This window comes from Dryobates pubescens, chromosome 1 (genome assembly GCF_014839835.1).
Source record: "Dryobates pubescens isolate bDryPub1 chromosome 1, bDryPub1.pri, whole genome shotgun sequence".
Lineage (NCBI taxonomy): Eukaryota > Metazoa > Chordata > Aves > Piciformes > Picidae > Dryobates > Dryobates pubescens.
In genome coordinates this window covers 23,041,714-23,105,486 of record NC_071612.1, presented here as the reverse complement: position 1 = coordinate 23,105,486, position 63,773 = coordinate 23,041,714, and the positions used below count along the sequence as shown (strand labels likewise).

Below are 63,773 nucleotides of genomic sequence, written 5' to 3'. Positions count from 1 at the left end.
GCACAGGGTTTCCTGCCAAGCAAAGCGATAGTGAGGGAAAGGTTTCCTTGCAGTAGCCACCACTGTGCTTTAGTTTGTGAAGCAGTGCTGGGTTTGTTCTTTTTGCATGGAGGCAAAGCCAGCCATGAGCTGCAGTTGTGCCTCAGGGAAGAGGGATGGAAAAGAAAGTTATTTTAAATTCCCCTCCTGTCACCACCACCTCCCCTTTGCCACCCCACCCACCCCATTTTCACCTTTCCCCCTCAAACCCAGAGCACCTGGGCTCTATTGGAGTCTCCTCCCACCTCAGCTGTGGCTACTTGGCCCTCCCCACCCACTCCCCTTTTTAGTCCCAGCAGGAAAGGCAGTAGCCCTACGCTGAGCCCATCTGGGCAGAGAATCCTCCTCTCATCGCTGGTGAGTGCCCCTGGTGCACACTGGGTGATGGTGGTGGTGACAACAAAGGCCGGGGGGCCTGGTGGCCCCCCGGTTGTTAGGACTAGGCTTGATGATTACTCCAGTATTGTCCACGGGTGCTGGCTGGGGCTCCTTGCTGGGGCTGAGCTCCTCTGGGTGGTTATTTTGGCTGGTTGAGAGTCTTGCACTCAGCTCTGGGGTGGATCCAAAAACGGTGGTGGTGGAGCAGAAGCTGTTTAGGCTGGGGGAGCATGGTGTAGAGGAAGCAGGAGCTGCTTTGGGGAGGTGAAGCTGGGGGCTGGTAGGGGAGCAGGAGCTGCTTTGGGGAGGTGAAGCTGGGGGCTGGTAGGGGAGCAGGAGCTGCTTTGGGGAGGTGAAGCTGGGGGCTGGTAGAATAGAATAAACCAGGTTGGAAGAGACCTTCAAGATCATGGTGTCCAACCTATCATCCAACACCACCTAATCAACTAAACCATGGCACCAAGCATCCTGTCAAGCCTCGTCCTGAACACCCCCAGCGATGGCAACCCCACCACCTCCCCAGGCAGCCCATTCCAACGGGCAATCACTTTCTCTGTGTAAAACTTCCTCCTAACCTCCAGCCTAAACCTCCCCTGGTGCAGCCTGAGACTGTGTCCTCTTGTTCTGGTGCTGGTTACCTGGGAGAAGAGACCAACCTCTGCCTGACTACAACCCCCCTTCAGGTAGTTGTAGACAGCAATAAGGTCACCCTTGAGTCTCCTCCTCTCCAGGCTAAGCAACCCCAGCTCCCTCAGTCTCTCCTTACAGGGCTTGTGTTCCAAGCCCCTCACCAACTTTGTTGCTCTTCTCTGGACATGCTCCAGCAAGTCAACATCCTTCCTAAACTGAGGAGCCCAGAACTGGCCACAGTACTCGAGGTGCAGCCTAACCAGTGCAGTGTACAGGGGCAGAATGACCTCCCTGCTCCTGCTGGCCACACTGTTCCTGATGCAGGCCAGGATGCCATTGGCCCTCCTGTCTGCCTGGGCACACTGCAGGCTCATGTTTAGCCTACCATCAACCAGCACCCCCAGGTCCCTCTCCACCTGGCTGCTCTCCAGGCACTCTGACCCCAGCCTGTAGCACTGCATGGGGTTGTTGTGGCCAATGTGCAGAACCCGGCACTTGGATGTGTTAAATCTCATGCCCTTGGACTCTGCCCATCTGCCCAGCCTGTTGAGGTCCCTCTGCAGAGCCTCTCTACCCTCCAGCAGATCAAATCCTGCCCCCAGCTTGGTGTCATCTGCAAATTTACTGATGATGGACTCAATGTCCTCGTCCAGATCATCAATAAAGATGTTAAAGAGCATGGGGCCCAGTACTGATCCCTGGGGCACACCACTAGTAACTGGCTGCCAGCTGGATGTGGCACCATTCACCACCACTCTCTGGGCTCAGCCCTCCAGCCAGTTCCTAACCCATCGCAGTGTGCTCCCATCCAAGCCATGGGCTGACAGCTTGGCCAGGAGTTTGCTATGGGGAACGGTGTCAAAGGCTTTGCTGAGGTCCAGGTAGACTACATCCACAGGCCTGCCCACATCCACCAGGTGGGTCACCTGATCATAGAAGGAGATCAGGTTGGTCAGGCAGGACCTGCCCTTCCTAAATCCCTGCTGGCTGGGCCTGATCCCTTGGCCATCCTGTAAGTGCTGTGTGACTGCACTCAAGATGACCTGTTCCATAATCTTGCCTGGCACTGAGGTCAGGCTGACAGGTCTATAATTCCCTGGCTCATCCAACCAGCCCTTCTTGTGGATGGGCACCACGTTGGCCAGCTTCCAGTCCTCTGGGATGTCTCCAGTGAGCCAGGACTGCTGAAAAATGATGGAGAGTGGCTTGGCCAGCACATCTGCCAGCTCTCTCAGCACCCTGGGATGGATCCCGTCTGGTCCCATGGACTTGTGGGGATCCAAGTGGCTAAGCAGATCACCAACTACCCCATTCTGGAACAGAGGAAAACTATGCTGCTCCCTGACTCCTTCTGCCAGCTCTGCAGGCCAGCTGTCTGGAAGACATTCTGTCCTGCTAGAAAAAAATTGAGGCAAAGAAGGTGTTAAGTAACTCTGCCTTTTCCTCATCCTTTGTTACAACGTTCCCCTCCGTGTCCAGCAAGGAGTGGAGGTTGACCTTGCCCTTCCTCTTGCTATTAATGTATTTATAGAAGGACTTTTTGTTGTCCTTCACAGCAGAGGCCAGTCTAAGCTCCAAATGTGCTTTTGCCACCCTAATTTTCTTCCTACAAGACCTAGCAACATCCTTAAACTTTTCATAGGTTGCCTCCCCTTTCTTCCAAAGATGATACACCCTCTTTTTTTCCCTTAGTTCTTTTAGAAGTTCACTACCCTTGTGCAGCCATCAGCCAGCTGATCCAGGCTGTAGTAGGAGGCAGTGAAAAAAAATGCAAAATTTAGGTTTTTTATTCTCCCTTGTATTTTCCTTCACACTGTATTAGCAGTGAGGTTTAGGCTTGGTCCTGAGACCAACCACTACTTGTCCTAGAATAAGCTAAATCTTAGGTTTATGTCAGTGCTGTTGGATGGGGGACAAGCAAGGGCATGGGGGTTCAGAAGGTGAGTGCCTGCCCTGCACCACCCCAAGGCCAGCGTGTTGGGGTGCTGGGGTGGCTGCTAGGTCCTTGGGGTGATCCCAGCCATATCAGGGAGGAAGATTCCCCTCATTCCTGGTTGCAAAAGAGTTTATCTTTGCAAGCAAAGAAGGTGCCATTGCCAGCCATAGAGATGGAAGCAGGGGCTTGTTTTCAGGGGTAGTCAAAGCACTTATTTTCCTCCCCTGCAGCTTCCACTCGCTACCTCCATCCTAATACAGTATTTTTGCAGAAACTCTACTTCATGTGAGATGCAATGTCCCTACCAAGTGAAGTGCCAGCCAGCAAACACAAGAAAGTCTGTCCTTCAAGCATGACACTGCTTCCAAGACATACTTGAAAACACTTCCCCCCCCCCCCCCCCCCCCCCCCCCCCTTCAATAGAAGTCTATTTAATCCTCCAACTGGTAAACAACCCAGTCTGTGGTGCACAGCAAGCTCTGGAAGGAAACCTCTCTATCACAGAAACACAGCTTTGTTCCACTGGAAGAGGAAGCTCAACAAGCTTCAAATGGGCCACAGGGATGAGGCCAGCAGCTGCATAGCATGAAATACCCACAGCCCTGGCAAAGTCACACTCTGAAGGCCAGAGCAAGCAGAGCTGTTGGTGGCACTAGGAGGAAGGGGCCAGCTCAGCATCAGCTGCTGAGCCACAGTGGACTTTGGCAATGCTCAACGTCGCAAGGAGCGTGGGGAGGGTGTTTATATAATAAATATCACATTGCACACACAGATATGGTTGTAGCCATTCCTAAACCAAAGAGCCATCAAGCCTTGCAGCCATACAGATGCCATCACTCAGCACATGCCTGGACAATTGTAAATGCTGTTTAATTATTCCTGTAATGTGTACTTAATGCACACACACACATTACAAATACTGCATAAATTATCACCTAGAAATAGTTCAGTTGTTTGAAATAATTTGTTGTACATTCTAATCATTATTTGCATTGCATTTGTGTACACATGTGGGCATATCAAAGTGAGGCTGTTCTTACTTGCTTTTTGAATACTACTTTGTATGGGAAGGGCCATGTTTTGCTGCGTTATTTAGTTTTGACAGGCACTCAACAGGGATGGAAGCGGGGGGGTGGAGGGTGGGGGTGGAAGAAGGGAAGGTTTAAATAGAGTTTTCAAGGTTATTCCTTGCCAGAGGCTGAGCTGCATGCAACTCAGATTTTTTTCTGCTTATCCTTGGGCTCCTGTTGGAGAGTTTAGGTGACCCTTGGTGGTGCTGGCCATGGCAGCTCCCCCTCAGCTACGCTGGTCCTCCAGCCCAAACCTGTCACTGGCACTAAGGACTTCAGCCTGGGCAGAAAATGATGCTGTCCAGTTAGGAAGGTACAGTGCCCAGCCTGACTCATCCCAGCAGATGAGCCAATTGGTTTTTGGGTAGGCAGCTAATTGCAATCATGCTCAACAGGTTCCTCTGCTCCTTTTTGCAGCACTTTTGCAATTAGTGCAGGGTGGACACCCCAGTGCGTCCTTGGCTTTGCTGCAGGACATCTCCTCCCTGATCCCTGCCCAGCTGCTCCCAGCACACCCCAGATGTGGGAGGTCAGTGTGGTGCTGTGGGGTGTAACAGCCACACTTACCTGCAGAGAAGGTTCATTTCCCTGCAGAAATAGCAGAGTTGGTTTGGGTTTGTTTTTGGCAGTGTAAGGCTTGTATTTAGGGGCACCAAAGGAAGTCCATTCACAGGGAGAAATGCCCCTGCTGCTGTTTCCCATTCCCCCTTCTCCAGGTGACAGTAGCTGAGCACATTTCTGGTGCTATGGTTTGTCCTGTTTTCACCTCACTGGTTACAAGGCTGCTTGAGAAGAGGCTTCACCTCTGGTCATCACCAAACCTTGGCCAAAACACAGCACAGTACGTGGTAGAGGCCAGCTGCACTGAAGTTCCATTGCCACCGACAGATACAGCTCCTAGGGCTGCATTTTGATCACATTTGGGATCCCAGCAGTGTCTTTGTGTCCTTCATCACCCAGACCACCATTGTCCTCTTGGAAACAGTGGGTTGCTGCAACAGGGATGACACCCTGCTCTGTGCTCCTGGGGGGCAGTACCTGGGCATCTCCTTATGTTTCAAGCTCCTGTTGCATGTCAAGCACCACCACGTTCCCAGTCCCAAGCAGAGAAGAAAACCAAATCAAATTACTCTTTTAGAGGTGGTATGAATAACTTTGATATTTTTCTCCTCTGGCAAGGAAAAGGGATGCACTGAGGGAGCCCTTCAGAGAAATGGTTCCCAGCACCCCAAGTCTTGGAGGAAATGCAAACGCTTGCAGTTGGGATCATCGGTCACACGGTGTCCTCCTAACTCCGTTTGGCTCCAGCCCTGCAGGTTTTTTCGGCGGTAGCCGGGGAGCGGTCGGGCCAGGGCGGCTCAGTATCTCCCGGCCCCGGCTCCTGCTTGTCTTTGGCCTGGGCAAAGCGTTTCCAGCCACAGAAAGCTCCAGGCCGGGATGAAGGTGGTTGTTTCACGAATACAAAGTGGCTATTTTCTGTTTGCATTGGGCAGGTTTTGCTTCGGAAAGTGGTATTTAGGCCGGGGGGAGGGGGGCAGGAATGCCAAGGGATGACCTAAATGGGTTGGGTTGTGGCTGTTCCTTGACTGTCTGTTTGTTTTTCAGGAAAAGCCCTAAGATGGGTATTTCCAAAGGTCCTACGAGACCCAGCAGACTGTGTCCTTACAGATCAAATCTCAGCAGGGTATTGCCCTTAGCAGACTATGGCTGAGGCTGAAGGACTCCATTTGCTCCATACTCAGGTGTCTTTGCTGCTGCTTGGGGTACTGGGTCAGGTCTGGGGGGGAAGTCGGGGGACAGTCTGCTGACCAAGTTGCCATGAGAGCTGAAGCCACCTCCAAATTTCCACCCTTGCAGGAAAGGTTAGAAACCAGCTGGCCAAAAGACAAAGCCTAGAGCATGCCATTCTTTTGCTTCTGCTCCAAAGAACCAAATAGATATTCCCCTAGAGAGCACAATAGGGACAGCGTTTGTGTATCTGTCTTTGGCACTCACTGTGCCATCAGCTTTTAAGAGCTACCTTTAGGGAACAGCATTTAGGGGAAAAGAAAAAGGAAAAGGAAAAAAGAAAGAAAGGAAAGAAAGAAATAGAAAAGAAAGAAAGAAAGGAAAGATAGAAAAGAAAGAAAAGATAGGGAAGGGAGGGAGGGAAGAGAGGGAGGGAGGGAAGGAAGGAAGGGAAGAGAGGAAGGAAGGAGGGAAGAAGGGAGGGAAGGAAGGAAGGGAAGAGAGGAAGGAAGGAGGGAAGAAGGAAGGAAAGAAAGAAAGAGAGAAAAAGAAAAAAAAAGAAGGAAGGAAAGAAAGGAAAAGAAAGGAAAAGGCAAGAAAAGAGAAATCTATCAAAAAATCCATCCCTTTGTGACTCTGAATCTGACCCCAAATTGTGATTCATGACCAAAGGCAACAAGAAGAGCTTGTGGTGACTTGAACAATGGTTTTTCCGAGCAGAGGCAGTGCTAACCAGGGAAGGCGAGACTCCTGAGAAAGCAGGAGGAATGCACTCCAAGCCAGAATGCTGCAGATGAAATTTGTTGCATCATATAATCTGGTTTTGTGCTTTGAGTTTCAGCTAGACCAGGAGATGCTAAGAAAGGCCATTTCTGCAGGATCTCCAGTCCAGATTGGGAGAATCAATCAGGCTGCCAAGATCACCAGCAGTTTTATTCTTCTGTTTCATTGCTTTGCTGAACCCAGTCTCCAGTGGGAGCAACCAAGGAGGGAGTGTCAGCATATAGGTGCGATCAGATGCAGGGAGGAAAAAGGTTAAGATATAACAGCTGAAAGTTGTTAGATGAAAGCATTATTTTTTGAAAGAGCCTGAGAGCACTGGGGTTTTATAAAACCTCCTATTGTATTGCACTAATAAGTCAAGTGTTTGCAGCCTAGCCAGCAGCCGCGCTCTACAGCATCCATTACCAGCCCGTTTATTTACAAAGGCAGCCAGCAAGCCAAGGCCGAAAGGAGGAAAGACTGAAATATGGTTTGAACAAAATACTGCTCCTTGCACTGGTTTTAATTTAAAATCCTGTGACTGGGTTTGTCATTTTCTTTTATGTTTCACCACCTCCTCCCCATTTCTTCTTCAAGGGATGAACTGTCCAAAGGCAGCCAGGCAAAGGGGAGTTTTCCTCTAGGTGTCTCTGTTCCCATTTTTATTCTCAATTTCCTCTCATACACGCACACATACACAAGCACTCTCTTCTCCCGTCTTGCCAGTCAAGCATCACCTTTTCATTACCATGGTGATCTCCCACAATCCAGCACAGTGCACCCCAAAGCACTTTATAACTCAAACCTGCCCCAGCACCTTGCTCCATCCCCTGGTAAAATGTGACCACCCCATTCAGGAGACATCGAATGGGAGCAGCATATGGTGGCTGGAGACAAGAAGCTGGTGGTGCCAGATGGGTCCTGTCAGCCCAGCATGGCCTGGATGATGTGATTTCATCTGAGCAGACACCTGCACTCATGCTGTACATATGGCTTTGCAAAATAGTTATCACTCGTTCTTAAAATACAGGAGGTGTGGGGCCTGGATTTCTTTGATTTGACCAGAAGGCATTGAGAGCTCTGCTGCTGTAGTTCAGGAGATGATAGCACTGTGTCTCTATCAGCCCATACCTGCTGCCAACCTGCTCCTCTCTCTTTCTCTGGAGTATTTTGCATCCCAGCTGAGAGAGGAACCAAAAAGCCCTCCAGGCTTTGTCAGAGAGAACACACCACTGCCTTTCCCAGCAGTGGGGGGATGGTGGGGGAAAACTGAGGGAGGACAGAGGAGAACAAACTGAAAAGGAAAGGAGAGAGCAATTTTAAACAAAAGGAAAAAGTTACATTAAATTATTGCTTTATTTCTGGTTCTATGCAAGTCTTGAACACACTCCACCCTGCCTCCGAGACACTGTGTCCATCCCCAAACAGCCCAGTAAGGAGGAAAAAAGACCTGAAGGGATCCTGCCCCAAAAAAGGAGTCTTCCCAAGGCTTGGATCTACAGAGGAGTCTCTTGGTTTCAAGAAAGTCCCCAGTCAAGGCAAGCCCTGCTACCTAGCAGTGTGTGGTCCCAACACCATTCCCTATATATGTTGAAGGGTGGGAGGGAAAGGGAAGGAAAAGCTCCAGCCACAGTGTTTTGAGAGGTGGCCTCCCTCCAGACCATGCATAAATGGGGCATCACGATAGGGAGCAGGCCATAATGCAGAAGGCATGGAGGAGAAGTCAACCAAGAGATGAACATAGGGTGGGAGGAGAGGAATTGTGGCAAGATGAGAGTTACCCAGCTCTCCTTTGCCTCTCCCCCCAGCCCCTGCCTCATCGGATGTGGAGGTATGAGGGGATGGAGTAATTGAAGAGCAAATAGTCCATTTTGTATAAATTAAAGAGTCTCCTTTGGTAGAAGGGGCTAATGTCCTGGAAGAACTGGGCCGTCATGTCATCCGTCGTCCTGGTGGTCTTGGATGAAGATGGGAACTTGATGCTCGTGTCAGCCCCAACCAGCTGGAGGATGTAGCTGGCATCTTCAGCCAAGGTCTCATACTTGCCCACCACATCATAGTGGACGATGCAGGGGTGACAGAGCGAGTGTACCCGCTCCCAGTGCTCGTTGAAGGGCTCCTCCCGCTGCGTCCGTGGGTCCAGCAGGTAGTAGACGAACTCCTCGAAGCGCACGTCGTCCCCGCGCTCCAGGGCCTCATCGCTGGGCTGCCGGCGGTGCCGCCGGATGATCTTGGTGCCGTAGCGCTTGTGGAAGGCTGTGTTGTAGCTGCGGGTGAACTTGTTGCGGTACGCCGACACCAGGCGCTCGAAGGGCTCCCGCACAAAGATGAACTTGAGGTAGCTGCGCAGGCGGTGGTTGATCTCGGGGATGCTGTACTCGGAGAGGGTGCGCAGGTTGGACGAGACGTGGGCCTCGTTGGCAGGGATTTCCAGTGGGTCCCGGTACTTGCCTTGCCCCGTGAGAACCATCATTACTCGCTTCCAGTTAGTGCAGGCCACTTTGGGCACGTAGCAGTAGAGCAAGCCATGCGTGTCGTCCACCACCAAGTGCCGCAAGTCATCCGGCCGCAGGAGGCGCCGCTTGCGGGTGTAACGGTTGCAGACATTGCTCAACAGCTCCCGTCTCTGCTGGTGCACTGCCTGCAGTGACGACTGCTCAAACTGGGGAGAACAACAACAAAGAGATGGTTGCTAGCTTGCACAAGCCAGCTGTGGCCTACACACAACACCTGGCCCACAACTGTCCCCAGTCTCTCCCCTTTCCTGGCTTTGTCGGTCACCCCTGTGGGATTTTTGGGGACTTTGAACAGGAGGTGAAGACACGGTCAGTAACAGACTATTTGTTACAGCACACACACATGCATACATGCTGGGCTAAAGCTCTTCCTTAGACCAGTCTGGATGGCAAGGCATGATGGAGGAGCTGGAGGTGGTGGTGGAGCCTTTCCTGAGGGCTTTGGGTTTCTTCTCCTGAGGGACTTTTTCTAAACCAGCCAGTCCAATGCTTCTGCTCTAGTCATAGTTTCCTTTGTCTACAGGGAAGAGGAGTCCATATATGGTCCTTTTTCTTTATCTGTTTTGGCCCTTGCACCAAGACCTGGCAGCTGCTGCATTGGCTTCCCATAAAGCCCAGAGTCCTCTGACCCAGATGAAAGATTTGGAGATGTGAAATTTCCTGTCATGGTTTTCATCAGAGAACCCAAAATGTCATTAAAGCATCTGGGGAAGGAAACCCATTTCCAGGAGATCAGAAGGGGGAAGTCTCCTCCTCCTTCTGCCCACTCCCTTCTCATTTTGCTCATGAAGGTTGGGAGGTTTTGCATTCAGCTCTGAGGTCATTGCTGAGAACCTCCAACAGCCTTGCCCAGACCATGACCAACTGCTAACGGCTTCACCTCCCCTTTGCTAACCTGGGGCAGCTCTGCCCCCCTGTTGCACTGACACAATGATCCCCATGTCGCAAGATGTTGGCTTCCACTTTGTCATAGTGAAGACAGTCCTGCCCACATCACAGGGCACCACAGCAAATGTCTTGCAGCCTGCAGAGACATGGCAAGCTCAAGATGAAGGGCAAGGGCAGGCCACCTCCTGGGTCCCTATGTCCTTACTGATAGCTGTCATCAGGCATGCCAAGCTTCAGGTGCATCCTCACATCTCCCTGGGAGGCCATAAGCAGTTTGGGGAGGAACTAGAGCTTGGAAGAGGCAGTCTTGTGGAGATGGAGCCTTGCAAAGCTCCTGTCACAGCTGAGATCCTCAGACAAACTGCCCATGCCTTGGATGATCCAGCAGGTTCATCACCTTCAGAGGGACAATAACATCTGAGCAAAAAGCTCCATGTGCAAGGGATGAAATATACTGAGATCCTTTTAGATCTCAGTTCCACAAAAGAAATAACCTTGTCCAGGTCACCATAGTGACAACTTTCTCCAGGAACCTGTATGGAAAGTAAAATGAGACAGGGGCAAGATAAAGTATTCCACCCCTGCTCCTTCCAAGAGGGAGATGACAAAGGAAAGTGCTCAGATGGAGGAAATGCAAACAAAAGATTTTTGCATTGTTGGTTACTTGTTTGTAAAGAAGATACAGAACTTGGGTAGGTGAAAGGCACCTGGGGGTACTAATTGACAGCCAGCTGAACATGAGCCAGCAGTGTGCCCAGGTGGCCAAGAAGGTCAATGGCATCCTGGCCTGCATCAAGAATAGTGTGGCCAGCAGGAGCAGAGAAGTCATTGTGCCCCTGTACTCAGCACTGGTTAGGCCACACCTTGAGTACTGTGCCCAGTTCTGGGCCCCTCAGTTTAAGAAGAACATTGAGACTCTTGAACGTGTCCAGAGAAGGGAAACAAGGCTGGGGAGAGCCCTATGAGGAGAGGCTGAGGGAGCTGGGATTGTTTAGCCTGGAGAAGAGGAGGCTCAGGGGAGACCTTATTGCTCTTTACAACTACCTGAAAGGTGGTTGTAGCCAGGAGGGGGTTGATCTCTTCTCCCAGGCAACCAGCACCAGAACAAGAGGACACAGTCTCAAGCTGCACCAGGGGAGGTTTAGGCTTGAGGTGAGGAGAAAGCTCTTCACAGCGAGAGTTGTTAGGCATTGGAATGTGCTGCCCAGGGAGGTGGTGTTCAAGAGGGGATTGGATGTGGCACTTAGTGCCATGGTTTAGTTAGTCATGAGGTCTTGGGTGGCAGGTTGGACTTCAAGATCTTTGAGGTCTTTTCCAACCTTGTTGATTCTATGATTCTATGATCAGAACTGAAGAGGCCTTCAGGTGGCACACCTCCTTGGGACATAACCAAACTTCTCAGTAGAAATTTCTTTTGCTTAGAGGCTCCCCAGCACCATTCAAATTGGAAGGAAAACTTTTCCCCAAGTGCTTAAAACAAAAAAAAAGAGGCATTTTAACAGTATGATTTTTTTTTTCAGGTGTTTTTCCCTGCACTTGCATAATTCAAAACCATTGGACCAGAGAGACAGACAGACAGACACTGTCTGCAGGCATGGCAACAAATAAATGTGACTACTTTTCAGCAGCCACCCACTGGAATAAGTGCATGTCTTGCAGTTATTTCAGAGCAAAATTACTCCCTTCATTTCCTTCTCTTTAAAAGCCAGGGAAATTAAGTATCACTTAAGGAAATAACACCAAGACATTCCAGTAGCATTAGGGTTTTGCTGGCATCGTGGCCAAGGAAGGCCACATTTGCCATTTTTCCCTGAGCAAATGTAATTTGGCAGCTTTTAGACACATATGCATCGACCTGGACACTAATGTTGCTTGTGGAAAAGAGATCTGGCTCCGGCTGCAGCGAGCACTGCTGATGGGCAGTAGGGAGGTGCTGGGGATGGCAGCCAGCTGCAGAGACCCAGAGCATTGCCCTCTGCTTCTTGGGGGCTGCAGAAAATGACTGCCCCGTGGATGTGGGGAAATGCATAGGACAGTTTGGAGCTGGGGGTTGTGGCCACGGCCCAGTCAGTTGCACCAGCTGGAGGGTGGTTTCCTGCAGGACGTCTTGCAGGGAAGCCGTGTGTGAGGAACCCTCTGCAAAGACCAGGCTGGCTGCATGGAAGAAAACTGCCGGGAAATGCAGAAGGAAACAAACACACCTTTTGCAGCTTCAACCACGATGCCCCAACCTCCCATTCAGCTTTTGGGGGCAAGCTGGGCACCTTCCCCGATGACAGGTCACCAGCTGGGCTGCACACATGGTGGGGGGGTGATGACTCCCTGCCTCAAATAGCAGCCATGCCTTGTTCTGCAGCAGACCTTGGCATGGGCAGGCACCCACTCAGCCCACCTTGTGGAGGGAGTATTTTCCTTGCCCAGACTGTGGCCGGCTGCCCCTTTTTCAGCAGGTGTAGCTGGCACAGCTCAGGGTGATGGAGAGGAGTGAGATGTCCCAGGATTATTAACCCCTTATGTGTATGTGTGTGTGTAGCACCCAACATAGAAGCATCTATTGATTACTAGCTCAGCGAGAGCAGCAATGATGGTCTTGCCTTGCTGTGATGGCCCAGAGATGGTTTTGAAATCCTCAGATGGCAAAGTCTCCCAGGGCTGCCTGGCTATGGCTCAGCTCACAGGCAGTGAAAACATTTACCCAAGTACCAGCAAGGGACATGAGCAGTTTTTAATTAACAATTACTCCCCAAAGCGGTGTGGCCTTTTCTTTTGGACACTGCCAGACATTCAGATGTGGGGACCTTGGGGGTGGTTGGAGACAGCACAGTGACTCACACGTTGGAAGGGTGGAAGAAAGAAGGAGTCAACCCCTAGCACCCCACTGCCTCTTCACACACACACACACACACACACACACACACACACACACACACACACACACACACACACACACACCTCTCCCATCTCCCTGTCCCCTTACCTGGTCACTCTCATACAGGGCCTGGAGTGGGCTGCGACCAGCCTTCCCCTGCCAAATGGATCTCATAACCCCGTCTTCTGTGCCTGGAAAAGGAGCAAAAAAAACATCAGAGGGGTTGTGAAAGGCTTCTTCCCTCACCCTATCTGGAGATGTCCAAGTTGGGATGAGGCAATGTTCCCTGAGAAGAGACAGATCTGTTTGGCTCTGGGAAAAGAAGCTCAAGCAATGCTTGTTCCTCCTTCCTATTTTTCAACAAAACCTGCAGTTAGGGTTCCCAAGGTCCAAGCCTAACCTTTTCAACCCACCACAACAAAACACAAATAAAAAGACCATAGGTAAAGATGATGGCTTGTTACAAATTCAAGAGCAATATAGAACAGTTTGAGCCATATGCCTTTGGGAAATGCCACTCTATGCAGGCAGCATTTGCACGGGAATGACCCAGGAGGTGACAGGACCCTGACCACCACTGCCACTGTCCCATGAGGGGTGAGACAACATCAGTGCTTGGCAGAGATAAAGAGCAGATCCAACACCAGCAGCTCTGTGTTGAGTCCCCATGGGCTTGGAGTTTCCATTTCCAGCTCGAGACACAGTCATTAGCAGAAGTTGGTCAGATGTGCTGCCTGACTGAAAAGTCATTCCGAGTTCTTATTTGATTTTTTCATTCCTTGCATTCCAAACCAGCAACATCTCCTGGAGTGTTTGAAGCTGAAGTCAGCCATGCAAGCAGTCCTCACCCCCACCCCTGCCATGCACACTGGCTGGTTTGATTTTGGAGGTCTGCTTGCAGCAGCAGAAATCTGAGGCTGGATCTGGCCAGCCACAAATCTGTTGATTTGTGACAGATTCTCAAGTTCTCATGCTCATAAATTATGTAAGGATGCAACCATCTTCCAGGCTATGAAGCATCTGCTTCAGCTGCCATCCCTCAGCCCCAGGGACCTCTTTCCAGCACAGTGTGGGCAGAATCATGTGTCCTGAATATCTAAACCTAATGCATGGAGCCAGCCACAACAGGGGAGCGGACTCTTGCTTGCAGTAATACCTCCAAGCACCTGTTCCACCTCTCACCTACCCTCTGTTTCTTGTAGCTGACCCTCTCCACTGGCAGAGGCTGCCATGACAGTTTTCATATGAGAACAACACTTTTAACCATGGATGTTGTGCAGCCCTGGAGTGGTCTTCCACAGAAGAAATCACAGTGTGAGTTTTAGAATGGAAGATGATGGTTTTCTCTGAAGCAGATGACAGGACACATTGCTCTGGAGATCACAGCCTGGGAGGTACTTCCAGCAATCCAAGTTTCTACTTCTACAAGGACCTTCTAAAATCTCAAAGGGATGTGTGTGGTGGAAGGAAAAGCATCTCTCACAAACCATTTCTGGTTTTTAACACAGAGGATTTATACATGCCAGTTTGGGGCTCTGGATTTTTTTGCTCACTGATGGCCACCAAACCACCCCAAATCTGTTGTACAAGCCCCAGCTGGCATCTTTTGAGCCAAAACAACCAGCAGGAACAACCCAAAGGCCACCTTCACTTTCATGTGCTTATATTTAGCTTAAATGAAAACTGCTCCAAAGCACAAAGTCGCTAGGGTCTAAACTAAATGTTATTAATTCCTGGAGCTGTAATTAGGGGGAAATGACAGCCTGCCCTCACCAGATTTCATCAGCAGTGCATGCAGGCCTGCGTGTCTGTGGCAAACGGCACTTCCTGCAGCACTGCACTGACCGAGATGTGACTCAGTGAAGACAGTACAGCTTCCTCCTCAGGCCCCTGCATCAGTTACCCCACAGAGGGTGAAACAGCATCTGTGCTAATGAGAGATAAGTGCATGAGCCCTGGGCTGAGCTGCTCATCCCTGTTTCACATTTCCAGGTTCAGCCCACTGACAAGGAATGAGATCGACCTTGAAAACTCAACTCAGTGCAGTTGGAATCTGGGAGCAGGGAGCATTAAACTCGAATCCCTTTTCTGGCCAGGGCTGATAAACTCCAGTCCCATTTAAGAGCATGACCCTGCTGTGGGCTGTCTGCAAGCGCCCTGTACTGCAGCAGACAATTGTCCTATATTTAGTAAAAGCAAAGTGGAAGCATTTGTTTTTGAGATTAACATGTGCATCAACCAGAGCCTTTCTTATGAGGGCCACAAGCAAACCCTGACCTGAAGCTGCTGGAAATGCAAATTCCTCGTGCCGGCGCTGCCCAAGGCTGTGTGGAAACACTGCCCCAGGGACAGGCTTCAAGCGCCCGGTGCAGGGTCAGGTCATGGCCCGGGAAGAGTGGACTGGCTCTACAGGAGGATCTTCAGGGCGAACAAAAAGCCAATCTGCAGTACAACAGGAAGCGAGCAGAGGTCAGGCAGGCCAGATCTGTGCTCTGACCCCTCCAGACTGTGCTTTCAGTGCTGCTTTAGCAGAGGAACAAGTTTGGTCAGGGATTGCGGCACCTCGCGTGACTCTTGCCAGCAGCCCCAGCAGAAACATTGCAAAATGGATTTCCTTCAGCCTTTCCCCAGCACAAGATCTGGCAGAGAACAAGGCGTCTTCTCTGGATAGCAGCAACCCCCCTGGGATCCCTGCTATGCTCATGCTGCACAGGGATCCAGAGAAAAAGAGGAAGAGACACACAGAAAAAAAAGGGAAAAAAGCTGCCAGGCTGCTCTCATGCAGCTGGAGGAGCCTGGGAGTGCTGAGCTGGCAGGGGAAGAACCAGTGCTCCACACTCACTGCAACTTGTCAGCTTTTGCTCTCCAAAGTGATGACACTGATGACACCATCCCTGCCTGGGGCACTCGCCAGACCCTTCAGAGCAAACGTCTGGCCCAAAGGCAAGTTTTCACAAGGCTCCAACCGCAGGAATCCTCCCTCCTTGGAAACCGTCTGCTCGTGCTCCACGCAGCATCCCCAAGAGAAAAGCACAGACTCCTGGCTGGGCCATGAGGATGACTTTTGAAGAAAGGGTCGAATCCTGCACCAAAGGGGAAGATGCAGCAGCTGCAACTGTGTGCAGCTCAGCACAGGGCTGCAGCTGATCTGTGTGCCCCATGAGACCAAAGCACCCATTCTCCATGGGGCTCTAAATGCCTGCAGCCAGCAGTGTGTGCTTGAATGGAGGTAAGTCTGGGATTCCTGTGCCCAAAGCATCTCCAAAACATCTGGGGTAGCCCAGCAGAGCAACTTTGGCTGTCAGAGCGCTAGGCAGGTGTGGTAGTGTGAAGCTGTAGATGGTGATCTAATGGAGTCCAGTCCCCCTAACACCAATGTTTGCCACCTAACACAGCTCTGCCCCATGAGTCCGACTGTGAACATCCCCTTTTCACCATCCCTCAGCCCCTGCACCATCTCTGCTGGTGCACTCCTCTCCCAGTCCTCCCCCATCACCAAATCCCATGTCCTTGTCATGCAGCCATATGAACATAGCACAGCCCTGGGTTTAACGTAAAACCCCTCTTCCCCAGCAGCTCTATCCCAGCCACCTCATCATGAAGTCCCACAAAATGCTCCCATCCTGGGGTCTCTCCCCATCCTGTTCCCTAAGTGCTGTCCCCCTTTCCGTCCTTGTTTTCACCACCCACCCCAAGCAGGCAAAGGCTGACTTTAAGAAAGCTGAGCTCAAGTGTCTCCATAGCCGGCTGAACTGCATAGCTGGAGAGAAAACCAAACATGGGGGGCAACTGAGGAGAGGCTTAGTTCTTGATCTGTGCCTGTTTCTTCCATCAGATCGGGGATACTGCCTGGACTGCAAGGAAGAGGAGGGAGGAAGGGGGCAGACAGGCAGTGGCATTTACACATCTTTCTTTCACTCACTCATGCTGAAAGCAAGTCAATTTCCCCATCCCTTGCACCACTGGCTTACCCATCCCTGGGATGCTCCTGGGACTGCAAGAAATTTGAGAAAGCCAAGGAATACAGAAATATATGGCAGTGGGGAGGAGACACTATCCTGAGAATAAATCAATGGTTCATGCTGCATTTTGGCACCACGGACTCGAGTACAGCAGGATCTTCCATCATAGGGGAGATGCCAAGATCTCTGCATCTTGGCTTTCCTCCTGACTTTACAGCTTGTAACTGAGGCTCCCAGATTCCACCCCATGCAGTGGCAACCCTTGGAAATTTAGCATGGCCACAACTGCATCCGAAAGCAGGGATGTCACTTAACCGAGGTATATAGATTCTTAAGGGCAGAAAACATCAACCCTTGGCAACTGCTGGATAGCTACTGGGTAACAAGCATCAAGACAGAGTATGTCTGTGATGCAAATCCAAAATGCTTTTTCACTGAGACAGGCAGAAGGAAATAGCACATTTGTCCTTTGCACCTTCGAAGGTCGAGGAAAGGGAATGGGAGTCACACAGAGCACGAGACTGAAACCCCTGTGCCAAGGCAGTAACTTGGACCAGAAATTTCTGGATTAGGTGAGCCTCAAAGAGAGCTCTGGCACATTTAGGAGTCCCCTGTGCTACAAGAGCTTCCAGCTTTTCCTTCAGAGCTCAGAAAGGCAATACACTCCCTCCTTTCCCCTTACAGCTCAGGTTTTAGTGCTGTCCCATCAAAACTGAAGCTGTTCTCCTGCAGTGGTGTGACATCAATACCACAGCAGGATCTGGGGTTTCAGTGAATTGCCAGCTCTCTTTGGAAAAGGGAATAGATTTTAAAGCTGTGGATATTTAGGTGTACTAGTTGATTGCAAAGACAGCCAGACGTGTGAAGTGAGGGAAAGACTGGATCATGCCCATCTCGGACTTCTGGAAGCACCAGTGAAAGAACTCACTGCTTTGGCTGCAGAGACTCTTAATTATGGAGGAAGGTTCTCTGCAACCACAACAGCAAATCCAATGCCTTAATTGGAAGAGTTTGGCTAGGAGACAGGATTCAGGCAGTGACAAGCCTGCCAGGCTGAGATCAGCATTACCAAGGCTTTAGAAAACAGTCTGAGGGAAAGAAAACAAAAGATGTGGGTGTGACTGGATGGGAGAATAAAATCAACATGGAATTTACTCAGCACAGCTTATGCCCATGCAACCTCATGTGGGTAAAATACACCATTTCTGTAGATCCAGCAGATGTGGTAGATCTTCACCCAGACACAGGCAGTGCATGAGACATGACATACCACAGGAAATAAGTACTTCAATTAGAGAAGATGAAGCTTAAAAATTGAACTGCAGGGGACACAAGCAGCTGGAAAGCAGGCAGTATTTATATGGGAAATGCTGAGCAGAAGGTGGATTTCTATAAGCTATCTCCAAGATTAACTTCAGGATCAATACTTCAGGAGCAAGCTGAAGTACACTGAGGATAGCCAAAGCATTGAGAAAGGCTGCCATGGCAGGGAGAGACTGCAACTCTAAACAGGGAAATTAATGCTTCGTCCTGGACCAAGGGAGTGGAAATTCAACAGACTTTAATTTCACAATGTTGGAATTCAGCAGCTTTTGCTGCTTTGCTGCTGGAAGTGGCAGGAGGTCCCAAATGCATTAGTTCTGGGCTATCAGCTGCCAGTGTGACAGTCACAAAAAAAGGCAAATGAAGCCCTGAAACTTATCAGGTGAGGTATTTGCCATAGCAGCAAAAACCCCTGTGAATGCTATTATCCACAGCACTGGCAACCTTCACCTGCAGCAGTCACAGCTCTGCTCTCCTGGGACCAAGGCAGATCCAAAGGTGCTGAGGAGAGTTGCAAGGTGATCTTGTCCCAGGACTTGCTGCACCATGGGAGGCTGCAAGGGCTGGATGCCTGTACAAGCTGAGCCAGAATGTGATTGTCCACTGGGGCATGCCAGCACAGAGGGGCTGTTAAGTGTTTCATGTACAGGATATCTTCATGGCCACTTGCTCAGGTGCCAGATAGGAAGAGGTTTGGAAATGCCAGATCATGGCCAAGATGCAGGAGGAGGAATCCCAACTCCTTTTGGCCTGGAAGATGGAACTTTCAGGCATTTTCCAGGTTGGACCCTGGGGCCATGAGGAGCTGTAAGCTCCATTTGTGGTCTCCAATACAAAACACTGGAGTGCTTTAAAGCCTGGAGATTCAGGGGTCTCCAGCCAAGGGAAGTGAAGAGACAGAATGTGTGCTTGCATGTGAGCACACATCCCAGAGGCCCAAGACAGCTAAATCCTGACCCCACCACCGTCTCCCCACATGCTCTCTCACAACCCCAGCTTTGCTTCCTGTTGTGTCTGCACAAAATCTAAAAAAAGAGAGAAAAAAATTCTGGTGCCTGGGCACCCAAAATGATCAGTCTGAGTGCTAATTACAGCCTGCAGCTCTGGGCAGGTGAACGGGATAGGTGCTGTTTGCACTGCAGGGAGACAATTCTCAGGGCAGCCCCTGAGAATGAATGCTCCCAGACCAAACCCAGAAGCTCTGAATATGGGGTAGGTGGGGTGTGAATCCACCACATTTGTGATGGCTTTGTAATAGATCTGCATTTGTGATGGATTCTGGCTCTGAATATAGCAAAAGGTACTGATAAATGAATTGACTGCCTCAGACACATGGCATGTGTGCGGCTGAGCTGTGTTCACAGGAGAAAGAAGGGTTTACAGTGGGAAGCAAATCAGAACAGTATTATCCCTACTTTATCAAAAGGGGAAACAATACACAGAGATCTATAGTATAAAGGGATCAGCACTTGCTACAAGTCAGTTATTTGGAAAAGCCAGAAATTAGGACACACCAATGAGTTTCTCAGACTCTGTTGACTCCTCTCCAGCACCTCACATGAACAGTGAGTATTTCAGGGGCACCAGTGATAGCTCACTCATCCTTGCCTGCAGAAACACAGCCCTGCTCCATGAAGACAGGCTCCTTGCTGCTAAAATAACTGCACTCAAGAGACAGGAGAAGGATTCTGCCATCTAATTTAAGAGGGGATATTGAGACTGTGCTATTCAAAGCCAAAGCCTAGCTGTGGCCACTGCCTGCTGAATCTGTCTGGTTTAAAGTTTAACATCCAAGAGGGGAAAAAAGAGAGATGAGAGAGAAGAAGAAAATAGAGCTTGACAGCAGCAGTGAGAGATCCAGACAGTTCCTGCAGTCTGAGCTCAGTTTTCCCTCCTGGTTTGACAGCAAAGTTTGGGAGATGCACCTTGGTTGGTGACTGGATACCTTGTCTGTGTGAGGATGTGTGAAAATGACACATGGAAGCAGCAGCCAAACCCTTGGGCAATGGCCAGTGGTCCTCATGAAGAGCAGCCCTGCTTGGAAGGATCAGAGCTATTGGGTTAAACAGTGCTGGTCTCAAGGAAGCAGTTTAACTCTAGGAAGCTTTTATTCTTGGGCTGGTGCTGGTGGAGAAAACATTTGCTTCATTTCCACTATAGCACAAGGGTTGACTGTTGGTTTGGTGTGTTTTTTTCAAAGACAGATACTTTCCAAAACAAAGGTGATGTGGGAACTCGAAGTCCCACAAGTAACTCCAGATTCTGTGGCTTAACACTGCTGCAGGTAGTGACTTCTCTGTGATGGAGCTGACATGCTTTCTTGCATGTTGCATTCAGCTGTGAAAGTGTAGCAATTCTGGCATTCATAGACTCACAGAATCATAGAATCACCAAGGTTGGAAGAGACCTCAAAGATCATCAAGTCCAACCTGTCACCCAAGACCTCATGACTAACTAAACCATGGCTTCAAGTGCCACATCCAATCCCCTCTTGAACACCTCCAGGGATGGTGACTCCACCACCTCCCTGGACAGCACATTCCAATGGCCAATTTCTGTTTCTGGGAAGAACTTTCTCCGCTCCTCAAGCCTAAGGTTCCCCTGGCACAGCTTGAGCCTGTGTCCTCTTGTTCTGGTGCTCCTTGCCTGGGAGAAGAGACCAACCCCCACCTGTCTACAACCTCCCTTCAGGTAGTTGTAGACAGCAATAAGGTCTCCTCTGAGCCTCCTCATCTCCAGGCTAAACAACCCCAGCTCACTCAGCCTCTCCTCATAGGGCTTGTGCTCATGGCCTCTCCCCAGCCTCGTTGCCCTTCTCTGGACACGTTCAAGAGTCTCAATGTCCTTCTTAAATTGAGGGGCCCAGAACTGGGCACAGTACTCAAGGTGTGGCCTAACCAGGGCTGAGTACAGGGGCTTCAGAGCTAAGGGAGCACCTCTAGAAATTAAACCCAAAATCTTTTCCTTATTCTTACTGGAAGGTTTTGATTAGGGAACACAAATGTTTGGCTTCAGCAAAGAGGCAATCTAATCTACTTAAGTTCCTGAGCCTTCTCGGTTTTTACTGCACCCAACAAGCCAGGGATATAGACAACAGAGGCTGAATTAAAATCTTAGAGAAGAAAGGAAAAGAAATCTAACAGAGCCATGTGCTTGGTTTGCATAAATTCATCCTTCAGCTTTGTGAATTCAGACACAACCACCTCTGCTGGGGAGATGCACGTGAAATGACAAGCAGGAGCTGTAACTGACTGGGCTTCAGCCAGGTGTTTGCACTCAGAACCGGTTCAGCAGCTTACTGGATCACCTGAAAACACTCCGATCTGCTTGAGCATCTTCTCTGCCCAGGCTGCTGACCTTCCACATGCAATGGTGCTGTGGGGAGGGGGAGACATAGCTACTGTGAGGCCACATGAAAGGGCTGAACACAATGCCAGAGCGTAGCAAGACATAGCATCTTGCAGGGCACTTGCCACCTCTCAGCCAGCAGCACCTGTTTGATCTGCTGTTCTGAGATGTGCTGCACTGACAGCAGCCCTTGTGCTCTGTCACACTGCTGTGCCACACTGGCAGCAACCTCCAGAGGACTAGGTAGGACTTTGTCTCTCACCATCTTGTGGCACCACTGGGAAGACATGTATTCCCACAGCTCACAGGGGAAAAGGAAATGTCCTAAACACTCTGGATGCAGAGAAGACTATTTGAGGCCTCCTAGTGTGGGAGATCAGGGAGGTGGTGGAGTCACCATCCCTGGAGGTGTTCAAGAGGGGACTGGACATAGCACTTGGTGCCATGGTTTAGTAGTCATGAGGTCTTGGGTGACAGGTTGGACTTGATGATCTTTGAGGTCTTTTCCAACCTTATTGATTTTATGATTCTATGAGTCTATGATTGCAAATGCCAGAGACCTGGCTGAGGATGCCAGGAGCATGGCACTGCAAACATGGGAGCTGTATCTCTCGCTGGGGGAGAGCCAAGAGCATCAATCACAGCTAAGAACCCAGATCCCTGAATCCTCAGGCAATGACAAGTTCCATTCTGCCTCCCAAAGCAAAACAGTAAAACAATGACTGCATACAAAGACCTCAAGCAAGAGCTTGTTCTCCAGTGTAGCCCCAACCATTGTCTTTCTGGACATGCAGGAGGTCGGCATGAGAACCAGGGCATGTGCAAGACATTTCAGACTTACCTGGCAGCCTCCAGACCTCTGCCGAGGGCCTACAGGAGCTACCCAGGCTGGGATGATCTGGAAGGAGCTCTCTCAAATAGCAGAGCAAGCGTTTTCCTACATTTCCAGAGCTGAGCTTTGTCCCCCAGGCAGCTGATGGGTATTTCTGCATTTTGTTTTTGCTCTAGCAGTAGGAGATTGTGCCCCTTAGGCAAACTCAGAGGTAGCAGGCAGCATCCATGTCCCGTTCTGGCAGGTGAAATTGGCAGCAGAGGACACAAGGGACTGAACATTTTGGGGAGACAAAGCATTTCAAGGTGAACAGCAATATTCAGATGTGCACAGGCAATGGCAAAAAAGTAACCAGCCCTAGAGAGAACAACCAGAAGAGGTGCCTTCTGATCTTTCCCCCAGGCCTCTCCCACGCACAGCACTGCTCCCCAAGCAGTGGCACTATGGAGAAAGGGGAGAGCTCAGATACTAACCTCTGAGTTCCCACCTTGCAGAGCTTCCACATGGCAGCTAACAGATCCCTTTGGAGTGAAGATTGCATTTGACCTCTTTTGATCATCCTGGAGCTGTGCCAGCAAGGGGTGAGCAGGAGGAGTGATGGAGATGAGCTGACATGAACTTGCAGAACCCTGTAACTCTAATATTTACAATACAAACAAACATTTCTTGTTCCAGGCTAACATCCTTGTAGCTTGGGAAATGCTCCTGTGCCCCCTCACATCTTTACTTCTCATTGCGTGGTGACTTTCTTCCCAGATATGGCTTGTTCAACCTGTTCTGCCTCATGACAAGGTCCTCTTGCAGAGGCTTGGAAGAAACACAGGTGATCATTTTTTCTCACCAGCAGGTGACCAGTAAGTGACTCTCCTGTGCAGGAGGTTAGGTGGACTTACATGCAAGAGATTGCCACCTAAGGCAGCCCCATGCAGTGTAGTCTCAGGCAGCTCCACTGCTGGTGGCCTCCAACAATTCTCCTGCTGCTGTAGGAGCTGGCAGGACATAACATGGCCTGTTCCAGGAGCTTCTTGCTGCTCTGTGGCCAAGCCATGGTGGAGCCCAGTGGCTCAGCATCTCTCTCCGCTGAGGTGGAGGCAGTACAGAGCCTGTCAGGAACGTCTGTATCAGCTCACTGGTTATGGAAAGGGAACAATCCTCCATTTTCCATCAGACTTCCCCTCACCAGCTCCCCTCCCACTACCTGCAGCAGTCACAGCTCAGAGCATCCTGAGGAGCAGCAGGATAGAATCATAGAATCAACCAGGATGGAAAAGACCTGAGAGATCATCAAGTCCAACCTAATACCTAACACCTCATGGCAACTAAACCATGGCTTCAAGTGCCACGTTCAATCCCCTCTTGAACACCTCCAGGGACAGTGACTCCACCACCTCCCTGGGCAGCACATTCTAATGGCCAATTACTCTTTCTGTTAAGAACTTTCTCCTCACCTCAAGCCTAAACTTCCCCTTGTTCTGCTTGATTGCTCCAGAGCATTTTCAGACATTACAGCAGGGCTAAGGGGCAGGATGCTGCTGAGCTGACTAGCTAGGGACAGCTGAAAGCACTGCACAGGGTGCCCATGCATTTGCACCAGGACCCAATTAACACCCTGATTGTGTACACCTCTTACTGGAAGAAGGGACAGTGGGACCCCAAGGGGAGCCCAGGGTCTGTAGTGAGTTGTACCCCTGCAAGGGTCCTGGAGGAAGCCCTTCTCAGATAACCCAGCCAGGCTAATGTCACATATCAGAAGGGCAAGATTAGCATCACTGTTGTGGCCCTGCTTCCTTGAGGAGGTCAGCAGACAGGCACATCCCTGTCCCCTGCAAAACTACCATGTGATTTAATGGCATTCCCCTGTGTCACCAGCCAAGTCACAACCCTCAGGCACTGGTACAGGACCTGGAAGCTCAACTGCCCCTCTGAAGCCACTAGGGTAAGAGTCTTCTCTCACCAGTGCTGCGTCCTAACTCTCACATTCACAAAACTGCCTCCACCTAGCTTTGGTTCTGGGCCACACAACTCTATTTCCACACACAGCCACCATCCCACGTGGCAAAGCCAGAACCATCTCTTGCAAGAAGCAATGCAGCAGCTTGGCATCTGTCACTGCTGTCACACCCCCCCATGAGCATGGACAATCACACTATGTCTGCTCTTGCAGGGATGGGAAGTAAAACACACACAAGCCTGACGCTTATGTGCCATTGGCAGGCTTAACAAAGGGAGTTTAACTTCTCTCACCACAACGAGACTGCTGCTGAGTCTGTATGAGGCACTTCCCCACGGTGACAGAGTGGGCAGGAAAACATGTACCTGGTCACTTTGGGGCTGAGGAGCAGGTCACTTGACATTTTTTGGCTCAGGTCGTGCAACATACCCTCGTTGAGAGGTCCTGCTGAATCAGCCATATGAAGATGATGCCCTGAGGTAGCCTGTTACTGACAGCCCAGCTTGCTGGGACTGCTCCCCATGAGAAGGGAAGCCATCAAAACACTCCAGTCCGTGGTTCATGTGGTGCTGACTTAATGCTGGTTTGTTCAGCAGGAATTAAACCAACTGAATGTCTTGAACTTGGCTGGATCAAACAGAACCGAGTCCCAGCAGCACGAGGGTGCTTGAAAGCTTAGCTCAGGCTCTTTTTTTCCACTGCTATACATTTCCTACCATCCCCCCAACCAGTCCTTTTGAAAGAGCCAAACCAAATAATTAACCCCCTTACCTCCCAGCACTGAGAGGCCTAAACAGAGATGCATTGCGAGGAGGTTACCCACAAAGCCAAGGGAAAAACCACAAATAAAAGCAGCTTGAAGGCAAATCTGAGCAGGGCAAGACAGGACGTGCACATAAGGAGGTTTGCATAGAGAACAGCCCACATACAACAAGCACAAGGAGCTGCAGCAGCAAAAGCCAAATCTTCTCTCCCATCACAGAATCAATAAGGTTGGAAAAGACCTCAAAGATCATCAAGTCCAACCTGTCACCCAAGACCTCATGACTACTAAACCATGGCACTAATTGCCACATCCAGTCCCCTTTTGAACACCTCCAGGGATGGTGACTGAATGAACACAAACATATTTGGATACAGTCAAAGGTGGGTTTGCTGCCCTACAGGCACTAGTGTCACCCAGAAGGGATGTTTTAGGTGCTGTGATAAAGTACTTCAGGGCAAGAAGAAGGAGTGGTGCAGAAGAGAGAGATGAAGGCTGCAAAATGGGCCACTCTCTTTCTCTAGTTAACTGGCTAACATATGTCACATTCCTGTGGAGCTGATGGAAGGGCAGCTACCAACCCCTATCACACTGAGGTTCCTCCCGTGGAAATTTACTCCTTTTCCACAACTGACACTTGGCTTTCTGTGAAGCTACTTAAGGTCAAATCCAAGCAGCTACAGATGGTTCATAAAGGGTGATGGACCACCCCATCCCTGGCACTCATTTGCAGCCCTGCTGATGAAGCACTCCTGGTACCTCCTTCCCAGCCACATTCCTCAGAAGAGGTACTGCAGTCAGTGACCTGAGATGACACTTTCCATCTCTGAGGAGGTCTATCTGTACCTATGAGGAGAGGCTAAGGGAGCTGAGGTTGTTTAAACCTGGAGAAGAGGAGGCTCAGGGGAGACCTTATTGCTGTCTACAACTACCTGAAGGGAGGTTGTAGACATGTGGGTGTTGGTCTGCTCTCCCAGGCAACCAGCACCAGAACAAGAGGACACAGTCTCAAGCTGCACCAGGGAAAGTTTAGGCTGGAGGTGAGGAGAAAGTTCTTCACTGAGAGAGTCGTTAGCCATTGGAATGTGCTGCCCAGGGAGGTGGTGGAGTCACCATCCCTGGAGGTGTTCAGTAGGGGATTGGATGTGGCACTTGAAGCCATGGTTTAGTTAGTCATGAGGTCTTGGGTGATAGCTTGGATTTGATGATCTCTCAGGTCTTTTCCAACCTTATTGACTCTATGATAAGTATAGATAACAGGAGAATGAATATTTTCCAACCTCTTTCCATCAAGTGCACACAACATTCTTCATGGCTACTGTCCCCTCTCCACACCACAGAGTTCCTACATACACAGAGATCTGAAGGTATTTGGGATCCCCTCAGCACAGTGTCCACGGGCTCTCTTCAATGTCCAAAATTACTTCCTCTAGGAAGGAGATGAAAAGAGGTGTCACCCCTTAAAAATAACACCCTTGTTTGCAGCAATCCCCACCTTGCAGCTTCTTGAGAGTCCCAGAGCTGTGTGGCATAACTGGATGGCAAGAGCAGCCAGGCTCCCTGGCACTAATGCCAGTCTCCCTCAAGCCAAGGAACACACTCTAAAGGGGACAATGAGTCACTGTTTTACATGGGATAATTTGACAGAACACATGGCCTTTAACAGGAAAAGTCATTCACTCTTCTGGGGATGTGCCCAGCTGGCTGGAAGGCAGTGGTGCATGGGCAAGAGAGGGACAAGAGGGCGTGATGCCTCCAGGAAATACTAATTCAGGGTGTGAACGAAGATCCTATGGAAAGTGATGGATGGGACGAGTCACACCAAAGGGTGAGTAAATGTCCTGCTCTCGTTCCAGCCAGACAGGGAATGTCTAAGTCTGCAGCAGCAGTGGTTGTGCTGAATGTGTAGGGGTGGAAATGCACAGCCTTAGGGAAGTGAAGTGGAACCAAAAAAACTGGGCACACCTGTCTCCACCTAAGCATGAGATCCCTAACGTCTGTACATAGGCATCTGTTGCGCAGTACCCTGTGCCCAGGGCTCTGGCATGCCTCTGGCATGTGGTATCAAGGGATGGAGTGGCAGCAGAGCTGCATCACCTCTCTGCCTGACATTGAGACACTTTTAACACCCACAAAGTGCAAATTACTCCTAGCACAGGGCTGGCATGCAGAGAAATCTAATGGCAGACAGCTGTACAGACAGCCAAAAAGCCCCAGGCATAATAAGGATTTTCACCTGCTGGCAAAAGGCAGATGGATGCTTCCTGCTTCCTCAGTGTGGGGCTGCAATGTCCCTTCTTCATGACTGCCACCTACCCATAAACACTTCCGTGCTCACTGGCTCACACCAGATGCCATAAACCTGCAGACAGCAAGTATGGGGCATTGGCCTCCAGTGCAAAGTGCCACCAGCACTAAGTGCCACCAGACTTTAGGTTTATCCATCTGGCTCCAGCTCAACACAGACACATTGACTTTCATAGGAAAATACCTCAGTTCAGCCTCTCAAATGCTGTGGCAACCTTTGTTGGGGAGGCAGTGTCACTGTGCCAAGGAGCAATGGCAGACACCTCCTTAACAGCCAGCAAGACAGAGGCAGCATCCTTGCAGCTGACCTGACCCTCTTCCCAATCAGTCTCCTGACTGGCACTCAGTCTCCCCCTTGGCACTGACTTTTTGCTATCTTCTAGCTCAAATGTGTCCCAACCAAGATCCTAACCAAGAATCACACCTGAGGAGGGCCTTCTGGCAGGTCACACATGAGGCTGGCACTGCCATTACTATAGAAATGTGGCAATAAGACCTATTTCACACCACCACCCTGTCCTCCACAGAAAGAGTCCAGAAAATCTCTCTTCAACAGACAGCTTCTTCATTCTCACTCCTCAGGGTCTCCTGTGCCTTTTGCACAGATCACAGCTGGAAACAGGACACTGGGAAAGATCTACTACTGCTGCACCACAGCCTGCTTGCCCCATTCAACACCATGTGGGATGTGGGATGGGAGGAGGGCAGCAGCAGCCCAACATTCAGAGCTATGTGGATTTCTCTCCAAGTCACTGAAAAAAAGAGTTGTCTCTGCTGAAAGGGCTCCAAAGAAACATGGCAAGCACTGCTGACAATGTAATCTCCACTGTCCACTTCTATTAATCCTCTTACAGATTTAGCAGGACCTGGAAGGCACGGTGATGACTTTTCACCATCCACGGCATGGAAGCCCTCCCAGACGCCACAAAGCTAGCGTGACCTTGCACGCACCCCCCCGCCAGTGCCCTTTGGAGGGGCATGTCCCAGCAGGCTGCTGGAGCACTTGTGTGTCAATAGAGACAATGGACTCGTGTGTACATTTTGCTTCTCGTGCCTGGATGACAAACCCAGCCCACAGAGATTCCTATTTGCACTGCAGACTCAGCACTCTGCAGTTAACGCTGGAGCTGGGAGACAGCTTAGCATTAATGGGTTTGCAGCCAATTTTGTCTTTCTGTATGCTGTACACAACTGCTCAGACAGCAGCCACAAAGGTAGCCGAGAGGTTTGAGGGGGGTGTCATCAGATGTATGTCTTTTTTTGACCTGCTACAAAAAGAACATTAAATTCCTGACATGAGATTGGGTCCAAACAGCCTGCGTGAGTTTAGATTTCTACTGCATGCCACACACCCTGAGCTGGAAAACAATTACCTTTCTACATTTATTGTTTGCCTTTGTTTTTGTTTGTTTGTTTTCTCCTCCCTAACAGGAGACTGTGCAGCCTCTAACAACTGCCTGGAAAAGACTCCTGAAACCTGAAATCCCTGGTCTGTCCAGTTTTCAGCCAGATGATTCCTGTTTAGGGAGTGTTGGCTGTACCCAAGCCAGTACAATTGCTAGTTCCAGAAGCAACTGTGATTCAGAGATCTGATTGCTGGACATGTTTTAAAATCATTTGAGCATACCTCCTGATGCTCAAGATCCTGGGAGGTTTACTTAGGAAGAAATTGCTGCCATTGCCATTAGGAAAGCAGTAAAATTACACACGGAAGCTCCTTGTTTTCTGTAGCCTCATGAAAGCTCTTTTCTCTCTTGGTTCCTGTTTTCTCATACAGCTTACTTTATGTTTCAGAAGGCAATTTTTCTTCATTTCTCACTGATGGCACCTCTTGGACCGTGACAGTGTCATCAGATCTACCCAAGCACAGGGTATGGCACAGCTGGCCCTTGACTGTATGGCTTTCTCCTCCCCAGAGACAGGGTTTGCTCAGTCTCTGTTTTTCAGGGACAGTTTTCTTATTCCAATTTAGTCAACTTGAGTCAAGGATCAGCCAGGGAAACTCTAATCAAGTGATGGAAAATGGTGACAGCTATAGGATTAGCTCACAATAAATCATGCAGAGAGGTAAAGAAAGAATCCAGCTGTTTCAAACAACCTGCCAAATGCCAGAGCATCATCTGCAGGGATCAGAGCAGGAACAGAGCCAGTATCAGCTGCATCTGGGCACTCTGTCCCATTCACTGGTTCTTCCCAAACCCTCATGTCTCCTTGGTGGCAGAAGGCTCAGGTCACCTGGTACCAGCCTGAGGCAGGTGTCAGGAAGGTTTAATAGAAGGATCACAGGCAATAGAGCTGGGGGGTCAGTACTTTGCTAGGGCACCAGGCCTAACTCTCTGCTGTCACAAGGGTTGTGATTAAGATCTTCACAGGAAACAGAAAATTGACAGTATCCTCAGGAATATGGCCTCTGTGAGCAAATAAAATATCTGTGCAGAAGTACCATGCAACCTTCTGTTTACAAATGGTTAATTCCTCCTGTAAGCCAAGCTAGAAGCTTTCCAAGAGCAATTTCTCTTCCCCATTATGCCTGTCACTCTCCTGGCCCCAGTTGGCTGCTTGCATATATAATGCTGGTCTGAACTGCCAGCGTTTCCATTCCTTGTCAATAAGCTCCTCCTTTCCAGTCTGCTGCTCTACAGGAATTGCAGCAGAAGAGCTTGTGCTGGCAGTGCCATGGCAGAGATCCCTGCCAGGATGCACAGGGGCTGATTTTCAGCTGGGGAGGCTGCAGCAAAGACCCATCTCTCCCTTGCACACCCTGCTGTGTCCATACCCCCACGCGCTTCCATCACCAGGGCAGGCTTAGGCAAGCCACAGCTGCAGAAAGCTCTTGGGCTCAGCCAGCAACATGGATCTACCAAGACAAGAGCCCACCTGCACCAGCCTGCTGCCTTCTGCTCAGCTGCTGGGGCCACATCAGGCCAGAGTGCCAAGGGACCAGGTTGGACTTGCTCAAAACCTGCCCACAGTGAGGTCTGGTTCAGGCAGGTGCTGTCAGTGCCTGCACAGAGGCTACCTGTGCATGAGGAAGAAAAGTTTCTCTAAGGCAGCATGGCTCAGTGATGTGCCTGCTGAATATTTTCAAGCCTTCTTGTCAGTTTTGTGCATCTGGAATTGATGAAAGCCTTAACAAGAAGATCTTGAAAAAATGCACACTCAGCAAACCCTTCCCAACATAGCCACTCCCTCCTTCGCTCCATGGCTCTCAGCCCTCTGCTCTCAGTGGAGGCGGCTGAGGGTCTGTGTCCTGCCTTTCTAGATGACAGCAGATCATTAACCTGCGAGACTCACTGTGACCAGATACAGAGCAAGAGGCTTTACAGTGTGCTGAAGAGATGTATGAGCTTGCAGAGGACAGGAGCTAACTGAAGCTTGCTCGAGGATAGGGAGAACCATCTTGGGCACACAACTTCTCACCACACACTTCTGCTGCATTTAGTAGTGAGTACAGACTGAGGCCACCAAAGAGCCCTGTCAGCTCAGCCAGAATGTTTACCAACATCTCCAGTGTCATTGCAATACAGAGATCCAACATCACTGGCAGCAACTTGTCTGAGCAGTTGTTGGATTCATTTCCCCATTGCTGGAAAGCCTTGAGAACAGGTGATAGCAACAGCTGCTCTGAAGATACCTCTCTGCTTTTTATGTGGAATGAGCAAGGTCTAATGGAGACCTCAGAAAGAAGGGAACCAGGAGTCTTGCACCTATACCCACCCAGCAGTGGCTGTTGATGGGCAGACAAAGCAAAACTCCACCAGCATCAAGTCAACCTTGTTTGAGTCTCAATTTTTCTGTCTGCTGATCGTGTTGCAGTGCAGAGAAATTAATCTTTCCAATACTACTAGAAGTAAACTTGGAAAAGACCTAGCTGTGAATATGGTGCCCCTGCACCCTATACAGAAGGAACATTCTGGCTCTGCAGACATGCGCAGGATTGAACTCATCATCTTCCCATGCCATGGAGAAAGACGATGGTGCAGAGACACTCTCCACTGCCAGGGGAGTGGGGCAGAGCTGCATGCTTGCAGGGCATCCAAATACACTTGGGGACAGGCAATTATTGAGGAGTTCCTGACCTCCAATTAGTTTGTGCTAATTTCCCAGGTTCTTGCCTTGAAGGAAGCCCTCTGGAACAGGGGGTGCCAGCACCAGAGACAGCCACACCGGTCAGCTCCAAATAAACACCACCTTTGAACCACATGTCAATATTACCTGTGTTCCTGCAAGGTCAGGAATTCACACCACAGGGCAATGAAGCAACATCTGGCCAGAGAGGAGGCGTGGATCAGGTTTCTTGTTAACAGTGAGGCCGCAAATCCACAGGCAGAGTAGTGCTCCTGGAGAGACCATTCACAGGGATGGCTCAAACCCACAGCTCTTGCTTCTTCCCCAGAAGGGCTGGGAGAGCAGCCAGCACATGGAGGGCTATTAATCAAGTGGCATTTAGCAAGAGAAAAATAAGCTGTGACAAGCTGTCATGACTCATGGCCCCAGCATCACTCCACACCACAGCGGTGACAAGGGATAGGAAGAAACCCACAGGCCATGACATGCAGCTGCCCAGGCCCAAGATGTTCAATGGCACATACCCTCACACACATCATGGCTTGAGCTGTCAGCAGCTACCCATCTGCTGTGCCCAGGCTAGAGGCTTGCTGACCTGCCACTGTGGAGACAGTGCCACCTTCTGAGGAGCCTTTCTGGGGAAAAAGTAACTTCAAGTCCAGACAGATAATGCTCTGGGGGAGCCTATGACAATTAAGTCTCATTATGAAAAAGCAAGGTCTCACCAGCATCAGGAGCTTCCTCAGCACAGCAAGTCTCAGCATCTGTGCTCAGACACAGTTTGTTTACACGTAACAGACTCATCTGAGCATGACAGCAGACTTGGATCTGAGGCAGTGTGGTTTGCAGCTTCTACCAGCTGTGGAAACAGTTTCACACTGTGACACACTGCCACAAGGGTTCACTGAGGGCCATCAGGCAGCACCACTGGGAACACTGGATGCATTTATCTTTGACTGCTCCAATGCATTAAGGATGGTCATTGATAAGGAGGAGGGAAAGCAGGACATACTAACTGAGACAGAGGCAAACAGGGCTTGAAGGAGCCAGGCTGGGCTGTCCATGGTCATCACTGCCCTGGGAAGGACCCTCCGAAGTCTGCACAGGGAGGTGTATGCAACTGGGACAGCTAAAGTTGGCAGAATCCACATTCACTCTCATCCTCCATGAGAATTAATAGTATTTTTGATCCACATTCTGATTTTCATGTCAGCACAGAGCTGCCAAAGGATGTGGGCTATGTGGCCAGGCTTTCCTGTATGGGTAGATGGTGCCAAGCCGACTCGGCTGCGGAGGGAGCTGGTGAAACCAGGGGGGTCAGAGGTACTGCAATACTAACCAGCAGGAACAAAATCTGCTTTCTTCTCCCAGAAAAGACCAATTCCCAGCTCTTCCCAGAGGAATTTCCATCAGTTTGCCTGCCAATAAATTTACAACTGTTTTATCAAATCAAAGCTCATCCAAATATTAAGAGCTCAGGGGCACTCTGCTCCTCTGCCTGGCTGTAGGAATTCCCCACTGGCTGACTCAAGGATGGCCACCTCCGTGCCCAAAGCTAAACCTGCTCAGTGCCATCCCCGCAAGCTAGAGGAAAAGGATTTGCACAAGTTGAACAGATTTTTAATTCCTTCTCAGAGGCAAGGAAGATCTAGTTTATCTAGAAACAAAATTCAGGCTTTTGCAGATCTTTGCTTCTGAGCCTTCAAAAGTGGGAGCTGAAAGGGTTATGAGGCAGAAATCTTCAAGAAGCATATTGACTTCAGCCACCCCAATAAGGGCTGCTGCAAAGGGCCTGGGAAATATGAAACCTGCTTGATGGCATTCCAAAGAAATATTGGAGGAGAGCTTTTATCTCCTCACACTAACCTGTCCACCAGCAAGCCAGCATAAAGATGTCCTCAAATCCACAGGTTACAACATGCTGGGTGGGTCAGCGCGACAGCACTAGGTTCCAGATGGATCTCTGATGGCATGGCTGTGGTCCAGATCCCACACAGTGCTCTCATGCAGCCATTCACCAACTTTTCCTAATGAAAGGCCATTTATCAGGCAGCTGCTCAGAGTGAATCACAGCAATGCCTGGGACTGATGCTGAGATGTATTTGCCAACTGCAGGGGCGCATGTGTGCATGGGGCAGTTGGGTGTGTTTGCTTTTTGCAATCACTGTCTTGTCTGCAGACTGAAAGCACGCTTCAGGGCACTTCTGTACTCTGACAGATTCAGCCCAGCAAGAGGCAAGCAGGAATCTAGGGGCTGTTAAATGGTGCAGCAGCAGCTGAGGAATAAGCCACTGCAGGTTCATGTCAATACCAGGTCTCTTTGCCTTGCTTGGCTCCATGCAGAGTCAAGGCACTGGTGGCTGCTGAAACCAGCTATGCTGCCTGCTGCAAAGTCTGCAGACATCCCAGTGCCTGGCTGAAGCTGCTGCAGCCCATTTGTTGAGCTCCCAGCATGCCACAGCTCCTAACAGCACGAGGCTTGCAGTGGCAATATTGGGTATCACTTCCACAGCGAACCCAAGCTGCACAAAGCCACTTCTCACACCATGTCCTTTGGCTCCCCTTCCCTGTTCTCATGCATGCTGTGTGTTCCCTCAGAGTGTCAAGCTCTCCTTCCAACACAATAAACAAAGCACTGTCTTTGCTCTCTAGTTCATTAAAATTATAAGGGAAATAGAATCGAGCCCATGTCCTGGTGCTACCTCCTATGATGGGTGACCTCCCATGAAGGACATGAAGAAAGAGGAGTTTATCTTGAGCAGTGGACACACAACTCCTGAGCCTACAGAGCTACTCCTCCCACCTTTGCCCATTTGTAGAGCTTTGACTTGAGACTGAGATTTTGGCTTCCAAGTTGAAGACACAGGTAATTGAAAAATGGGAGAATGGAGTGAGTCCAGGCTGCAGAAGAGATACTTGGGGGTTGAACTCTACTCTGAAATTAACCTCTCCTCTACTCTATTTAGCTTATGTATTTAGCTTAGTCTACTGGATAAGTCACTGTAATTACATGGGGTGCAAACCTGAAACAGAGCAAAATCTGGCCTAGCCACAGTAAACCATTGACAGCCATGAAGCAAAGATTTTGGCCTGTGGTTATGAGCATCATAGAAAGGGGACATCTGCATAGGGCAGCAGCATGTGTAATGTGCATTTAGGAATAACACCCAGCATCCAGCCCTGCCAGAAGGATTTTACTGCCAAGGGGAGCTAGTTGAAGAAGGGAAAAATTAAAAGATCCAGGGGGAAATCACAGAGGGATTGTAGTTGAACATAGACCTGTCCCAAAGCTGCAGATCCTGACATGAGAGAGACAGAGACAGGGTGTCCCAGTTTCCAGCAGTGCAAGCTCCACAGGTGCAGATACATGTATAGGAGAGAGCAGATTTGTCTGAACTGGACAGCAGAGGCTGAGAACACAGCTTTCAGCTCTCCACTGACACCAGTCACTCCTTCCAACGCAATAATGTTTTTACTGGATAAAAAAACCAACCAAATACCTAGCTCTTAGGGTGCTCCCTTTGTGCTAGCTCTCAGCATCAGTTCAAGCCATGCAGCAAAGGCAGGACCTAGGCATGGTGATGTGTATCCCACACCTTTCAGATCACCAGAGCCACTCAGTGAGATGTTCCTTCCTTCTCAGTCTACTAATAATCTTCAACTGCTTTTTAACAAGAAAAGTTTTGGGCATTTGCCCAGCTATGCCTCAAAGCCTGATGTGAAACATCCCCCAGCCTTGGCCCCACAGAAGTATTTGAGGAGTTAAGCTCCTCTTTGGGTACTCAGCACCTAATGCCTTTGTAGTTTCTTGGGTTCTGACAGTCCAGGGACAGCTGTGTTTGCACTGGGATTGAGATGGAAGGTTTGTCTTGTTCTCCATTCAGATGGTTGTGGGAAGCAAGGACCAAGAAAGAAGATCCAGCACACACTAGAGCCCAGTACCCCCAGGAATGCCCCAAGCACTGTGTGAGCACTGATCTTCCAGACACCTTCAACCTGACTGATGAAAACCAGCAGGTCTTTCCTGCACCAACACTGGCAAAGGTTCTGCTGCTCCCAGGTGTTCTGGCAGCTGGATGCTGGAGCTTTGGGTGCTGTGACAAAACAGATGGTGCAGGTACAACATACCTGCAGAGAGAAACAGCCAGGTTGGGAGGTCAGAGAGATGTGGGGCCAGCAAAGACTGGACCTACCTGGCAAAGCCACCAAGACATGAACCTCTCCTGCAGGCACAGAGTTAACTTCCACTGTGCTAAGTCCCCTCCTTCCCCCTCCCAAACCTCTCACACATAGCAGAGATTCTCAGGAAACCATAGAAAGCCAAGAAGGAGTAGAGAAAGCATTCCGCATGAAAAGCCTAGCCCTCAGGAGCAGATGGGCTTTATTACTGCCCTGCTCTCAGCATTGGACTGGGCATATTTTTCTACCACAACAGGTCACAGCTACAGCATTTCATGTCTTCTTCCATCACAGCAGATCTGAGGGCTTTTCAGCCCATGCTGCCCAATGTCTCAGCTGGCAAATGTCTCTGTACTTTGAGCACTGGTTCCTTGAAGGGCAGCAATGGCCTCCTGGGTGTCACAGTGCCACAACCAGAAATCTGAGCTGGGCAAAACTGCTCCATGACAAAAGCAAACAAAACAAAACAGAAAAAATCAACACCATCTCAGAGGGCATCTTAAATTTCACATCCTTGCCCATGCTTGCAGCATTAATCAGGGTGAAGGCAGCTTAGCCCTCATTATCTGGAAGGCTGAGGACATGTGTCAGCCACCTGCAAACATGACCCGGTCTCAGAAAGCCTTCATCTGGCTGAACAGTGCTCATGTCCCAAGGCAGTGCTTGAATTTCAGCCTGAAAATAGCTTTAAACAATTGGGAGGAACTGAAGTCTCTTCCCTGTTCTGAAAAAGAATCTCTGGGATCAGGAACTAGGGCTTTGCAGGACCTCAGTCAATTCATTTACAAACTCTGTAATCTCTTTCACTCTGTAACAATTTGCCCCGCTCTGAAGGGAAAGATCTTCAGGCATGAGGATGGAGACAGACTTGTAGTGATTGGAAATAAGAGATTCTCCAGGACTGGCTGGTGCTGAGAGATGCTGGGCAACAGAAACCATCCCAAAGCTGGCAGAGAGTGGTGGCAATTAGTATCTTGCAGATAGACCTTGGCACATCAGAGGGCTGCTAACCACACCAAAATTATGAGGCACAGTTTCCTACTCCTGATATGTGCTACACATGGTTATATAGCTTTTGGCATTTGCTGCTCATCCTCCTGTAACATCCTCGATCCTCCTCTTCGAGCATGAACTGGTATGTCCACTTTAGGAGTCTCACCTCCACTTTAGGAGTAGCAGGAGGAGGCTTTGCTCTGTCAGTGCCCAGGGTAGATCCAACTGGTTGATACAAGGGCAGATACAGATGGAGAGAAGGATCTTGCTACTTCCTCACTTGCAAACCTTTCTGGAGCAGTATCACAACCTCAGCACTACTATGATCCTGGTTCTGACATCTCTTGTTGTGAAAGAGTCAGATTGAAGGCTGAGTACATCTAACCCACAAGGTGCAGTGGAAGTCCAACAACTCATGCTGGTAGCAGGTCATGGAAGAACATTGGGAATGCAGAAAGCAGAGTGAAGCAAGCGATGCTAAAAAGATGTAAGAAGCAACAGCTGGATGCTGCAGTCTGACTGGAGTAGAAATAAAGCAGCATTTTGAGTTTTCTTCCTTTTTTCTTATTGGAGAAGGTGATTCAGTGCTGGAACAAACTAGAAACAATGGGAAGTGGAGCAGCTGCCATCTTGTAGGCTGCCTCTGTGCAAGAGCTGCTTTGTCTCTTCCAGTCACCTCCAGAATGCAGAAGTCACTGGACTGGACATGGGAAGGATGGGGCAAGAACAGAATGGCTAAGCTCTTCTGCAAAGGTCTCTTAGGATAGGATTGAATGACCTCACCCTCCTGCCTTGCCTCAAACTTCCAAAGGTGCCTCTTCCTCTGAGATGTCAAGGGGATTTTTTCTCAAATAAAAGAAGATATAAGCCTTAAAAGGAGGAAGGCTACATAAAATACTTCCTGTAGTATCCAATCACCTCTCATCAGGTAATTAGGTCTTTGGGAATGAAGAAGCTGCTTATTAACTGCTCAGGAGACTGCAAGTTCATGCACACATTCCTCTGGCCCATCACTGGTGACCTGAAACCTGCTAGTTCCCTGGATGTCAGTACCATTAGGTACTCAAGGTTTCCACAAAAGACCCACCATTGGGGTGGCCTCAGCACTTTTGATAAAGCTCTGCAGGAACTGCAAATGCAGATGAACACAGGGCCTTATCATCTGCCACTCACCTCCCTCTACCTTCTTCAGATGTTCTCACTTCCCTCTACCCCACACCCTGTATTACCACAGTCATCCCCAGATCTCCACTGTTGCTAAAGTCAGTGTCAGTGCAGGCCCTCTGAAACAGCAGTGATCAAAGGTTTGATGTAGACAAGGATCAGCAGCTTCCAGCATTTACCTCTGTGCCAGTCTAGCCACACCATGACCAGAGACAGATGAAGCAATACTCAGCCCCACTGCTTATTTTCACCTTCTCTATACAAAATGTACAGTGTGCAGAAATCAGCATAGACACCAACAATGTGACATCCCTGGAGGAGACAGCAGAGGAAGATCAGTTCAAAAGGCAGATGACAATCGTGTTGAGGCCAGGTGGGATCTTCTGGATGGCTGTAGGTTGACACAGGTACAATCAGGTCCCTCAGGAGCTGAGCATATGTGCCCACACCATCAGTCCAGATGCTGAAACCTGGAGATGCTGAAAGATGTCTGCTCCTGTCAAATCCTTCAACTATACACTGTGGCTGTCTTTGTAAACTCCACCTACTAGCGTGCTCAGCATCACTGTAATGCCTTCCTATGATGCAGACATTCTGCCCCTGGACATGTCTGTGAGTCTGGAGTGAGACAGCTGAAGACCAACATTGCTGTCCTGAAGGGAGCAGTGGACAGTCTATATGCTGCAGATGCAGCCCACAGCCAAGAATAAGGACTACAGCCCCGTACGTAGCCACTGGTACAGCCAGAAGCATGGAAAGTCAAAGCAAAGCAATTAGGGACAGAAAGTCAATGCACACTCAAACTCACATGTACAAGATCTCTTGGGGGACCACCAAGGCTTGTCTCACCTCTCCTGTGTGCCAGTGAAGTTGGAAAGCCTGCCCAAGCCCCTTTCTGTATCCAGGAGGCACAATGGCAGATTCTACCACTGCCCTCAGTACAAACAGAAGAACAAGCAATTCAGCCCAGCACCAAAATAACCAACTGGGCAGCACTTAGGAGCAGTTATTTCAGTGTACAGTGGTGTGTGGGTGTTCCAAGGGCAGAACAAGAAAGCCTTATTTCAGCACAGCCATGGAGCTCAGTGCAAACTGCTCCAGCAGACAACTGCCCGGATGGAGTTAGAAGTGGCAAATGCAAACAGAGGAGTTAATTCCTGCTGGCTGGGCTGAATGAGCCCTTAGCACCCTCAAACTTCAAAGGTTTCTGGTTGCATCATCCTTCTACCCATTGTTGTACCCCTTGTCCTGGTGGCAGGATGGTTCAGCTTCTATGTGCTGTTAGCAATTCACCATCTTTCACGAGTGGACTGTGGGTGGCCCAGAAAAGGTGACCTGCTGAAGCCTGCTGAAGCCGGTGAAAAGGATTTGACTTCTAGGAGAAAATCATAGCACTGCTGCTTTTTCTAGCATTTGTCTTCATTATTATGTAGAAACCAAATGACACCAGGCATCTAGAACTCCAAATAACCTCAAGGCAACCATCATTCTAAAGATGCCATTTTTTTGACTCTGCAAATTGTTTACCTATTGTTGTAACTTGTAACTTCTAAATTTCAAGCGACTGGCCTCCGGATACTTTCCCGTGAGATAAAACACACACACACACAGACACACACAAACAAAAAAGGAAGCAATTTTTAGCTTGCTGCTTTTCTGTATTTGGTAATGACCTTACCTCTGCTAGTGTGAGTTTTCACAACTAAAGAGGAAAGGAACAACTGTAAACTGACAAACAGTACGGCAAGGAAATAGCACGAAAATGAAGACTGGACCCAGGGAGACAACTCTGGAGCTAGAAAATAACCAGATTTTGGAGAACACCACCATCGCTTTAATTCACCTCTTTTGTGAGCCTTAAGGGGCAAGTCTGCAAGGAGTTTTCCACCACCCTTGCAAATGGGCTTCCACTGAGTGACCAGCACTGCTGTTTTCCACCAGTGGAGGATCCCTACCCCAGACCCATCACAGGAGCATTCAAGAATTGCACTTGACCCCCACGAAAGAAACAGATTTGCAGACGATTAAGAGTGTTGCATATCCCAAAGCCTCAGCTGGCCAGCACCTCTAATGGGAGTGTTCCAAACCCCAAATCCCCCAAACTCCTTATGAGATGCCATCACCACTACCATTACCTGGTTTGCTCTGACCTGACGGGAACTCTGTGTGAAACCATGCTGAGATCATTCGAGGGATTAAAGTGAAGTAAGCACAGAAAGTTCTGCTGACTCAGACACAACAGAAGACTCCTTTTAAAAACCAGAGTCCTGAAAAGAGCCACATTTTCCAGGCAAATACTAGAAAGTGAATCCAACATTAAAACACCACTGCCCCTGTTAGGAGCCGTGGAGATGAGATCCGATTCAATGTTGCACTTTTTACTCAACAGCCCCCACAGTAAAACAAGACACGTATCTCCCTTCTTTAAATAAGAATGACTAAGAAAGACAGCACTGATTGTGGTCCTCTGTTACTACTAACTTCATTTGACAAACCTCACACACTCTCCTAGAAATAACAAATGCTTGCCGAACCCTAGCTCCTTTTCAATCTTATTCAGCCAACAAGTTAAGCCCTTTAAAAATTATTTTTTAGGGAAAAAAACCACAAAACCAAACAAAACAAGACATTAAAGTGATGGAGCAGCCCCTACAAAAGGAAAATTGCATTTCATTTAGTCCAGACTGATAACATTCCACCAACATTTGAGTCAAATCAATCGTCTGAATTTTAAGATGTAACTTTAAAGGCGCCACAGATGGATTGCTGCTGTAATCAGCCAACTTCAGTACATTGTTAAAACTACGGGAATTACCCAACAAAGTCTCTCAAGAAGAGGGGCTAATTTCCCCAAAAAGCAGAAAGCAGGCAGGGAAATAAATAAACAACCCCTCCAGAACACAACTTTTTGTCTTCTGAATTGTTTCCAAGTTGGAAGACATTTCTAAGAGCAATACACATTAAAGAAATCCCTTGAGCAATTCAATCACATTCCCCAGGAATTTAAGCGACGGTGGGTGCGAAATAGGCGCTTGGGGAGCAGAACAGGTCCTCTGGTGTGTCCTGATTCCAGCATAGCCTCCAAGGGAACTATGCAATTTCTCGTCCCGCTTTCACTGAAGGCAAGGACACTGAGACAGACACCCAAAAGAAGCTCCCATTAAAAATGAAACATGAATTCCACCGCAAAGCGGTGGTGGTGGGTCGGTAACACGTCGCAAGCAAACACGACAGCGAAGTTCACTGCTCTCGGCCGAGAAGCGTGCAATCTTCGGGCGAGTTCACGGGCTGAAGAAAACTTACACTCCTGCATGGATCGGTCCCTCTGGACCTGACCGGCACCCGATGACACCGAAGTGATGTTAGAAGCCGGCTCAGGGCTGGCCACAGTGGCCAGCACCCTGCCCCCAACGCTCGCCCCACGGACCGCCGGGGCTTGCCGGGGTCCCGCCGCCAGCTGCAGGCAGCGCTGGCCGAGGCGCGGAGCGGGACGGACCCACCTGGGCTGAGGCTGCTCTGGAAGTAGAAGACGACCAACAGGAATGAACCGAGGCAGACGGCCAGCGCCAGCCGCGGCGCCCGGCTCCGCCGCATCCTCCGCGGCGGCTCGGCGGAGCGCAGCGCCCCGCGGCCAGGGCCCGCCGAGCGCCCGCCGGCCCTGCGCCGCCCTGGGCGCCGCTCCGCGCCCCGCCCCGCTCCGCGCCCGCGGCCGGGGCCGGGGCCGCCTCGCCTCGCCCCGCTGCTGCCGGCAGGAAGTGACACTGGAGCGACTCAGCCGCGGGAAGGGGAACTTCGCCCCCCGGCTGCCCCGCAGCGCCGGCGCTCGTCCGCCGCGGGCCGCCGCGCGGATCGCCCCATCCAGCCCCCCGGAGCGGCAGGGGCCGCGGCGGTGCGGGGGATTCCTCGCCCAGTGCTGGGTCTGCTCTCGGGAGTGCGGACTTCCCTCTTCAAAACTCGTCCGAGGGAAGGGGGAGTTAAGTTATGCTATCCGGGCGCGGAGTTTCCTCCTGGTGACTTTTCTCAGCACAGCCACTACTTCCTAAGCATCACAAAGTTTCGTGGCCTCAAGATACCCCACTTTTTCTTCCCCTTCCTCCCCCCCCCTTTTTTTTTTCCGGGCTAAACCCCTGCCTCTGCAGTCTCTAACTGAAAGCAATAATGCTTCTGACTGATGCCAACTGAAGCAAGAAAGTTATCTAGAAGGACATAATTTTCTAGCAATCTCTGCATGTTTTTGGAAAGCAAGAGCACAAAGCTCTCTTACCGCGTTCTCTAACCTCCAGGCTCTGTAATTGCAGGCAAAACAAGCTCTGAGCTTCTCTTGCCCCAGTTTTGAAATAGCAGCAATGCTGCGAAACACTCAAGATCTACTCAAAGGCCACTTGCCATACTAGAAAGCCTGGCTGAGAGCTGTGTGCCCAATGACAACAGTCAATCAGTGCTTCTAGCTTCATCCTCAGAATACTTAGCTTTAAGAGGGCAGCGCAAGCTGGCACCACCGGGAATGACAAAGCCTGGGTGCGTGCACATGCTACACTTCATCCTGCCCTCTTGTAGGGCAGCGTAAACCTGGAGAAGGAAATCATTGCAGGTACAAAAGCTGCAATGAAATAAGAACCTGAGCAGTGTCTTGCAGGCCAAGTTGAGCTATGACCATGACATTGCATAGCTGTTTAATGTCCCTGTTGGACGGTGTAGAGACAGGCAATAGATATGAGATGACAACTGAGACCCTAATATATCTGCTTGCAAGGACACACTGAAGTCTGCAGTAACTGGTTGGAAAGAATAACCTCAACTCCTGAGCCCCATGCCTGTCCAGTGTGCAGAAGGACAGGCTGTAACCCCTGCCACTGGGCAGCGAGGTGGGCGGTGCTAGGGGAGAGACGATGGATGCTGGCTGGAATGGCTCTGCTGATGCAGGTTGCTCTCTCCTGCAAGTGGTGCAGCAATTTTGGCTCCCTTGGTGAGCATGCATAGGGCTGGGATCTGCCTTACATGCAAAGATGAGCTGAGAGACCCCAGGGCCAAAGAGGCTAATGGAGTCTGGGTGGGGAAGTGGGACTGGTGTGTGTGAATTCATTTTTATATCTACTAACTGGCATTACCCTTGTAATGGGTAGTGAGACTTCCTTTTATTTTTGTTTCTGAGGCAGATTCCAACAGCCTCAGAGGGGAATAAAGAGTTATGGGTTTTGTCAGCATTAGAAGAAACCAGAGTGTCCACTTCAGCAAAAGTGATGTTTGGTCCTGCTGTCCTTGAACCTTTCAAGGCAGCAGAGGGAGGTTCGGAGACTGAAAGTGTATCTAGGCTGTGCAATGGGAATCTCCTTCCAGGAGCTAGAAGATGCACTCAGGCAGTTTGTGAGTTTTTCACTATTTGCATTTCCCCATACTGAAACAGTGGAAAATCTAGCCCTGTGCTCTCAGAGGAGCGGAGGAAAATAATCACCCCTTTAGCCCAACTTCCCTGGGTTCAGCAGAGAAATAAAAACATTAGAAGCAACAAAATTTCACCCATAGTTGGACATTCTTTTAAAAGAAAATATAGTAAATCATCGCAGTGGAAACTCAGACACTGACCTGTTGAGTCCTGCTGACTGCTGTCTGTATTTCACAGCTGGAGGGCAGGGCCAGGGCCATCTGTGATCACATCAGATATGCAAGGCTGGTCTTCCAACAGTCTGAGGTGAACATGCCGTTCAGATTCATGGGGCAAGAAAGGGAAGCACACCATGAAGATTTCATGGGATTCCTGTGTGGACTCAACTGCAGATATGATCAGCTCCAATGCTGAAACACCATTTTCAGAAGGACATATTTTCAAGGAGGAAGAAGTACATTACGATAAGAGCTGTTGGGTGGCAATGGCACCAGCTGCTGGGAGGTCGAGCCTTTGCTTTTGCCTAGTTCCATGCCTCTGAGAAATCTTCTCAATCCCACAAGCTGATGTCTTGTACCATCCCCCTTCCCCTGCAGCCCCATCATCCAGAAGAGAATAAGCAACCCCAGCCTGTAAGGCAGAAAATCATGGCTGGTGCTTACTTGAGAAGCAAGGTCACCTCAGAAGCATAGAAAGGCAGAGGATTAAACTCAGGCTCTCAGACATCTAAATTATTATCCCAAGCCTGTTTCTAAGGGAATCATCAGTCTGCACTGGAGAAGCTCCTCTCTGCCTCCTCAGACACTGCTGCTGATGGTAGAAAACAGGCATAAAGCACACATGAAAGTACAGCTACTCAGTAGCACCTGTGAAATAAGTGTGGCAGTTTTCTACAGGCAAGCACTGAGCGTGGCTCTCTTAATCTGCCACTTTGCCGCGTTAGTTGGAAGAACTGAGTGCGGGCTAGAGACTGGCAACAGCTCCTTCCCTGCCAGTCCCTGTGAACTCCCTATGGAAGGGCCATGCTACTCTCCATCTGCGCAGTGCCTTACACCATGAGATTCAGTCCATAGCTGGAGCTATTTATGACTGTAAAGGCAATATCGATAACCAAAAAGGGTAAAAGGTAGAAATAACACCGTGTGGAGGAAAATAATTTGTTACTGCTGAGGCCTGGAACAGCATCTGACTTGTAGGTGAAGAGGGAGTGTTTTTTGCCTGCAGAAAGATGCTGTGCTTTTGATGCAGTGCCTTCTTGATTCCCTCCTTGCTCATTAGCAGTACCTGTTACTGTCTTCTCAGCAGGTTTCTCCCAAATGCCATGCTGTTTCCCAGGATCTTGATTCCACTGAGTGAGATTAACCCCAATCTTTGGTCTGATGACCATGTTGAATGGAAATTAAACAGCAGCTAGTTTCAACTGGAAACTGAGGAATCTGTCCTGGTTTTCCATCTATCATGGAAAGGAGCCTTTCTAGAGGGTATTTTGACTTTGAGCTCAGATAATTCTGGAAACTGGATCCCACAGAAGTAGCTTGCCCTGGCCTCATACTGGGGACACCTCCATCTGCTGGTGGCCAGCCACCAGTGCACACTCCCTTTATTGCCCAAGCCCCCAGATTTTACCAAGCTAGCAAGGGTTTGGGCACATACATAGGGAATTACACTAATGCAGCACAGGATTTCTTCGGAGGCCGGCATCTGAAGACCTACTCACAGTGACGACCATGGGAAATCTCCTCTCTGTTTTCTAAGAACTGCATTAGACATCACCCTACCTCCAGAATGTCTACAGACCCCAGAATGTCCAGTACTCAATGCTTTGCTTTAAAGCTTATGGCATCACTGTAATGTGCCAGCTGAGAGGGACTTGCAAAGTAAGGTCTTCTCAAGTAAGGTCTTCCTTCCTTGTGTGATGCTTGTTCTGAAACTTGCCCCAAGATGGGCACCTTATGATCTTGCCATGCAATCCCTTCTAGCTCTGCAAACTCTCAAAAAAAAATTTCCTACCAATTTATCTGAACCATCCTTGTCATAACTGGGACCCACAACATTTTGCCCTGAAAGGCAAGGACAGTGCCTGGTTCTGACACATTTTTGGTGTTAACCAGGAAATGTCAATTCTGCTAATAGCACCAAGGTGGAATACTTGCTTTCTCAAGCAGTGCATTGATTTTCCACCATCTCCAGCAGAGATTTCTTTTCACCTGCAGAATGTGAGTTTTCAAGTATTATTCCATCACATCACTAATGTTTATGCCCACTTTTCACTGGTATACAACAGCCACAGTTCAAAGCAGCAGAGAATCATGCTGGAATGGACACTCTTCACCATTAAGTGCTGGAGGAAGTATTTGCAGGCTCAGTATATGAGAGAAACATGTTTGATAAAAGGTAGAATTTCCATTAAATACCTCTGGAGAGCTACCTGGAGAATTAAAAGTATGTATAATAAAACAAGATGCTTGATGGGTCTTTTCAATGTGGCCAGATTCTGCCATTTGTTCATACAAAGTAGTACTGATGGTTTGTCTCAGAAGGACAGGGTGAGGAATGAGCAGCAAAAGCCAAAGCCACTCCACACCGTGGGGAATCCAGGGTGGGTTGGTTTGGTGGGTGACAGCGTGCTTTGCCTGAAGTTAAGCAGGTTGATACAGCTTGCTGAGAATTAGGATAGCACAAATAGCATCTGATTCTGAGTAGCTGATATTGAGCGCTGGCTGATTCCGTAGCTTGCCAACCTTTCTGTTCCCAGACAAAATGCTGATCACTTCCCAGAGATCCTTTTGCAATTATCTCCTGATCTCCTGGGAAATCTCCCTGGAAAGTAAAAACTGGGCTCTTGCTTTTCATCAGGAAATGCTGGCCTCTGTCAAAATAGATTTTGAGAGATCATTTCTTTAACTTTCTGGCTGCCACAGTTTAAGGGGGTGGGGGTGGGGGTGGGAGTGGGGGGGAAGGCAAAGAGAAAAAGCAGCAGCTGTTTTCTTTTAAAAGCACCAGTGGTGATGGGAACAAACCAAATTACAGGCTCTGAGGACTACTCTCTGCCTATAGTGCTTGCATCTACTGGAAATGTCGTTGATATGATGGAAACTCCCTTCAACCATTTTATTCAGTGGTGGCAACTAGGGACTGTGTTTGCCTTTTGTGCCAGACATTTATATTTCATTAGTTTATACACTGGCACTAGTGGGGAGCATGTTCTCTGCTGATGTCTGATGTAGAGGCTTGCATGAGGAAGGGATGTGATTTACAGATACACACTGGAAAGCCAATTGCCCTTGATCTTAGAACAGCATTGGGAGCTGCAGTTAATTCCAACAGCAAGAGCAGCAAACCTGTCAAGCCTCCCACGAGCAGCACAAGACTCACTCCTGCAGCTGGGGATTGCTTCGTGCTCTGATATTTCTTGCAGATTGGCAGCAGAAAGCTGCAGCCTCTCTCCTCACTGACCAAAGCAGTGGCTGCAACTGATCAGTGCTATCTGCCACCCCTCTAACAGCTGCGTGCAGAGCTGTAGGAAGAGAAGGGGATGTTGTAATCTTGCTGCACAGCTGAGATGGGAGCCAGCTAATGACCTTTCTTCTCAAAGGAACCCTGTAAAGCCCTGGAGCAAGCTGCCACCATAGTCCTGCCCGTTGTATGTCAGTCCACAACAGATGACTCAATATATAACCTCTCCTGCATTGCAAGGAAATACAATTCAGAAGTAGAAAGTGGAGGCAAATAATTTTTCCACAGTGTCACACAGATCTCCTGTGAGCAAGGCTGTGCACAGGGTAGGGATTCATGTACTCAGTGCTCTTTTTTTACAGTCTGATTATGGTGTCTGGGAAAGAGGAGTATGAGCATTTCAAGCACAAATAGGTCTTGCAAGGAAAACATGTGTTTCAAGTTTTCCTCTGGATGTGGAAATTTCTCCCTCTCATTCCTTACAATGTTGCCTTTCCAAGGAGGAACACTTATCTGCAACATCATGAGGGCTCTGAGGGGAAAGGCAAAAGCTCCTGAAACAGAACCCATAGAGTTTACCTAGCTTACAAACACCTAACTCAGAGCACATATGTTGACAGACTTTTCATAGGACCCAATTTACCTCCTGTTCCAGGTTTCTTAGGATTAGTGGCCACTGAGTGTTTATTATTTAGTGAAAATACCTTCATCACAGTCTTACCTTGTGCTACAAGTCCCAACAAATAAAACCAAATCCTGTTGTGGGGGTTAAAAAAACCACTAAATACTCCTATATAGTTATATACTCAAATGCCTCAGGGAGGGATGGGTCCTTAAGGGCCCAAAGCTGTAAATTTTTGAACGTATGGAAAAGCCTGACTGCACTCCATATGTTCCTTGCCAGGACTGGGACATCCCTTCCTGAGGATGTAGTTCTTCCCTGGTAGAAAGAACTGGGCTTAAAATGGTGAATAGAGATGCATGCCAGCATGTTTTGACTGGGCAGTTTGGTGGCACCAGCACTAGAAAGTATCCACGTTAACAGCACCCAAGTGCCTTGCTTCTGGGAGCTGCTGTTTGCTTCTAGGAAAGCAGAGCATGCATACATCTCTTTGTTTTAAGTGTCATAGCATCAAGATGGCACTGATAGGCAAGTAGCAGCCAGTAAAAGAGCTGCCAGCTTTTGTTACGCTAATGAACACCTAAAACCAGTTAAAGCCACTTGAGCACCCCACCCTTTCACTGCACACACCACTGGAGTGATGCCTTCCAGCTCTGCACTAAGAGAAAGTCCTTGACAGCTGTCCAAAGTTTGTTTTGAAACTCCTCCAAGAAACAAACACTTGCTGTATGCACACTTCTGTGTGGTGGTGAGAAGAGCTCACATTGATGCAGACACACTTATTTTGCATGCACACTAGCATGAGCAGTTTGCATTTGGAGTGGAGATGGTAGAGGTTTGTGACAGCCCTTCACTCCTGCCTGGGTCCTGCTTTGATCTCCAGGAAAGGTTTTTCCCAGACAGAAATCACTTAGGTTTCGCTTGGGCAAGGACTAAAGAAGGGAAGAGGTTTAGTTGGTGCAGTGACTAACTCTCAAATACTTTGCAAAGCACCAAGTCACAGTGAGTTGAATTTAATGCCTGCTTTCCTGAAACTCTTCCAGAACAGGAGAAACTACCCTGCATTTTTGTTTCCTACTGTCTACAAGTGGGAAGAACACAGTGGGGAGTCAGGATTACTGGGTAGCATCATGACCTTGCTAGTACATTTGCTTGCAGTCCTTGGTGTTGAGCCTCTGTCTGCATTCATGTCCTATTGGACCTCCTCATCAGTGGCAGGTGAGATGGGCATGAGACCTGGACCACATGCTGCCATTGCTACCACAGTTCCACCGTGCCAAAACATGGTATTCTTTCCTTGGAGCATGAGCACAGTTTGCATTCAGAAGTTTCCCAAAATGGGGAAACAGGGGCTTGGAGCTGCCATCAGAGATCTCTGCCTATTTCAGAGCAATTTGAGCACTATGCTCTTTAAACCATTTGGCTGAAGCTGCTGATAACTAAGAGGGAGGGAGTGTTTGCCCACACAGGCACGACGCCTTTGCTGATGCGTTTGCAAGCCTAGAATTGTTAGTTTGAAGCCTGTAATGAAAAGGCCAGAACTTTGGCTGCTGTATGCATTTTTTCAGAGACTATCCATTTTTATCCCAGGCAAGGGACCATGTCCAGGAAGTCTATGCATACATTTACTAGAAAGAAATTTGCTAACAATGTGCTTTTTTTTTTTTCCCCTTCACAAAAAGTATAAACCAGATTATTCTAAGCTGGGCTTTATGTGCTTGGAAGCATGTGACTCAACAGCACAGACTAGTCTGCTATTTTTGAAGCAGAGCAGGTAGCAAAGACCTCTCAGAAATTCTGTGAAAAAAATCCTGTTTTCTGGACTTCAGTCTATTGAAGTTAATTAGATTCACAGAATCACAGAAACATTCAGGTTGGAAAAGACCCTCAGGATCACCAAGTCCAACTGATAACCCTGCTCTACAAAGTCCACCCCTAAACCATATTCCCAAGCACCACGTCTAAATGACCTTTAAACACATCCAGGGTTGGTGACTCAACCACCTCCCTGGGCTGCACATTCCAGTACCTGTCCACTCTTGCTGTGATTTTGTTTTTCCTAATGTCCAGTTTAAAACTACCCAGTTGTAGCTTGAGGCCATTCCCTCTTGTTCTACCACTGATTACCTATGAGAAGAGACCAGCACCAGCCTCTCCATGTCCTTTCATGTAGTTGTACAGAGCAATGAGGTCTCCCCTCAGCCTCCACTTTTCCAAACTAAACAGCCCCAGCTCACTCAGTTGCTCCTCATAACATTTATTCTCCAGGCCCCTCCCCTGCTTTGTTGCCCTCCTCTGCACTGGCTCCAGCACCTCCATATCTCTCCTGTACTGAGGTGCCCAAAACTGGACACAGTACCCAAGATGAGGCCTCACCAGAGCTGAGTACAAGGGGACAATCACCTCCCTACTGGACACAGCATTTTTGATACAAGCCAGGATGCCATTGGCTTTTCTATCTACCTGGGCACATTGCTTGCTCATATTCAGTTGCTTGTCAATTAAAACCCCCTGGTCCCTTTCTGCCGGAGAGCTTTCCAGCCACACTTCCCCAAGTCTGTAGCATTGGGGTTATTGTGACCCAAGTGCAGGACTTGGCATTTGGCCTTGTTGAAGCTTGTCCCATTAATGTTGGCCCATTGATCCAATCTATCCAAGTCCCTCTGTAGATCCTCCCTATCCTGGTGCAGATCAACACTACACCTAACTTGGTGTCATCTGAGAACTTACTGATGACACACTCTATGTCTTCATCAAGGCCATCAATAAAGATGTTAAACAGAAGTGGTCCAAACACTGAGCCCAGAGGAACACTGCTTGTGACCAGCCACCAGCTGGATTTAACTCCATTAACCGCCACTCTTTGGGCCCCTTTGCCCAGCCAGTGTTTTATCCAGCAGAGTGTGTGCTCATTCAAGCCACGAGCAGCCAGTTTGTCCACAAGAATTCTGTGGGAAACAGTGTCAAAGGCTTTGTGGAAGTCTAGGTAGACAACATCCACAGCCTTTCCCTTATCCAACAGTCAGGTCATCCTGTCATAGAAGGAGATCAGGTTGGTCAGGCAGGACCTGCCCTTCATAAACCCATGCTGACTGGGCCTGATCCTCTGGTTGTTCTCTATATGGTATGTAATAGTGCTTGAGATGATCTGTTCCATGACCTTCCCTGATACTGTGATGCATGACCAGAATCCCAGGACCAAATGACCTGGTCTTGTCATCTTCTATACTCAACCCACTGGCAGCCAAGATACAGTAGGAGAAAGAGAGACCCCCAGTTTAAATACCCTGCCTGGCAAGTCCCCTTTCTTAGCATAACTGCACAGTATCACACAGTATAACTAAGGTTGGAAGAGACCCCAAGGATCATCAAGTCCAACCTGTCCCAACAGACCTCACGACTAGACCATGGCACCAAGTGCCATGTCCAATCTCCCCTTGAACACCTCCAGGGACAGCAACTCCACCACCTCCCTGGGCAGCCCATTCCAATGACGAACGACTCGCTCAGTGAACAACTTTTTCCTCACTTCGAGTCTAAACCTCCCCTGGCACAGCTTGAGACTGTGTCCTCTTGTTCTGGTGCTGGTTGCCTGGGAGAAGAGACCAACCCCTTCCTGTCTACAACCACCTTTCAGGTAGTTGTAGAGGGCAATGAGGTCACCCCTGATCCTTCTCTTCTCCAGGCTAAACAATCCCAGCCTCTCCTCATAGGGCTTGTGCTCAAGGCCTCTCACCAGCCTTGTTGCCCTTGTGCAGTGAGCACAAGACTGTGATCTGGTGTGTTTCATTCTCCAGCTCCCTAGGTCTGAGCACAGGCAATTTTGTCCCTGAGAGTGGAGTCAGGGGGTGTATTGTGGCAAGGAGAGCTCATGGCCGAATGAATCAGCTCCTCAGGTTGTCAGGGCAGCTCTCTTCCCTGCAGCAGACACTTTGCTGCTATTATGTACACATCCCTCTGAAGTGGATCCAAATACAAAGGGAAGGGAAAAGAACACACTGTAAATAACAAAATAAATTGCCGTCAGCGGTCAGAGCGGTGCTATAAAAGCCTCCTTGACCACAGAATGAGCATGCTGAGAAACTGCCCTTTCTCCTCAAATCCTTGTGTTGTAGGCAGGGACAGAGGTCCCATATTTTCTTGTCCCTCTCACATCGGGGATGCTTAGACAGTTCTGTCGCTTCTCCCCTCAGCACCTCATATACTGAGTGTATAACCAGACCAGAAATACTGACATTGGTGAATCTCCCTACCGCAAAGCAAACTGGACCTGAAGGAAGAGTGAAAGCAAGCAGTAGTATTGAGTGATGTTTGCAATGAAACTTGTGTGACTTAGGTACTGCCCTCACTGGCCACATTTAGATCAAGTCTTTAGGTTCCTAAATACCTTTACTACTGCTGAAACATTCCCTCATGACAAAACCCAGAGATTCTTATTTACTGAAAGGCTTATGATTAAAATAGTCATCGTCCTCTAAGTACCATTTGTGAGACTCCTGCGCATGCTGCCATAAAGTTAAACTCAGGTTTGTTACTGCAATCTTCAGCATAGAGAACTGATTGCGTATGCCTAGACACGACACGGTTGGTCAAATGCAATTTAAACAGCTTCTGTTTCATGGAAACCCTGGCTGAAAAGGCATATAAATACTCTCTGTCCAGCAATCATCCATGACACTCTGTGGTTTTACTATTCTAGGAAGCCTGAGATACTATTTTTATTGAGACTAAAAATAATAAAGGCTTTTCTCCAATCCTTTGGGTTCCCTGGTTTAACTATGTCCACATTAGTAAACTCCAGCACTTCTAAAATCAGACAGCCACCTACCCATATTGTCTAGCAGATATGTCTAGGGGGCTTGGTGTCTGCCTTCTCCAGAAACTCTATCCAGGAGTCTTTTGCTAGAAGTTTAGTCCTGGAAATGTACCAAATCAGCTTAGTATGAAGTGGAGAGAAAGCACATTCCAAGTCTGTGAGCCACTGCAGAGAAAGCCTAGCCGGCTGGCTCCTCTCTTTTATAAAGAAGGCTTTCAAATGAGGACTTTGGTCCAGTGTTTGCACAGTCCATTGCAGACAGAAGGGGATAGGGCATTGTATTTGCAGATGGAGCTCTCATTAGTACTACAATTAATCAAAGAGAAACAACCCAAGTAGCCCTGCAGACAGCAGCCCGAACAACTTAGATCAAAGGTTTGCAGGTAATGCCTTAGCGTCTCCTTGCAGATGTTAACCATGGAGTGATGATTCATAAGTTTCTGCATCATGTACTCACAGAAAGAGTAGTCTGTGAATTCCAAATGATTTTAGTTGCAGCCCAGTGAGAATATGCCTGTCACCCTATCATGGGCAACCCTGGAGGAGGTATCAGTACGACCTACTAGGTGATCTCCCATTTAATCGCAGATAGTCTGTCTGCCTGATTTATTGACACTCTGCACTGCTCAGGGCATGGCCAGGCATCCTCTCACAGCACCTGGCTTCTAATGCTAGCACTGCTGAAAATGTGAAAGAGCAGGCTGTCTGCTACCAAATCTATATATTGATGTCAGCTTACTCTTGTACTTTTTTCAAGCAATTGCTGTACATGTACCTGGTTGCAATGAGATGGGCTCTACCCTTTTCAGCATAGCTAAAATAATCTGCAGAAGCACCCACGAGCCTGACCTTCCCTGAAGCTTGTTGTCCATGAGGGGAGGAGAGAAAAACCTAATTCTTTTCTACAGATGTTCTCAGTAATACTGTGATTTCAGCCAAGCCAGGGAGAATTCAAATGCCTCTCTCAGCTGAAGAAGAAAGAACAGTCATATGCCTTCCTCAAACCTTCTTTCCAGCTAACAGTACAGCCAGTGTCATTGAAAGGAAAAAAAAAATAGGGGGGAAAAAAATGAATCAAATAGTTGGGTTGGCTTTTTTTTTTTTTTTTGGCTGTTATTGCTGTGGTTAAAGCTACAGCTAAGAGCAGCAGTAGCAGGTTACAGCAGCAACTGAATATGCTACTGTGCAGAGGTTCAATTCAATGAACTAGACAGCCTTAAAAAGAAATTGGTTTTCCACCTCCAGGAATGTATTTAAACAAAACAGGATTATCTCTTTCATGTCTCTTTCAATGGGGAAAACCACCAGCTGGACACAGCAGAAGATAGCTCAGGCGTGTGTTGCAATGTTTAAAACCTGAAGCAATGAGAACTGCACTGAAGCTCTGTTTTACTTCCATTTGGCATCCTGGAGCTGACGGAGTGGAAGAGCTTGAACAAAGTGCTTCAGTCATCCTCTCTGTGGCTTATGCCCTGAAATGCCCCTGCCCAACAATTCAGGACTGCAGTCCTCCAGTGGGTTCTCCTAAGCATAAGATGGGGGAGTAAAGCCACTCCCAGACTCCTGGTTTTATCAAAGCAAGACAAGGAATACCTAATAGCTAATGAGGAAATAAAAAAGGACTGCTCAGATTGCAGTGATGGCAGAGAAGAACATGCTCTGAGTGAAATATGAATCATACTGCAACATGGCCCTCATCCAAGCTTGTATGGTGTGTACAGTCTGAGGCTTCTGGTTTGGAGCTCCCCTTTGCTCCACAAAGCTGATGAGATCCAGTGGCTGCTGCTGTGCATCAGTCCTGTGCTGAAGAGGGATCAAATCCCTCTGGGCTGAAAGCACCAAACTCATCACTTTTTAATGATGCCCACAGACCCTACGGAAAAGCTTCCTGCTACCCAGCAAAGCAGCTGTAAGTGAGCAGTAAGATAAGCAATGAGAGGGAACCATGACTATATGTTATCTAGAAATATGGCTGGCCTGGAATAGAACTCTGGCTCCATGCAAGGAAAAGATTAGAACTGGGGAAAAAAACCCCTGTAATAAAGCTGTGTTATTCTGACAGTTACTTCTCATCCACACTGCAGTGCCGTGTATATGGCTTCACTGTACTCTCCTATTCTGCTCTCTTAACTATATTTCCTTTGATAGTTGGTTTGTAGCCAACCAAACTGTTCCTGCAGAGCCCAACAGAGATTCATGGTGCTAAACTAGCCAAGAATGCAGACAAGGCTAATGCTGGCCTTCCAGGACCTCCTCTCAAGATTTCCAAAGCTTGACAAAGTAGGCATAACTCCAGAGATCTCGTGAGCCACTGTTTGACTGCACAGGAATTTATGGCTGTGTGGCCACTACAGATTTAGCTGAAGAAGCTAATATTTTCCAATAAAATCTAACTGGGCTGTACAGAGGCCAAGAAAAGAAAGCCATTCTCAGGTGAAGTCCCTGAAATGTATTTTGCAGTCAGGACAAGGACGCGGTGGAGAGAAACCTAATCCTAAATCCCACCCTTTGTGACCAAGGCTAGGAATGGCAATGAATGACATGAAGCAAATCTCCTTGTTTTGAAAGCAGTGTCTCAAACACCTGTCCTATGTTCAGAGAAGTCTGATGGGCAACTGCATGTTGACATTTGTGAATGTGATGGTGAAACTTTAAAAACTGCTCTGAGAAGACTATAAAGGAAAAGGTATCAATCGATGGCAACTTGAATGGGCTTCATGTGCCTCCTTCATGGGGTAAATGGTGGCTGAATAAAGTGAGAGCATGTCACAGCTGAGTGAAATTATTAGACTGCACAGAAACACACGGCACTGCTAAAAGTATCAGCTTTTCCTGCACAGAGAAGCAGTGCTGTTCCTGTATGGACTTAGCCAACAAAATTTTCCATCCACTCCAGCTTTTGAAACAATTAATCTCACAGAAACCAGAGTGGGAAATCCTGCTGGGGACCCAAATGCTTTAAACCCAGTACTTTGGTGAAAGATCCAACAGCAGTGAATGCAAATGCACCTGACTTTTTGGGCTGTGCTCAGAGAAAGCCTCTTTTAGTTACAGTGACAGATGTGAATACCTCTGTTGTCCTCTACCAAGCCAATCTTGACAACCTGAAGTCATACTATGTTAAAAACAGAGAGGGAGGAATCTTTCCTTAACTAGCTTGAGAGATCTATTTTCCTCCTGGTCAAAAAAGCCCTTCCACCTGCCCACCCTCAAAAATATTGGCTGCAAAATCAGTCATCAATCTGGAAAAATAAAAATTAAGAACCCACTTAGCAAAAGCATTTTGCAGCAGATCAGTGTCCAAACCCTCTCCAGATGCAGGAGGTGCCATTTATAGAATCACAGAGTCATAGAATCAAGGTTAGAAAAGACCTCAAAGAGCATCAAGTCCTACCTGTCACCCAACACCCAACAATTTTTGACAGTAGAGGACTTGGTAGCAAATCAGTGGCTGAATTACCCAGTTCATAGGGTCCCTACACATACCTGGGCAGAGGCAGGTGCCAGAACAGTACTCTGAAACAGGAGTGAACCTGGCAGCCAGGGAACATACTGAGAAAGTGGTTTGCCACACAATGGGGAAGGGCAGACCTCCTCAAGTGGATTTGGTGAAGAAAAGGATAGAGGGCACAGTGGTGAGCTACTCAGCTGTGATGGTGGGAGAGAGGAGAGGAGGAAGGAAAGCAAGTTATCCAGGAGATGGACTGTAACAGGAGGCAATGAAATGGGCTGTGAATTTACCATTTGTTTCACACTGGCTCTTGAGACAGCCCTGCCTGACACCAGAAAGCGTCTGCAGCACATGGCAAGTTTCAAGTTCAGTGCATGTGGATGGTAGACTGTCTTTTACAAAAAGGAGAAAAACCTCTGCCATAGTAAGAACAACATTCAGTAACACATCTCCTTAATCTTGGTCATGGAAAACCTGAAATATTCTTGCTGACATTTAAAACAAATTAATCAGCACGACACAGGCACTCTCTGGCTGAGAAGTTTTCAACCCAAATAGCTGCAATCTGGCAAAACTCTAAGCAGCTGAAATGAATTATCATTGCTAGAAGTGCTGGTCTGTTTTAGCAAGAAGTCATGCACCTGCATCACTTACCACATGCACAAAATCTGGTGTGGCCACGACAGAGACAGAAGGCTGATATTATTAATCTCTAACACCTAGAGCATTGTAAGGAAGTCAGGGAAAGCAGCTTTTTCCTTGGAGCCAAGAGGTGGTAATTTCACCCTCTCTGGCAAAGGGAACACTGGTTGCTGAATTTAAATTTTCACAGATCAAGAAAAAGCCCTCCAGGTTGTTTCTAATCCATGCAGTTAAGTGAGCCTATGAATTTTGAGACTCCCTCAGACAGACAGCATCTCATTTTCCAAGCCTTTTTGAAAAGCCTAATAAAGATGAAATGAGCAGCATTTTTATTACCCATTCCAATCCAGAAGCCAGGAGTGGAAACATCAGAGGACACCACTAGGTTGGTAGAAACATGCTGTGGCTTCTCTGCATTAGAAACTTGAGGATGAAGGCATGGGTATAGTTTGTACAAATGTGTGGGCAGAGTTGTGTAAAAGACTGAGGTTAGAGAAGGGGATGATTGAAAGCAGTGGTGTACAGAAGGAGCACACCAAGTGCCCCAGCCTACGAGCTGGAATGACAGTTGCAGAAAAAGAGATTAGTATAATGTCAGTGTCCTGGGCTTTGAATTTAAATATTTCAGCCAGATTCTAGGGGAATATTGTAGCTATTACCTAAGCAAGACAGGTGAATTGTCAAGGTAACTTCAAACACAAAGAACCCTGAAGTCTCACTAGGGTGGATGCTCTTGCAGAGTGATACCCTTTGGGATTAGACTTGTATTCAAGCACATCAAAACAGATGTGCAAGAAAGCATCCCCCACCAAGCTTCTCATCAAAGTAGCAGCAGTCCTACAAACCCACACTTGCTGACAGGCTCTGCTCCCAGTTTACCGTAGTGCTGAGCCCTGTGTAAAACCAGAGGAAGCAGATGTGAGGGCAGAGCTCTGTTCACATGTTCAACAGACCCCCCAAAGACAGCCCAGGCAGGAGGAGAGCCTAGCGGCCTGGGGGTGTCAACAGCTTCCCCCACCTATTTCTGCTTTGGAAAAGGGGTGCTGAGTGCTTCCTGACAAGGTCCAAAAGGGTTTGAGAGATGCCACTATAAAAGCACTTCGTTTGGAAGAGGCCCTGTTGCCAGACAACTTAATGCCATGGGGAACTTCAGGCATGTAGGGCTCTTTATGGCTAAAAGTGCACAGCCAAGTGTACAACAAATCTTGAAAGCTTTGTAGAAGCCCCATAAATACTTCCTGTGCTGATGAAGTGAGAACATGGAGCTCTGTGTCTTACCAGTAGCCAAGGGTTCCTTTCCATTTAACTTGCTTTTCAAGGGATTACGTTTTCACTGCCATTTTAAACCGTCTGTTGCACATTTGGCTCTTGTAACTTTAATCTAAGCTATCCTCTTCCAAGCATGAAAGCCATATCAGAAGGAAAACTGATTGTGTGGACACACAATCCAGTGCAGCCAGTGATGGAATGTGTATCTTAAAATTACTTTTATGTTAGTCTGTTCTTGTGAGACCCCACTTTGCATATTGCATCCAGTGCTGGTGTCCTCATCATAAGAAGGACGCAGAGCAGTTGGCACGAGTCCAAAGGAGGGCCACAAAGATGATCTAAAGGCTGGAGCACCTCTGCTATGAAGATAGGATGAGGGACCTGGGATTGTTCAACCTAGAGAAGAGAAGACTTCAGGGGGCCTTCCAATACCTGAAAGGATCCTACAGGAAGGTTGGAGTGGGACTTTCAATAAGCGTGTCTAGCAGTAGGATGAGGAAACAGTTTTCAACTGAGGGAGAGTAAGTTTAGACTGGATCTTAGGAAGATCATTTTCAGTATGAGAGCAGTAAGGCTCTGGAATAGGTTGCCCAGGAAGGTTGTGGATGCCTCTGCCCTGGGAGTGTTCAAGGCCAGGCTGGATGAGGCCTTGAACAGCCAAGTTGAGTTGAGAGGCATCCATGACCATGGCAGAGAGGTTGGAGCAGATGATCTCTAAGGTCCCTTCCAACCTAAGCCATTCTATGATTCTATATTCCACAACAACTGAACATGGGCAAAATAGAAAGTAAACAGAGCCATTACCAGAAAGGCATGAGACAGACTCTTCTTCTGAAGACAGATCTTTTTCTTTCTTTCTTTTTTTTTCTGAAGGCATGTTCCCACTGATCCTTGTATCAAGGTGAAATGACTTGCCTGTGATGGGAGAATGAGTCTGTGGCAGAGCAAAGCAGAGGATCAGGGTAATTTTATTCCTAGCAGTTTTCTCAAAAAAATAAAATTTAAAAAAAAAAAATTAATATGTCCTCCCTTCTAGTCTCCACCTACAGAACATTTTTTTGTGGGACATTCAGGTTTATTAGCAAACCAGTTTCCCTCTTCTACCCCCCTGAATGGCTAGAGGTGTAGCAGAGCCATGTGCTCAGTGCTGAAGGTCAGTCTCTGAGGATGAGCAGATACCACTTTTTAGAGGGTACTAGCAGGTGATGTACACCAGGGGAAGTTTAGGCTCAAGGTGAAGAGAAAGTTCTTCACTGAGAGAGTTGTTAGCCGTTGGAATGTGCTGCCCAGGGAGGTGGTGGAGTCACCATCCCTGGAGGTGTTCAAAAAGGGACTGGACATGGCACTCGGTGCCATGGTTTAGTAGTCATGAGGTCTTGGGTGACAGGTTGGACTTGATGATCTTTGAGGTCTTTTCCAACCTTATTGATTCTATGATTCTATGTCTGCCTGTCCTGCACCTTTGTTAGGGTAGCAGTAGTCACATGTTGCAGGAACACGAAGAATTTCAAAGATATGCTCCAAAAAAACCCAACCCCCAATGCTGTGACAGAGAATCTCTTCAGAATGAAACCCACAGGGAATCCATGGTGCTGCAAGCAAAAGCAGCCTGCTCTTGGTTTGTAGTGAACACCCATCCCATGTGAGTATCATGGACCTGGAATGGTTTTATAGCAGTTTTACTGACCTGCAAAAGAGCCTGGAGAAGGCAAGCAGTCCTCTGCAGCACAGTGTATGAGTGGGAAGGGCTGAGGAGCTGCCTGGATCAGCCAGGCAGGCTGCAGTCATCATCTCCTTGATGTTTTCAGAAGACATCAGCCTTTGTTCTGAAGTAAAAGGAGAGAAGGAGAGTTGTAGAGAAGTCAGGCATCTGGGTGAACCCACACAAGTACAGAAGCGTGTGAGGATAACATTGATCCCTGTGCCTCTGAGGGGAATGGAAAACATTCAGCCTTCTACTAAATTCTCTTTATTTGCAGATTTAGTTTATTTATTGAGGTTCTCTCACAGTTCAGGAGTATACAGAAGAGTTAATTTAATTTACTATGAAGTGCCACACCATGCTACGAAGTGTTTCATACAGAGACAGGTTTAAAAGGTTTTGCTGAATTGAAAAGCTGAGTTACATCTGATTACATTCAAAGGGGCCAGAAAACAGAACAACTGGAGGAAAATAATTTTGTGTAGGTTGAAAGGAGATGGAAGTTAATGATCTCTCACTGTTAACTTACAGTCTTTTAGACTTTCTGGGTGTTAATGTTAAATCAGCCAGACTCCTGCCAACTTACCAAGATGTCTTTAACTACTCATCCTTTTTATTTTGTGTGTGTGGTTCCGTTCAAGTTCTTTACATAAACATCTCGAAGTGTAAGTTCACTTCAAGTTCACTTCCAGAGTAAAGGGTAAACCTCTCACTTTGCTTCAACTTGCCCCACAAAACAGTGTGTTATCAGAGTGGCAAAATATGAACATGGGTACATAGCCTGGGATTTTGTAATTTCAGCAGGTTGTCCCTCGAGCACATGTACAATTCAGTCCAAACAAGTGGGTTTTGTTCTCTGTTGCAGCACACAGGCCAGCCTGCTTGGATATGCATTTGGACAGCAGAAGTGAAATGTCTCAGAGAATCTGGCTGAATTTCAGGAAAATGAGGCATTCTTCCTTGGGGGGCACACCTTCACTGCCACAGCTGGAGCATTTTGCAGAGATGCACAGAGCTCTCTCCCTGCTCTGGGAAATTCTCACCCAAAAAAGCTGCTCTTGCCCACTGCAGCAAGAGGCTAAGTCCTATACAGATCAAGCTCATGTTATAATATCAGGGTAAATCTTCCCAAATCTTCCCAAATCTTCCCAGGACGCTGCTGAATGACATAGGGAGCAATGCCATATTTAGGACAAGGCAACCTCTATCTGCAGAGAGGTTATGCTGCTCTTTAAAGAGCAGCCAAGAGCAGAATGTGCTCTCCAATATCCCTGGCTGCCTCTCAGCAGGAGAACAACAGAGCCTCTCCTGCCAAGTGTCTGTGTACATCTGAGGGTCTGAACCCCCAGCAGCTCTGTGGATGCCACACTAAGCTGCCAGCTCTGCTCAGATCCACCAAGGTGCTGCCTACTTCCAAATCACCCCCTGCATGTGCCTGTAATTTTAACTAATTTCACCCTTGAACCTCATGGGCATTGTAGGCTCCCACCCTCACCCCTTCAAAATGCAGTGCAGATGAACTCCCTCTTCATTACATTCAAAGGAAGGAATAGATATAAAAGCTTTCATACAGAAGAGCACACTTCCCTCTTTGTGCATGGGGAGCATCAGCTGGAAAGAAGCCAAGCAATTATCCAGACCTAGGGAAAAAAAAACACCACCAAACCAAAACAAACAGCAAACTAGTTATCCTGAACAATTACAAACCAAGGCTGAAGGAGATTTAAATTAAAAAAGAAATCCAAAGAGAAGTAACACAGCTATGACAGAGCATCCAGCCCTAGGGGAAAAGAGCGTTTATCCACCAGCAGTGCTGCTCTGCTGGGACCCAGCCTGCCTCTCATCAGTGCCACAGCTAGAACAAATTCCCCTAAATGTCCTGCACAATGTCTGTTGGCCTGTTGAGCACAGCGAGCTCAGAGGAACCACATACAAGTATGTATGGCTGAAATCAGTTACAAGTAAATCGTCAGTGGAAGGACATTCCTTTGGAGGTCATTGATCTGCTGGTTACAAAGCCTGCTGACTGCCAGCCGCATTGGATGGACTGGGCTGACTCTGGCAGAGCACTTTCCATTGGCTTTTGACCTGACTGAGCATTTGCACAACTTAAATATTTATAGTTTTTATTTCACAATGCTCATTAGAATCTTAGGAAGTGTGCACTGTCCTTGTTTTGGTTGTCTCCTCCCTGCTGCCATCACAGAGAAAGGGACATCTCCCTGGCAGAGAGCAGTTTGGCTCCATTTCAGCTTGAGCAATCCTTACGACCAGGCCATGGTTTTCTCAAGTGTATCTGTTACTCAAGCTGACCTTACAGTTTCTGATGGCATTTTGGGTTTTGGCTTTTTCTGTCCTCTCTGGACTTGCTGCAAGGAGTTCAGTGACAGAGCATGCAATGGCACAGCCTCTGGGCTGTGGCTGACCGTGTAAGATCTCCAGACCTTGTTGCTATGACCCCTGTAAGTGAGGGGCAGGCATGGCTTTGAAGTAAAGGAGGTTGATTTCTTTTTCTTTTTCTTGAGAACATCAAATCTTCTGGATCAGACAGGCCTAGCCCAGGGCATTGTTCCTAGAAGAAGGATTGGTTTAGCTTTAACCTCAAACTGCACCCTGAGCAGTAATGGGCCATGGGTGCAGATGGATTTAAGTTCCTCCGGCTGAGTTTGCAGCTGGCCAGATGTGAGCCAGCTCCAGACTGTGAGCCAGCTCCAGGCCAGGAGCCTCTGGGCTGCAGGAGCATGGCGCTGAGCCCGGTGCTGCAGCCTCAGCCCTCCACACACAAACGCAGGGGTGGGACTTAACTCTGGCTCTCCATCCAAGGCTCAGCATGGAAGGGTGCCAGCATCTGGACAGGGCATGTCTGCTCTGCACAACCCACACGCTAATGCAGCTTGGCCTCAGTCTGGCCTGACCTGACACTGGCAAGGGAGGGTCAGACCTAGCTGTAGATTCACCACTGTGCCTTTTTACACAGGTTTTAAATGCAGGTCTCTTGCAATTTTGCATGCAAACAGCTGGCTGCCAAGTGAGTGGTGATTTTTGGTGAATTACTTTCAGCACCATCCATTCAGGGAAAACACCAGTAAAATTAATCAGCAAAACATGCAGGGTTACCTGCAGCACCTGCAGCATGACCCTAGCTGCGGAGGAGGTGGCTCGCTCCTTTGTCACCGTGCCTTGATACCAGGGGTCCAACAAGGCAACCAGCAAAATCCAAATGCTATGTGAAGCAGGATTTCATTAAAATAAAATATACCAAGCACATTGCACGTATTGATTTGTAATTCTCACCAGAGAGAGAGAAAACTTTATGTTTTTCAGAAAGTAATTGCAGATGCTTGCTCTAGTTGCCTGCAAAGAGAGCAGTTGAATCTTAGTCTGCCTTGCTTAACAGCTTCTGCATCAAAGACTTCATGAGGGGTTTGGACACTTTAAAAGGATCAGCAATTATCTGTGGTGCTGGCTTTGCATTTACTTTCCTTGCATATTCATGCCAGCAATATTTTAGCATGCATATAACAGGAGGAAGCGAAGACTGACAGTGGGGGATACAGCTGAAGTGAAGCAGATGTCTTTTAAATTCTGAACACATGCAGCACAGAAACACGGAGTGATCGAACACAAACTAGAAAACAGACCAGGGGAAAAAAAAAAATACTATACTTAAAACTGAGCACTGCAGAAAGAACAAAGAGCCCAAGTGGTGCAAAACCAACTTGTTGAAAAACACCCTTCACTCTGAACACCAAACTGCATTGCTGAGCAGCACAGGTAAGGAATGCCAATAAATTTAGGTTTATGTCAACCATGTCCCTTTGATTATTACGTTTTGGCACGGCACGTGGGACACCCCCAGGCCAAAACATAATTGATGTTGAAAGTACAACTACTCATTCCCTTTGGGAATGAAAGTTTTCTGAATATTATATAAACATATTTGGACCTATTTTGTTTGGTTTTTTTTAGAGATTCATCTCATTAGCAATTACACTATTAACAGTGAGTCAGAGAACATTTTTGCTGATGTTTTAAAACATGTAACTTAAGGTCAGAGCCTACTAAACTTCACCAAGCAAGCAGCCCTGATGTGAAACAGCTTTATTCACTCCGGTGGGATTGCTCTAATGAGCAAGGGTTTGCAGCATGTGATCCTAGGCTGTGAACTGTATGGAGCCCTTCACTTTAATTGCAAGGTACTGGGTACATCCAGGCAAGAGCAAAACATAAGGATAAAAGAGCAACTCTGAAGAAACAGCAGATAATTATAAAATGAAAAAGAACCGAGGGTAGAGGGTTTCTCTTTTTCCTAGTGTTTCCGGTAAACTTATTCAACAGAGGCAGCAACCAGTAGTCATTAGAAAAGTGCTGTGACAGGCAGGCAGTAAAAAAAGCTCAAATCCAGACTTTTACAGTAATCACAGACCTCAAGACAGGCACCCAGCTTCTCTTGGAGCAGCTCTTTTCTAAAAGCAGACCTGCAATGTAACCCACACACCAGAGGCTATCTTTGGTACAGAATCCCTTCTGGATAAACCAATGTGATGAGTGTCTTGGCAGCAGAGCAGAGTTACTGCACAGCTCTTGCACAGCACAGATGAGGCCACAGAAAGAGGCAGGCTGAGGAGACTCAACTGCTTCCTTTTGCTGCTGCTCACTTTGTGTTTTATGAAATTTTGATCCATACGGATTAGACAACTGCCTCCTCTCCCACACTTTAATTTCA

At 48.3% G+C, this 63,773-nt stretch overlaps 1 protein-coding gene across 2 annotated transcripts; it reads right to left on the bottom strand.

Moving 5' to 3' along the window:
• Window positions 1–7,936: 7,936 nt before the first annotated feature.
• On the bottom strand, window positions 7,937–43,357 carry CHST13 (carbohydrate sulfotransferase 13). 2 transcript variants are annotated; one of them, XM_054162543.1, is made up of 3 exons: window positions 43,290–43,357; window positions 12,925–13,007; window positions 7,937–9,205 (listed from the first exon to the last, which is right to left on the bottom strand). In XM_054162543.1, the coding sequence occupies exons 2-3, from the start codon at window positions 12,988–12,990 to the stop codon at window positions 8,360–8,362; spliced, it is 912 nt and encodes a 303-aa protein (XP_054018518.1). In that variant the 5' UTR covers window positions 12,991–13,007; window positions 43,290–43,357; the 3' UTR covers window positions 7,937–8,359. The 2 variants fall into 2 exon arrangements, with proteins under 2 accessions (XP_054018518.1, XP_054018456.1); XM_054162481.1 differs by lacking the exon at window positions 43,290–43,357 and adding an exon at window positions 41,207–41,363.
• Window positions 43,358–63,773: the final 20,416 nt, after the last annotated feature.

Excerpts from the sequence above, each read along its gene's own strand:
- CHST13 (XM_054162481.1), bottom strand. The coding sequence starts at position 41,300 with ATGCGGCGGAGCCGGGCGCCGCGGCTGGCGCTGGCCGTCTGCCTCGGT. Across the intron at positions 13,008-41,206 it reads CCAGAGCAGCCTCAGCCCAG|GCACAGAAGACGGGGTTATG; the intron begins GTGGGTCCGTCC and ends CTCCTTTTCCAG. Across the intron at positions 9,206-12,924 it reads CCCTGTATGAGAGTGACCAG|TTTGAGCAGTCGTCACTGCA; the intron begins GTAAGGGGACAG and ends TGTTCTCCCCAG.